Source organism: Anolis carolinensis, unplaced genomic scaffold (genome assembly GCF_035594765.1).
Source record: "Anolis carolinensis isolate JA03-04 unplaced genomic scaffold, rAnoCar3.1.pri scaffold_11, whole genome shotgun sequence".
In the NCBI taxonomy this organism is placed as follows: Eukaryota; Metazoa; Chordata; class Lepidosauria; order Squamata; family Dactyloidae; genus Anolis; species Anolis carolinensis.
The window spans coordinates 7,933,153-8,004,684 of NW_026943822.1; the positions used below are offsets into that span (position 1 = coordinate 7,933,153).

The 71,532-nt window shown below is 45.0% G+C and overlaps 1 protein-coding gene across 5 annotated transcripts; it reads left to right on the forward strand.

Moving 5' to 3' along the window:
- The first annotated feature begins 8,425 nt into the window (after positions 1–8,425).
- On the forward strand, positions 8,426–22,416 carry LOC103282504 (recQ-like DNA helicase BLM). Of its 5 annotated transcripts, none has more exons than XM_062963241.1 (8): positions 8,426–8,732; positions 10,093–10,188; positions 11,242–11,460; positions 13,946–14,094; positions 14,852–14,995; positions 15,146–15,293; positions 15,436–15,542; positions 16,335–16,677. In XM_062963241.1, the coding sequence occupies exons 1-8, from the start codon at positions 8,434–8,436 to the stop codon at positions 16,556–16,558; spliced, it is 1,386 nt and encodes a 461-aa protein (XP_062819311.1). In that variant the 5' UTR covers positions 8,426–8,433; the 3' UTR covers positions 16,559–16,677. The 5 variants fall into 5 exon arrangements, with proteins under 5 accessions (XP_062819311.1, XP_062819312.1, XP_062819313.1 ...); XM_062963242.1 differs by having other exon boundaries at positions 14,897–14,995; XM_062963243.1 differs by lacking the exons at positions 15,436–15,542; positions 16,335–16,677 and adding an exon at positions 21,672–22,416.
- The last annotated feature ends 49,116 nt before the right edge of the window (positions 22,417–71,532 follow it).

A 71,532-nucleotide genomic window follows, 5' to 3' on the forward strand; every position in this document is an offset into this window, starting at 1 on the left:
GCAACACAAGGTTTCCCACCTTGACATTGTCCTTTGGGGTTTGCTAGAGTCATCTGGTTTGAAGCTGGCTTAAGTATTCGGCCTTCCACCTCTTCCAGAAGTGGTTGGCTAAGGTCTGCACATGCAAAATTGGTGCCACAGTCTGACCAAATTGACTTAATTGGCCCTCTGAGGGCTATGAACCTTTTCAAGGCATTTACGAATGATGAAGTGTCCATTCCCTCTGCAACCTCTATATGGACAGCTCGTACTGACAAACAAGTAAACAAAACCGCACATCTTTTGTTATTTACAACACCACTGGTTTTTCTTGTAACAATTTCCCAAGGACCAAACACATTGATTCCCACATGGGAAAAGGGTGGGTCTGTCAAAGTCCTATCCTGAGGTAGTTCTGCCATTAACTGACTTTGACAGTTTCGCCTAAGGCACCTGCATTTAACACATTTGAAAATACAACTGTTGACCAACCTTTTGGCATTAACTACCCACAGACCTTCATTTCTAAGGGCTGCCTCAGTTAGAGTTCTACCCTGATGATGGATCCTTTCATGGTGATGCCGAACGAGCAGCAATGCAGTGTGACTATTAGGGGGTATGATGATGGGGTTTTTTAATGCATACCTTGAGTTTAGCCTTGGCTAACCTTCCTCCAACTCTCAAAATACCCTCCTTGTCTAGAAATGGGTTTAACTCATTTAGAAGACTTTGATTAGGGATGTTGAGCCCTTGCTCTAGCCTAGCTATTTCCTGCTTGAAAACAGATCTCTGCACTGACTCGAATATGACGCTCTTAGCCTTTATCATATCCTGGACCTGTAAAGGCTCACTATCTTTGCAAGCTAAACGATGTATAAGCCTAGCAACTGCTCTAAGAAGACTGTGCCACTCCGAAAAACGTTCAAAACGGTGTGGTTCCAGGCAAGATCTTTGGCCCATCTTGATTTCTGTGGTTGATTTGCAGGCTTTCACCTCTGCACTTCGTGAGACTTGAGCATTCATAATGTCCAAAAACCTTTGCTCATCTTTCGAGAGCGCTGTGGCTTCGTCTCTCTCAGAGACTTTGAAGATGGAGGAATACTCTGGAGTTATTGCTTGGCAGTAGACTGAGATGTGACTTAGGCAACTGCGCACAAGTGTAGGACGTCCACCTTTAAGCACGTGTGCTTGATTGGAGTCCAACGACGATGGTGGGTGCATCCTGTCTATGCACACCGGGCCTATAACTGTCCAGCCTAATGGCAGTTGTTGTGCGATGGGTGCACCTGGGGGTCCTTTAACTTGGTCGTTCACACAGAACAAGCTCGGGCAGTCCGAGCCAAGCAAAAGGGCAATGTTCACATCTGGCTGAAAGGCTGGTATAGCATTATTTAACCGTCGCAAATGTGGATGAGCCTCCACAACTTCTTTAGTTACAATTTGCTTTTTGTTCCGAGGGATGGAGGAACACTCAATCAGGTCTGGCAGCTTGAACTGTCTCTTCTGGTCGCAAGAGGAGACAACAAAGCCAGATGCTATGCGACCCTGCAACTTCTTTTTTCCTGCACACGTAGTCATAGTGTAGTCGACCATCTTGGTTTTAAGGTCAAACATGCGGAAGAACTCTGGAGTAGCCAGGGAGGCGTCGCTCTGTGAATCCAGGGCCACATAGAGTCTCTTTCTAAGCCAAGGGCTCTTGGCTGGATATACATCCGCTAGGCAGATAGGATGACAAACTCTTAACTGTTGCGAGTCAGAACACAGCTCTGTACAGGCGACTGCTGAAACTTCCACCTGCATCTCTGGTGCGGCTGGCTTGTCGGTGTCTTCGACTGCTGACTTTTCTTTTGGTGTGGAGTTGTGCATTGCGATGCAATGCTTGAGGCTGTTGCATTTCTCACACTTGACGATTTCTTTGCAGTTGGATGCAAAGTGCGGAGTTGCTCCACAGCATCTAAAACAGATTCCCTGCTTTTGAATTAGCTGTTGCCTTACTTTGTATGTCTTCCTGCTAAACTCCCTGCAGTTGGCCAAGCTGTGAGGCTTTTGGTGAATAGGGCAAAGCAACTCTTTTACCTCTGACCTGGGTTCGTCAGTCTTGTGTTGAGTTTCGACTGCCTTTACGCTGACAGGTCTATTGGCCTCTCTAGGTGGTTTCTTGTCCACTTCAGGTGCCTTCCCTGGATGGATCCCCTGATATAAGGTGGGCAGGCCCGTCTGTGGATCATTCCTTTCCCTGGCCGCTCTGGTGATGAACTGGACCAGATGGGAAAACGGTGGGTACGCCTGAGAATGGGTCTCCTTGTAGTTAAAAACCTGTTTTCCCCAGTCTTCCTGCAGGGCGAAGGGGAGTTTGCCAAGAATCTGCCGCTGGGACAGATGCTGATCGAGGCACTGCAGTCCAGGCAACTCTGGATTCTCCTTGGCCGACTCTAACTCTGCAAGAAGATCACTGAGGTTCCACAGGAGCTTGCAGTCCTTGGGCTTTAAGGTTGGGAACCTTTGCAGCTTGTCCATTAGAGATGCTTCAATCTCCGTGCTAGCTCCATACCGCTGATGTAATCTGTCCCAAGCCTTTTCCAAGGCTTTGTCGGGGTCAGCTACATGGGCTGAATATATTCTCTTAACTTGAGAAGATGATGCTGGACCCAACCAGGCGCCTAACAGGGTCAGCTCTTCTTCAGGTAACAACTTTAAGTCTCTAATTGCCCTCTTGAAGGTAACCTTCCAGAGAAGGAACTCTTCAGGCTTGTCTGAAAACTTTTCGACTCCCTTGTCCTTGAGGTCTCTTTTGGGACTTCTAAGGATCGAGACGAGTTGGGATTCTGGTGTTGATGGTGTCTTATATGGCGTTGGCTGCTGCAGGGAGAAATCCCGTGCTCCTGGTGTCGACCTTTGACCCTTTGGAGGGAAGGCATCGTCTGTAGACGGACAGATGGTTCCTTTTGGACTTGCTTGTAGGGCCCAATTGGTGATAGGCTTTGATGGTTTGGCTGACTGCTCGGGAATCTTAGTAGGAGGCACAGGCAAACTGAGCAAAGAGGAGCTCCCCGCTATGACGCTTTGAACTTCCGGCAGCCCGAAGGCAACTTTAGGGCCCTGTTCTGACCGAACGGAGAAGTCTTCATGTTCCTCGTCAAAAAGCTGGCTGTTTAAACTATTAAGGTGCACAAGCACCTTGGAGGAAGGGTCCTGCATTGGCAACTGACTTACATTTTCTTCTGTGAGTTGCCCACTTAGGACCTTGGCCAAAGTCTCAGCTTTTACCTTTTTGGCAGTAGCATCCATCCTTATTCTAAGCATTTCTATTTCACTTTGCCTTTGGGCCTGTTCTATTTGGAGTCGCTGTTCCTCCTCTTTAAGGTGGAAAGTGTGGTCAGCTGCTTTTGCATCAGCTTCCGCCTCCGCAACCTTGCTCTGTAGCTCCAGACGTGCAGCCTCCTTAATGTGCAAGGCAGCTAGGGAAGAGATGGCACTCCCAGCAGCAGAAGACTTGCTAGAGTGGCTGTGTTTAGACGATGCACGCTCCCTTAGTTTAGATACCTGGCTAGAGCGGTTGGACTTAAGACTAAGTGCCACAGCAGGTGATTTTAAAAGATTGGTCTCATGGCTGCATAAGGAAGCTAGGATTGCCCTCACCCTATTTTCTTTCTCATTAGTGTCAGCTAAAACACTCACTATTTCTAACTCTGAATCCTTGGCGTTAATGCGCTCGAGGACCTGGACTATCTTAGACACCAAACCCCTCCAAAGACCGAAGGTCTCTTCAAGGTCTGTCTGTAATATGGATGGCACCCTTGTAATACCCAAGCTCTCTATTCTGCCTATTAATGTTACAATGCGCTCCCATGCCGAACCTAACCTCACATTGAGGAGCTCCTTTTCATCTATTAGATGGGCTAGCATCTTGGCTGAAGGGTGCTTTATCCTTTGGGGCCTTTCATTCCTAATTTCAGCCTCAGAAGGAGATATACCATTTGTATCATCTTGAAATTGCATAGACATTATATATTCTTAGTAGCAAGTAAATTTACAACAAAGGCAAATGCAATATACCTGCAAGTAAATTTACAATAAAAGCAAATGCAATATATAATACAATGCACAGCACTTAACCATAGCAATATATATCACTAAGTAACTATACTTTACAAAGATTGTGACCTTTGGCGCCAGACTTTGGTGGGCAAGCTGCAAAATGCCAACTGACAGCAACTTGCCACTTGATACCTCCCTTGCCCGAGTGACGTAAACTGCCAAAATGGCGACTTTGCCAAATTTTCAAGCACCTCGTGCTCTGCGGCTCGAGGCCTGCCGCCGAAGGAGCACCGAGGCTGGCTTTGGAAAGGAGGAGAGAAGAGACGCCTCCTCCCCACTGTGAAGGGAGGTCACCACCGCAGGACGATGAGACAGGTCACCGCCGCAGTTCGATGAAACAGGTCACCACCGCAGGTTGATGAAATGGGTCACCACCGCAGGACGATGAGGCAGGTCACCACCGCAGGACGATGAGGCAGGTCACCACCGCCAGGTGACTGTCCCGGCCGAGATCCTAGCCACTGTGAAGACTCAGCCAGAACTTTCTTTCGGAGTTGCCAGGCTTATCTGGGTCCCGGCCTGGTGCTTCTGGACTCACCACCTCCGTGTGAGCCCAAAGACTACTGCTGGAGCTCCGCGGCTCGATGCCTGCTGCCGAAGGAGCTCAGGGTAGATTGCTGGGTTTTGCACAGCCGTGCAATTGCAGAAGCAGCCGCGGGGCTACTCGCACACATGCGAGCTGAAGAGCAGGATACTGCAGAGGCTGAAGGAATGGAGCCCCACTCTCTCACTTGCCTATCGGCCTGGCAGCAAGCTTCACTGCAACAGACCAACAAAATCAAAGTCTCTATGGCCGTGCAGGCTAGCTCAAGCGGAAAAACCGCTGATCAACCTCAAAACTGTGCCGTTCGCCAGACAATAAAAAAAACTATAAAGCTGAAACGTGCCGTCCTTTATCCGGGCGAACTGCAAATCCCTATAAGCTGTCCTAAAAATATTGAACGACTGAGTCTGGAAAACTTCAAAAAAAGGAGGTTTATTCATACAAGGTTGTAAACCTGGCACAGATCTTAAAGTTACAGAAAATGAAACAAATTTCTATAGGTTTTAGTTACAGAATTATCCCTGGTTCCAGAAGGCAAAGGTGATTATAAAACCACTATACCCTAATCACGCTGTCTATATTAGAAGGAGAAACTCTTTCCTTCCCTATCTTTACAGCAAAGATTAGTTCTAGAAGCGACGGAATAACCCTGCTCCTCTAACTAGATTTCCTATTCCAGATCAGTATAATTCAATACTTATCTAATTTGGATAGGCTTAGATTGGCCTGGTTTTGAGGATGATTTGTCCCAGTTAGCTTGCACAGCTGCAGCACGTTGGAAGACTATAGCCAAAATGAGGCTCCAAAATGGAGACTAGACCCTGGTAAAAAAGGGTTGTTGTACCTAAGATGTTGTACTCTTTGACCAATCATTGCAAAGAAAACTGCAGCCAGCTCTTGCAGACTCCAAGCCACTTTTCCTGGGCTTTTGCAGCCAGAGGCTGAAACAAAATGTAAAGGAGGGAAAACAAACAAATGACCAATAGGTAAGGCAAACCATCGTCCTGGGGGACGGAACAGGTGGTGTGTCACTTGGAGAAAAAAACAATAATTTCACAATATATATAGTTTAAATAACAAAAATATATAATTGTAATATATAACTGTATTTAATAAATCAAAAACTATTTACTACCATTATTTCCATGTACAACAATCTATGATACCTCTTGCAATTTCCACGCTGATTTCTCTCTATTGCAGTTTCAATGTAGTCATGAATAATGAATAATAATATAATAGTAATAATATGATAATATACTGCAATAATAATAGAATAATAGAATGATTATATATATACAGTAGAGTCTCACTTATCCAAGCTAAACGGGCCAGCAGAAGCTTGGATAAGCGAATATCTTGGATCATAAGGAGGGATTAAGGAAAAGCGTATTAAATATCAAATTAGGTTATGATGTTACAAATTAAGCACCAAAACATCATATTAGACAACAAATTTAACAGAAAAAGTAGATCAATACGCAGTAATGTTATGTTGTAGTTACTGTATTTACAAATTTAGCACCAAAATATCATGATATATTGAAAACATTGACTACAAAAATGGCTTGGATAATCCAGAAGCTTGGATAAGCGAGGCTTGTATAAGTGAGACTCTACTGTATGTGTGTGTGTGTGTGTGTGTGTGTGTGTGTGTGTGTGTGTAATGTGCATAATTCCCATGGAGTAAACAACAAAACCACTGGACCAAATCACATCAAATTTGGCCACAAAAGACATTAGTCATCCAATTAATCTGCATGTGGCAGCGTGTCAGCAAAAATGGCTAGGCGTGTCAGTGCTGACACGCGTGTCATAGGTTGGCCATCACTGGCCTATTGTTTCCAAATGCCGGCTGAGCTCTTTTGGCAGGGCACCCAATGTACCCACCACCACCGGGACCCACCTGCACTGGTTTCTGCCAGAGTCTCCCTTAGGGAGCCCCCATTGGTGCAGCGTGTTAAAGCGCTGAGCTGCTGAAGTGAATGCCCGCTGTTAGCCCCAGCTCCTGCCAACCTAGCAGTTCAAAAACATGCAAATGTGAGTAGATCAATAGGTACCACTCCAGCGGGAAGGTAACAGCGCTCCATGCAGTCATGCCGGCCACATGACCTTGGAGGTGTGTACAGACAATGGCGGCTCTTCAGCTTAGAAATGGAGATGAGCACCACCCCCAGAGTCGGATACGACTGGACTTAACGTCAGGGGAAAAGCTTTACTTATCTGATGATGATGATGATTATTATTATTATATTTTTATCATGCCTTTCTCCCTGTAGGGAATCAAGGTGGCTAACAATCACGGCTTAACTCGCTACTCCATCTGCGCCTCAGTCACGCACCACTCCACCTGCGCTTAAGCCGACTGCCAGCCTACATCACCTTTTGGCTGCCACAACATCTGCAGCAGCCCACTGCTGGCTGGCCTCGCAATTCCACCTGCGCCTCATCACGCCAGCTGTGGTACCTACTGCCAGCCTACATCACCTCTTGGCTGCCACAACATCTGCAGTGGCCCACTGCTGGCTGGCCTTGCAACTCCACCTGCGCCTCGTCACGCCAGCTGTGGTACCTACTGCCAGCCTACATCACCTTTTGGCTGCCACAACATCTGCAGTGGCCCACTGCTGGCTGGCCTCGCAATTCCACCTGCGCTTCGTCACGCCAGCTGTGGTACCTACTGCCAGCCTACATCACCTTTTGGCTGCCACAACATCTGCAGTGGCCCACTGCTGGCTGGCCTCGCAATTCCACCTGCGCCTCATCACGCCAGCTGTGGTACCTACTGCCAGCCTACATCACCCTTTGGCTGCCACAACATCTGCAGTGGCCCACTGCTGGCTGGCCTTGCAACTCCACCTGCGCCTCGTCACGCCAGCTGTGGTACCTACTGCCAGCCTACATCACCCTTTGGCTGCCACGACATCTGCAGTCACCCACTGCTGGCTGGCCTCGCAACTCCACCTGCGCCTCGTCACGCCAGCTGTGGTACCTACTGCCAGCCTACATCACCTTTTGGCTGCCACAACATCTGCAGTGGCCCACTGCTGGCTGGCCTCGCAATTCCACCTGCGCCTCATCACGCCAGCTGTGGTACCTACTGCCACCCTACATCACCCTTTGGCTGCCACAACATCTGCAGTGGCCCACTGCTGGCTGGCCTTGCAACTCCACCTGCGCCTCATCACGCCAGCTGTGGTACCTACTGCCAGCCTACATCACCCTTTGGCTGCCACAACATCTGCAGTGGCCCACTGCTGGCTGGCCTCGCAATTCCACCTGCGCCTCATCACGCCAGCTGTGGTACCTACTGCCACCCTACATCACCCTTTGGCTGCCACAACATCTGCAGTGGCCCACTGCTGGCTGGCCTTGCAACTCCACCTGCGCCTCATCACGCCAGCTGTGGTACCTACTGCCACCCTACATCACCCTTTGGCTGCCACAACATCTGCAGTGGCCCACTGCTGGCTGGCCTTGCAACTCCACCTGCGCCTCATCACGCCAGCTGTGGTACCTACTGCCAGCCTACATCACCTCTTGGCTACCACAACATCTGCAGTGGCCCACTGCTGGCTGGCCTTGCAACTCCACCTGCGCCTCGTCACGCCAGCTGTGGTACCTACTGCCAGCCTACATCACCCTTTGGCTGCCACGACATCTGCAGTGGCCCACTGCTGGCTGGCCTCGCAACTCCACCTGCGCCTCGTCACGCCAGCTGTGGTAGCCTACTGCCAGCCTACATCACCCTTTGGCTGCCACAACATCTGCAGTCAATAGGTACCACTCCGGCAGGAAGGTAACAGCGCTCCATGCAGTCATGCCAACCACATGACCTTCGCTTGGCCCTCTGCTTTCCAGACCAGTTGCACCGAGACGGAAGGAACCCAGTGAGATGCAGATGGGCTTGGAAAACAAGAGCCTCTCTTTTCCTGGCGGGAAAGAATCCCTCGGGGGCAGGAACGAAAGCGCACCCAACGGGTTCGACTGGGCCTTCGCTGGTCTTGAGCCCAACCTCACACCAGCAAAGCCAGTGGCGTCTTCGGCGGAACCGCCTTCTGCTGCGGCAGGTGCCTTCAACGCCAGCTGGGAAGCCGGGAACTGGAGCGAGGCAAGTTCTGTGGCGGAACCAGGGCCACCCTCTTCCTTGTCTCTGCCCAGCATCCCCTTGGGATTCAGCACAAGATCATGGCCGAGCTCTGGGGTCAGAGGGGTGGGGTTGATGGAGGAAGATGGAGAAAACTGGGCCCTCGCTTCTTTCTAGGAGCACCATCCACCAGGTATGGGCAAACTTCAGTCCTCCAGGAGTTTTGGACTCCAATTCCTAACAGCCCTTTTGGGAGTTGAAGTCCAAAACACCTGGAGGGCCAAAGTTGGCCCATTCATGTTGTAGACCCCTATAAGGGTTGTTGGCCATCTGTCGGGGTGCTTTGAATGCAATCGTAGATTAGTTAAATTAGCCTCCAAGCATAAAGCAGTATCTCATTTTCCTACTCGACAGATGCAGATTTTGTTCATTGTCATGGTTTCCTCTTTTCTGTTGAAATTATCCACATGCTTGATTTCAGTGGCTTCTCTGTGTAGTCTGACATGTTGGCCAACTAACACCTCCCAACAAAGAATTCCCCCAGGCAGGAAGCAGCCAGGCTTTGAAGCTGCAAGGCTATTTCAGTGTGCCTTTGAATAATTCACCCACATGATAGACCCTTTTACTGAGACATTACTTCTTAGCACTTTATTCTTACCCTACCCTACCTTATCCCATATTATCCCAGTTGACTCTCTGACACTTGTTTATGTGCTTTATTAAAAGCCTTGCGATATTGTGTTTTATATGTCCTACCCCTTTCATCTCTAGTGATTGATATTCTATTATTATTATTTGTTTGTTCTGATTTTATGTGTTTTAATGTATTTTTTAAAATGTTTAAATTGTTTATTAATTTTATTGAAGTTATTATTGTTTTTATTTTGATATTCGTTTTATTGTTCTACTCTGTTTTGTTTTGGGCGAACAATGTTAGCCGCCCCGAGTCACTTCAGGGAGATGGTGGCGGGATAGAAAAATAAAGTATTATTATTATTATTATTATTTTATTGTATGACACAGCAAACAAGATAGACATGCTGGATTTCGTATCACAAAATCACAAGGCGAACACTTCCCAAGTGTCTAGGACTGTGTGATGTATTTTCGGATGATGCGTGTAGATCCCAGTAGGGTGGCCTTTTGCAGTTGGCAGATCGTAATTTTGTCAATGTCTTTTGCTTCCAAATGCCAGCTGGGATCTTTTGGCACGGCACCCAGTGTGCCCATCACCCCCGGACCACCTGCACTGGCTTCTGCCAGAGTCTTTGAAGTTCAATCTTGAGGTCCTGATAGCGGCTGAGTTTTTCCTGTTGTTTTTCGTCAAGGCGACTGTCACCTGGGATGGCAACATCAATGATCCAAACCTTTTTCTTTTCCACAGCTGTGATGTCTGGTGTGTTGTGTTCCAGAACTTTGTCAGTCTGGATTCGGAAGTCCCGCAGTATCTTTGCGTGCTCATTCTCCAATACTTTTGCAGGTTTGTGATCCCACCAGTTCTTTCCTGCTGGGAGGTGGTACTTGAGGCATAAGTTCCAATGAATCATTTGGGCCACATAGTTGTGCCTCTGTTTGTAGTCTGACTGTGCGATTTTCTTACAGCAGTTGAGGATGTGATCCATGGTTTCATCGGTTTCATTAGAGAGTCTGCATTTTGGGTCATCAGCTGATTTTTCGATCTTGGCCTTAATTGCCTTTGTTCTGATGGCTTGCTCCTGGTCTGCAAGGATCAGGCCTTCTGGCTCCTTCTTCAGGGTCCCATTCGTGAGCCAGAGCCAAGTCTTCTCCTTATCAGCTTTTCCTCCAATTTTGTCAAGGAACTTTCCATGCAATGTTTTGTTGTGCCAGCTGTCAGCTCTAGTTTGTAGTGCGGTTTTCTTGTACTGATTCTTTGTCTGCTGTGTTTTGAGGAGTTTCTGATTTTTGACTTCAATCAAAGCAGGTTCTTCACTTTGCTTTACATCTTCTGCCAGGGCTTGTTCTTCTTCTTTGACTGCTTGTTTGACTTGTAAGAGTCCTCTGCCCCCTGATCTTCTAGGCAGATATAGCCGGTCAACATCACTGCGGGGGTGCAGTGAATGATGAATGGTCATGAGTTTTCTTGTTTTTCTGTCCAAATTGTCCAGTTCCACCTCTGTCCAGTTTATGATGCCAGCAGTATATCTTATGACAGGTATGGCCCAGGTATTCATGGCTTATTATTATTATTATTATTATTATTATTATTATTATTATTATTATTATTATTATTATATTATTATTATTATTATTATATTATTATTATTATTATTATTATTATTATTATTACACTATGTAACACGATTTTTGTTCTTGGGTTATAAATGTCATTCCTAATTGGTTCTATCATAAGAAACATGGGAAAGGTTTATTAAACTGCAGAAACGTTGTCTCTGCGAGAGGAACATCCTGCCGCGCATGGGAGTGTGTCACCAAGCAGGTCGGCTTCCCTTGGAAAAGCACGGGGTCTCCTTTGTCCTCAACCCACCACTGACCCTCAACTTCTGTTTTGTAGTTTTTGGGAAGCTTGCCCAGCGCGCATGGGGCCCTGGTCACCCTCTTCCCTTTCTCTTTCCGTGTGTCTCGTATGTCTCCGCACCGCCATGAACCACCCTTGCGAGGCGCTGGGCCTGCCGCACATCTCTGGCATGTGCCAGCCGCACCGGAGCTGCAACATCACCGAGGACACGGGGCTCCCGCTGGCCTTCCCTGTGGCGCACGAACTGGGACACAGGTGAGAACCAAAGACGGGGGGTGATGGGAGCTGCAACATAATACCACATAAAGGAAGGCACGATTGCTACCCTGGCCACAACACATTGTGATTTTACAAATTAAGCACCAAAACACCATGTTTTACAACACATTGACAGAAAAAGCAGTTTAATACGGATGCCTGCCGTAGATGTGGGCGGAACGTCAGGAGAGAATACTTCTGGAACATGGCCAGACAGCCCAGAAAACACACAGCAACCCTGATTGTTTTTGTCCTACATCTTCTCATCTCTTTCCAGGATGCCTTGGGTATCATGGGGGATCCTGTTATTCTTCTCGCTGACTTTTTTCTTTTCTTGTTATTCCTGCATCTCTACTGATTTTCCCTCAATGCTTTCATTTAATGTTTTCATTTTCTTTTCTTTATTAAAACCATCAATAAAAGGCTGTCACTCTTCTTCAAATTTGGAAGGATCTGGCGATTGTATAAGCTGTTTGGTCCATCGCTAACAATTACATTATGCAACACGATTTTGGTTCCTGGGTTAGAAATGTCATTTCCTAATTGGTTCTATCATGAAAACATGGGAAAGGTTTATTCAACTGCGCAAACTTTGTTCTTGCGGGAGGGACATCCTGCTATGGCACATTTTGCGATAGTTTTTCAATGAATATTGTAACCAATTCAACGTAAGTTTGTAGAAGCCACAAAAATGAAGTTTTTGGAGTAAAACAACTACAGCAGAGTCTCACTTATCCAACATTCGCTTATCCAACGTTCTGGATTATCCAACGCATTTTTGTAGTCAATGTTTTCAATACATTATGATATTTTAGTGCTAAACTTGTAAATACAGTAATTACTACGTAGCATTACTGCATATTGAACACCTTTTTCTGTCAAATTTGTTGTCTAACATGATGTTTTGGTGCTTAATTTGTAAAATCATAACCTAATTTGGTGTTTAATAGGCTTCTCCTTAATCTCTCCTTATTATCCAACATATTAACTTATCCAACGTTCTGCTGGCCCGTTTATGTTGGATAAGTGAGACTCTACTGTATATAGTTATGTACATAAATTATAAGAAGGACGCATTCAAATGTTTTACATATTCAATGTGATTTTTAATACGTACCCTGTTTTCCCTAAAATAAGACATCCCCAGAAAATAAGACCTAGTAGAGGTTTTGCTGAATTGCTAAATATAAGGCCTCCCCCGAAAGTAAGACCTAGCAAAGTTTTGTTTGGAAGCATGCTTGCTGAACAGAACACCAGAGCATGCAGGATCGGTAAATGTACATACCATAGAGTGTTGTGCATGGAAATAATGGTAGTAACAAGAAATTATTGATAGGATTCACAGTTTGTCTGGTTATGCTGGTTTATGATGACAACTACTGTACAGTATATAATAAATGTTACATTTTTTGTTCAACAATACATGTGAATTCTTCATGGAAAAATAAGACATCCCCTGAAAATAAGACCTAGTGCATCTTTGGGAGCAAAAATTAATATAAGACACTGTTTTATTTTCGGGGAAACACGGTATATATTGATTTGGTTATGTAAGTAAATTATAAAATTGTCACAGTCATTATGACAGTTTCCCCCCATAGATTATCATACCATTCTAATGATTCCTGCTGTCCTATCTTTGACATTTCTATACTTATCTGCTATTTATACATATCCAATTTTTCCCCTTCCTTCTTCGTCCCTTCAGAAACAGTTCTACTTCTGCTCTTTGTTTTATTTTATTTGTCCGATCATGAAGATTGTCTGATTTGTTTCGTTCTATTTAAGCTCTTGGTGTAGCAGAACCTTTCCCATCCAGTGACACTTCTCTGGATGTGTGCGGATCACAACTTCCACCATCCAGCATGGTAAAGACCTCATTGACAAAGGATGCTGGGAATTGTAGTCCTGACATCAGAGCGGTCGCTAGTTTTGAGGAAATTACAGTAGAGTCTTACTAATCCAAGCCTCGCTTATCCAACGTTCTGGATTATCCAAGCCATTTTTGTAGTTAATGTTTTCAATATATCGTGATATTTTGGTGCTAAATTCATAAACACAGTAATTACAACATAACATGACTGCGTATTGAACTACTTCCAAGATATTCACTTATCCAAGCTTCTGCCGGCCTGTTTAGCTTGGATAAGTGAGACTCTACTGTACTATGAATTAATTGTGTGTATGTATGTAGGCTATTGCCCACCTAGCAGTTCAAAAACATGCCAATGTGAGTAGATCAATAGGTACTGCTCTGGCGGGAAGGTAACGGTGCTCCGTGCAGTCATGCCGGCCACGTGACATGTCTACGGACAACGCCAACTCTTCGGCTTAGAAATGGAGACGAGCACCAACCCCAAAAGTCGGACATGACTCGACTTAATGTCAGGGGAAAACCTTTACCTTCCCCTATATATGTGAAATACTCTTTTCTGTACAATCTTTCATAGACAGTATTTTGCTTTTCTCCTGGTGCCAATAGTGGGATCCCCCTCTGCGCCTTCCCCCGTTCCAATGAAAGGATGGAAGTTTTCCACAAACGTTTTGGTCTGCATCACTTCCGTACAAACCAGCAAGAGGCCATCAATGCCACTCAGCTGGGCGAAGACTTTTTCATCTTGATGCCGACAGGTGAGAGATGAGGAATTCGCTTTGACAGATTATTATTATTATTATTATTATTATTATTATTATTATTATTATTATTATTATGTTTTCTTGTGCTGCTGGGCCGTTTCTGGGCTTTTGACACCAGTTTCGACTGTATAGCTTTTAGTGTTTTGCCATACATACCATACATAGGGTAATAGCAGCAGCCTCTCCCATCAAAGTGAACTACACTATGTTCCTATACAATAATATAAGTATCTATAATATAATAATAATAGTAATAATAATATAAAATAAAATATTAATAATAATGTAATCTATACACATGGATTCCCGGTGGCGCAGTGTGTCAAAGCGCTGAGCTGCTGAACTTGCAGACCGAAAGGTCGCAGTTTCGAATCTGGGGAGCGGAGTGAGTGCCCTTTATTAGCTCCAGCTTCTGCCAACCTAGCAGTTTGAAAACATGCAAATGTGAGTAGATCAATAGGTACCGCTCTGGCGGGAAGGTAACGGCGCTCCGTGCAGTCATGCCACTGGCCATGTGACCTTGGAGGTGTCTACGGACAACGCTCTCTCTCCACAGCCGCTTGTGCCTGCTTGCATTCCTTCTCGGCCGCTTGCACCCCCCCCCCCCCCCCCCCCGCTTTCTGCTGAGCTCTCAGTTTTACCTTCAAGGCCCGATCTTTCTCTCTTCAGGGCATAAAGTCCTCCTACTTTTTTCTACTTTTATCTCACTCTTCTCTTGTTGTTTTGACCCCCCCCTCTCTCTCTCTGCCAGACTTCCCCTCGCTCTTGCTCCAAGACCTTTGTGCCTTTTCTCCAGGTCTGCTCAAGCGGGCGGCTGATGCCAACGCGGGAGAATCTGTCCCGGCGGCCACTCTTGGTCCGCTTTGTGATGGACGAAGCCCACTGCGCCAGCCAGGTAGGGGACCCTTCTGGGGTGTTTGCGATGGGGATGGGATGTGGCCTTCCCGGCCGGACCCTTATTGCCATCACCATCAGTCTTTTCGTGATGACAGTCCTTTTTACTATCCAGAAATGACCTTCTCTTTGTTTTGCTTCCTTTGGCCAGTGGGCCACGACTTCCGCCAAGACTACAAGCGGCTGAATATGCTTCGCAAGCAATTCGCCTCCGTCCCCATGATGGCTCTCACGGCCACCGCCAACCCCAGGGTGCAAAAGGACACCCTGAACCAGCTGGAGATGCTGAGGCTGCAGGTGTAAGTCGGCTCCAGGCCAAATGGCTTTGGGTGAAAATAAATCGTAGGGAATTTGGGGAAGGGAAGTGAGCTGATGATATAAATATCCCTTAGAAATTCACTCCATATTTTAACTTTCCTTATTTTTTTCTCCTTTTGATAGGTTTAGCATGAGCTTTAACAGACACAACTTGAAGTATGATGTTTTGCCCAAAAGGCCCAAAAGTGTTGCATTGGACTGCTTGCAATGGATCAGAAAATACCATCCCTGTGAGTTGTTGTTATTATTATTATTATTTTATTGTATGACACAGCAAACAAGATAGACATGTTGTGATTTTGTGATACAAAATCCAGCATGTCTATCTTGTTTGCTGTGTCATACAATAAAATAATCTAATCTTGGTTCTGTGTATCCCATAGAAGCGTTTTTAATATTATGTATTTTACATAATGTTTTAAGATGGTGCATTTTAATTATGATGTGATATGCCTATTATTACAATTACTATTATTATTACTATAATTATTACTTTATGGCATATCTATCTTGTTTGCTGTGTCATAATAAAATAATAATAATAATAATAATAATAATAATAATAATAATAATAATTGTAATAATAGGCATATCACATCATAATTAAAACGCACCATCTTAAAACATTATGTAAAATACATAATATTAAAACACTTCTATGGGATACACAGAACCAAGATTAAAATAAACACAGGACGTGAGTTTGAAATTCATCGTCAGCTCCCTTTCTTCCTTTGGCAGTGTCTGTCCTTGCTAACTCAGCTAACACTGAAGTGAGTTCAGAGCATCAGAAGATGCTTCACTTTTTGATCTTGTTGAATAGAGAAATGGAAATGACTGCAGGGCCTTGAGAGTGTATTCTGCACCACACTCATGATCAGAGGATGATGCCGTTGCTTTTAGGGGTCTGTTCTCGGATGAGAAAATAATGCCCAAAAGTGGGACGCATGGGCCTCGGGAGGCTCTAGCATTGCTTTTTGGTGGCTTCGCTGGGAGGCTGAGGGCCTGGCTCTGTTTTGCAGATGACTCCGGCATCATCTCCTGCCTCTCGCGCTCTGAATGGGACTCTATGGCCAGCAACCTGCAGAAAGCTGGCCTGTCTGCACTCGCGTCCCACGCCGGCCTCCCCGATGAAACCAGAGACATTGTGCAGCAGAAGCGGATCAACCAGGATGGATGCCTGGAGAGACCCCAGGATCGGATGGGCTGGGACCAGAATATTACAAATAAAATAAAATATTATTGATACCTAAATTAAAAGATTTATTTCATAGAATAATAAAGGGAGAAAAAATTCCACCATCATGGGAACAATTGTTAATCACTTTAATTCTAAAACCTAATAAAGACCCTCCAGATCCAGAATCGTACAGACCCATCTCATTAATAAATCAAGACGCAAAAATATTAAGTGCCATAATGGCTAAAGGGATGAATAAATTTATATATAAATATATCAAAGAGGATCAATGTGGATTTATAGGAGGAAGGCAAATGCCAAATTTAATAGGTAGGGTATTAAATGTCATTCATAGTATTAAAAAAAGGAATTTAGTGGCTGGAGTATTCGCTTTGGACATTTATAAGGCATTTGATAGTGTCTCCTGGCAGACAATGAAAATGATACTAGACAAATTTCGATTCGGAGAAAAAATTAGGAAATTAATTGATAAATTATATTCTAAAAATTATGCCCAAATTATGGTGAATGGTGGTTTAACAGGGAAAATAAATATAACATGAGGCACAAGGCAGGGATGTCCCCTTTCCCCAATTTTATTTGGGATTGTAATGGAACTATTGGCCAATGTAATAAGAGAAGAGAGTAGTATAAAAGGAATAGGAATAAAAGAGAAATATAACATAGAATAAGGGGCACCCAAAGGTCATCCAGTCCAACCCTGTTCTTCCTGGACACACCTTCCAAGCTCGCCTGGCTGGAGAGTGGTAGCTTTACAGTCTTTTTAGCCTTAATCACGGCGGCAATGGCAATGCTCTTTGTTTCCCCTTCTTCCCGTTCGCCGTCGCTTGCGTTCAGCCTTTCCTGCCAAAATGCCGTCTCTTTTCTTTTGCACTTAGAAAAGCAAGATGGAGCAAACGTTTGGGCAGGGGCTTTTGGAGAGAAACGAGCCTTCTTTGGCCCACGATTCAGTGCTTCGAGGGGGAAACATGGCCAGAAATAGTTGGAACCTTGTCCGGAAACGCTAGATACCAGGGTTGAAGGAAAAGTAATGCCTCCACCTTCGTTACTTGGGTTTGGGTGGGAATATTTTAATAAATCAAACGCAGAAGGAATCCTTAGAACGTGCTCTTTAACTACCACTATTCACTTTTCCACACCATCACCAGACAATCGGATACATTTCTGCATACTACGAACAAGTTTTCTGAAGCCGTCACGTAAGAAGTCGACACTCTGTTTCCGCAACCGGCGTCTCGCAGTTCTCTCAACATTGTCATCAGAAGTATAATGATGTCCCTGCAGATCTTCTTTCATTCTTGCATTCTCTGAGGAATCTCCTTTGGGGCGACACCTTCTGCTCTCAAGAATTCAGTGACTGCACGTTGCTTAAGTCGCATTGACCAACTGTCTGCACAGGGTTTCATACTTCGCACTTTAACAACAGAACCGTTCAAAGCTAAGGCTTCCTGCCAAATAGGACTAACTGTAGAGGAGAGTCTACTGAACACGCCTGTACTTGCAACAGACCAGGACTGCCATCCGTTGAGGAGTTACTAAGGTGGAGGCATTATTTTTCATTCAACCCTCACACTTTTCTCCAGGCAAGATGTCTGCATTCAGAGCAAAGCTGTGCGGATGGAGCTGTGCACACAATGCCATTGGTTGCACTCTTGTTCCTGGGTTAGGAATGTCGTTTCCTAATTGGTTCCATCAGAAAAACATGGAAAAGGTTTATTAAACTGCAAAAACTTGGTTCTGGCGGGACATCCTGCAGCATATTTTGGGCCGGGCTTCAGCACAGCAGGTTAAACCACCAGCCGCAGTGAAGCTTATGCATCGAAAGGTTGACAGTTCGGAGCCTGGGTCAGGGTGAGCTCCTGGCCTTGAGCCCAGCTTCTGCCTACACAGCAGATCAAAAGTAAAATGTGATAAATGGGAAATAATACTCTCAAAACAGGAACAGAACATTTTCCAAAATGTGTGACGTAGTGCTGTGCAGATGCACCTTTGGCCTTGCAGACTCTTTGGTGCAATGTTGTTCTACCTGGGCCGTTTTCTCTCAGGCAAGAGGCTTTACATAGCTTTACTCTTATGGATATCTATGTAAATACTATTTTACTCTTTGTATCTTTTAGCTACATTTTGGATTGTGTCCTTCTGCATGGCCTGCATGGGTCTCTCACTTGATGAACCTCTGGCATTTTACTCCTAAATCAGGTTTCTACAACTCTACATTAGAGTAATTTTCTTCAAACTATATTGCATATAACAAAATTGCTTTCAGGATATCATAAACAAAGGTACAATTTCCATGTCATAATCTAAGAAAGTATACTATATAAGGAGTAAATAACAGTTGTCTCTTGGTTGTCTCTTTATGTCTGTTATTTTCTCCTTATATAGTATTTTCCTCCTATTTCTCTCCATCCGTAAACTGCCTTGAGCCCCAAGCCTGGGACGAAGGGACAACGTATCAATAAAAAGATGTACTCAGATATAGTGCAAAAGACACATGTCACGTTTATTGAAATCTGTAAGGAAATGCAAACAATGCAACCACGTTCAAAGCCATCTTTGCCACCATCGTCATCACAGTGCCTGATGAGGTAGAAACATTGGAACATGAGTTCAAACTAGCGCATAGACTTATTTGTCTGTGTTATTGTCCCTTAGCGTTATATCAATTACATTGCGTTGCTGTGAGTTTTCCAGGCTGCATGGCCATGTTCCAGCAGCATTGTCTCCTGACGTTTCACCCACATCTATGGCAGGCATTCTCAGAGATAGATGTAGGTGAAAGGTCAGGAGAGAATGCTTCTGGGACATGGACATACAGCCCGGAAAATGCAGTGATTTTGGCCACGAAAGCCTTCACCAACACACGAATTAGATTATAATACTCCTTTTTTTTCTTTTCAATCGGAGTCTTGAAGTGCCTGAAGAACCGTACAACTTAATAGTAATAATAATAATAATAATAATAATAATAATAATAATAATAATAATAATAACTTTATTTTTATACCCTGCCTCTATCTCCCCAAAGGGGACTCAGGGCGGCTTACATTGACCAATAAAGTAAATGATAAAAATTTAATCAAAACATGGATTAAAACGGAGAGGTTGTAAAAAATAGACTGGATAAAGTGCACCATATAAATATTGTAAACACGAGGTGACTGATAAAGTGCTGCAAATTCTTGGAAGTGCAAATTGGGATGGAATAGACCCTGTGTCTAAATCAAGTTGACAAAATTTAAAAGTCCGAACTTGCAATAAACTTGGTTACTACAAACAAATGCAAGTGTGCTTGTGGTTCATTTGTCAAACAAATAGTGCATAGGGTTGTTGTGAGTTTTCCGGGCTGTACGGCCATGTTCCAGAACAATTCTCTCCTGACGTTTCGCATGCTCCTATGGCAGGCATCCTCAGAGGCAGTGATATCAGTTCAGATGCAGGCGAAAGGTCAGGAGAGAATGCTTCTGGGACATGGCTATACAGCCCGGAAAATGCAGTGATTTTGGCCACAAAAGCCTTCGGCAACACAGGAATTACATTATAATACTCCTTTTTTTCTTTTTGATCGGAGTCTTGAAGTGCCTGAAGAACTGCATAACTTAATAATAATAATAATAATAATAATAATAATAATAATAATAATAATAATAATAACTTTATTTTTATACCCTGCCTCTATCTCCCCAAAGGGGACTCAGGGCGGCTTTTATGGGGCCAAGCCCGAATAAAAACAATAACAATATGATGCACGACAATAGACAAGAGACTTGCACAATTATAAAAATTTAAACATTAACCAATAAAGTAAATGACAAAAATTTAATAAAAACATGGATTAAAATGGAGAGGTTGTAAAATAGACTGCATAATATGCACCATATAAATATTGTAAACACAAGGTAACTGATAAAGTGCTGCAAATTCTTGGAAGTGCAAATTGGGATGGGAATAGACCCTGTGTCTAAATCAAGTTGACAAAAGTAAAAAGTCCAAACTTGCAATAAACTTGGTGACTACAAGCAAATGCAAGTGTGCTTGTGGTTCATTTGTCAAACAAATAGTGCATAGGGTTGTTGTGAGTTTTCCCGGAAAACCCACGACCACCCAATGATTCCGGATATGAAAGCCTTTGACAATAAATAGTGCATAGCAGAGAGGTATTTCCATCCATGGGAATGGCCGTTCACCTTGGAAGGCGGGATGTGAGGCTGAGCAGGCGGCTACGGCCCTGGTTGAGCGGAGTCGGAGGTCAGGTGGGTGGAGACTTTTGGCCAGCTGGGAGACCAACACAATGGCCAAGGCAATCCGGTGGGATAGTCTTTGGGATGAGACGGAGCTCCAGTCTGTTCGCACAATATGAGACCGCCTCTTGTTGTTTCCGAGAGTCCGAGTTCTGTCCTTATAAAACAGAAGGGCCCGTCGGACGTTGAGAGCGTAGAGACGTCATTCTCTTGGGAAGAAGGTGCCTGGAAGGAGGAGGGGAGGGCTCCCAAGCCTCGGAAATGATGGTTCCCTCTGAGAGAAAACTGGCTCAGAAAGGGCAGGACCTCAAGGGCATTTGGGGGAGTCCGAAGTCACAACAGCAGATAAGGACTCAAGTGAAGAGCTGAGTGATAAGGAAGGTTCTCATAGGAATCCAGCTGCCGCTACGCAGATCAACAAAAATCTTTGTTTAGAAATCAGAGCCGAAAATAGATGATGTCGTTCTGAGAGATTACGTGGGAAAGTTGTGAAAGAAATTCACGGGAAACAGAACGCTTTCATGGGAGTCTTTTCAGCAACAAGCTGTTTACTTTAAGGTCAGTTCAGGCAACGCTGCCTTGGAGTGAGAAGCTAAGGCTGAGTTCTCTTGTTCCTGGTTCCTGTCAAGCTTTAAGTTAATTTAATTTCATTTAATTTTGGATTTAATATATCCTGGAAGCTTTCCTGTTCCAGTTCCTGTACTCCTGTTCAAGTCTTACGAGTCATATCTTCCTGACTCTGGACTTGTGCTGGATCTGTGATTCCTGGCTGTTCCTGGACTTTGTCACCTTTGGAACTTTATGAGACATTCCCATTATTGTTTGGGTCTCACCTTTTGCTAAGCCTTTTTGAGTTCTATATCTTCCTTTCTGATTCCTGATTTTTATATGCTTGTATATGTTTGCTTCTATTCCAGGACTCTTGTGTGGCTCAGTGGTCATAGATGTTTCCAGGCCTGGAGTGCAACGCTGCCCAATCCGGAGGAATGATCAGATCAGGCCCGTCTGTGGATTCGGAGGCCCGCAAGCTCGGAGGGGCGGCGAGTGGAGGCGATGGCAACCAAGAAGGCAAGCTTCCAAGAGAGGCAGGAAGCTCCATGGCCAGCCATCCCCAGAGGTCGAGCATTTGTGGAGTTGGAACAGGTGCCGTTTCCACTCGTGTGGAGTGTTTCTGGGCCCGTGAGGAAGAACGGCAGGTGGTGGTTCTTGCCGGGAGGTAAGATGAGGCGGTGGAGGCACCAGTCCCACATCTTCATGGTCAGAAGAGCCGCTTCCTGGATTCCACCCCTCCTGTTGATTCAGGCAGAACGTCAGAGGGTGTTGTTTGGCCTTGTCTGGAGAAGGCGGAGGCTCAAGGTGCGTTCTGGGTGGCGAGGAATCCAAGGCAGCCGGTGTGCTGAGGGGTTTCTGTCGAGAGACCCCAGGCCTTGGGCGCTGAGAGGACTGAGTGGGCACTCCAGCTGCCGGTGGGTGAGTCTGTCCTGAAGGCCGCCGTGGTCTGGGGCGGACGTTGTCCTCTAGAGTCCAAGCGTTGAGGACTGACCTCGGTGCCATGAGCCATCGGGAGGTGTCTTCCTTGAAGACCTTCATGGCTGGAAGAACACTCCAGGAGACAGGAGCAGCATTCACAATGATCTGGACAGACTAGAGAGATGGGCTGAAAACAACAAGAGTTCAACAGGGACAAATGCAAGAGACTTCACTTTGGCAGGAAAAATGGAAAGCAAAGAGACAGAACGGGGGACGATGCCTGGCTCGACAGCAGGACACGTGAAAAAGACCTTGGAGTCCTCGTGGGGAACAAGTTAAACATGAGCCTACAATGTGATGCAGCTGCTAAAAAAGCCAACGGGATTCTGTCCTGCATCAATAGGAGTCTAGTGTCTAGATCCAGGGAAGTCCTGCTCCCTCTCTATTCTGCCTTGGTCAAACCACACCTGGAATCACACTGTGTCCAGTTCTGGGCACCGCAGTTGAAGGGAGATGTTGACAAGCTGGAAAGCGTCCAGAGGAGGGCGACTAAAATGATCAAAGGTCTGGAGAACAAGCCCTATGAGGAGCGGCTTAAAGAGCTGGGCATGTTTAGCCTGCAGAAGAGAAGGCTGAGAGGAGACATGATAGCCATGTACAAACACGTGAAGGGAAGTCATAGGGAGGAGAGAGCAAGCTTGTTTTCTGCTGCCCTGGAGACTAGGACGCAATGGAACAAGGGCTTCAAACTACAGGAAAGAAAGGAGATTCCACCTAAACATCAGGAAGAACTTCCTCACTGTGAGAAGGGCTGTTCAGCAGTGGAACTCTCTGCCCCGGACTGTGGTGGAGGCTCCTTCTTTGGAGGCTTTTAAGCAGAGGCTGGATGGCCATCTGTCGGGGGTGCTTTAAACGTGATTTCCTGCTTCTTGGCAGAATGGGGTTGGACTAGATGGCCCATGAGGTCTCTTCCGACTCTACAATTCTATGATTCTATGATCATGTTGAGGTTGCATTGCTGTGAGTTTTCCGGGCTGTCTGGCCATGTTCCAGGAGCATTCTCTCCTGATGTTTCACCCTCATTGTGAGCTCTGTTGAAAACTAGGCTAGTGGGGTTTATATATCCGTGGAATAATGTACAGGGCGGGAGAAAAAAATTCTTCTCTGTTTGAGGCAAGTGTGAATGTTGCCATTGGCCACCTTGATCAGCAATAAATGGCCTTGCAGCTTCAAAGCTTGTCTGCTTCCTGGCTGGGGGAATCCTTTGTTGGGGGGTGTTAACTGGCCCTGATTGTTTCCTGCCTGGAATTCCCGTTTTCTGAGTGTTGCCCTTTACTTACGGTCCTGATTTTAGAGTTCTTTAAAACTGATAGCTAGACTGCGTTCATTCTCATCGCTTCCTCCTTGTGTAACCTGACGTGGTGGTTGTCCCAGTGGTCCAGCATTTCTGCGTTCTCCACAGAGGCAGCCCTGGGTATTTTTCAAGTGTAGGCGAACAGAATTTTGGTGCCCCCTCCCAAACCGATCACTGAAAAATAAAAACGTTGGATAAGTGAAAATGTTTGATAATAAGGAGGGATTAAGGAAAGGCCTATTCAACATCAAATTACATTAATATTTTACAAACTAAGCACTAAAATATCATGTTTTGCAACAAATCAAGAGAAAGAGCAGTTCCATACCTTGCGGAGGAGGCCACAGGAGACGGGAGGGGCCTCGATGGCGCCCCCAACAGGATGGCAACTGCGTGGTTGGCCTGGCGGTTGAGCCGCCTCTGGTTCTCCAATGATCTTCTGTGTCCAGGTTGGTTCCTCAGGTGCTCTGCTCTGGCTGACTTGCCTGGTTGGCTTCGTCTGCAGAGACTTCCTTGTTCCTTGACTCACGCCTGGGCAATGCATCTGCGCTTGGGGGTCCCTATTATAGACTTGTCCATAGGTGCAAGGGATACGGTAGACTCCTGCCGAGGGGAGAGGATCCCTCTTGTCCTTACTGAATGTAGCATCGGATGGATTTCCTTAGTGGGTCTGTAGATAGTTTGTAGGTTGTGTGTCTTCTTCAGCTTCCCTATGCAGTCCATGGTTGATATATGGTCAGAACGTTTTTCCTCTCGGTGGATCTTTGCTTTTCCTCTTGTGGCTTGTTCCTGGCCTTGCAGCTCTTCTGAGGTCTGTGTTGGAGTCTCCTTTGGCTTGTAGAGCCCAAACACATGAAGAATTCCCCCAGGTAGGAAGCAGTCAGGCTTTGAAGCTTCAAGGCCATTCAATGCTAATCAAGATGGCCGATGGCAACATTGCCTCCAACAGAGTTTCCAACTGACCTCACAACCCGAGGATGCCTGCCATAGATGTGGGTGAAATGTTAGGAGAGAATGCTTCTGGAGCATGGCCACACAGCCCGGAAAGCTCTCAGCAACCCAGTGATTCCAGCCATGAAAGCCTTCAACATCACTTATTGAAGTTGTCCAGGAACCAACGTTGGGAGGTCGTCTTCTGAGTCAAGCCATGGTTGTCACCCCTGCAGTCGAGGCCACGTGTCCTGGGATCTCCTGGACCTTCCGTCGGTGTAGCCGGCATCGGTGGATCTCCGCACGGATGGAGTGGAATCTGTCCCGTGGGAGGAAGGCCTTTCCGATGCTGGAGTCGAGGAGGACATTGATGAACGTGGTGGCCCTTGAAGGGGTGAGGAGGACGTTTTGGCCTTGAGAAGGAGGCCAAGAGAGTCGAGAAGGGACAGCGTGGTGCATATGTGCTGCCTGAGTCGTTCGGTTGAGCTGCGATGAGCCAATCGTCGGGATAAGGGCCGAGGGCGATGCGTTGTCTCCGGAGCCATGCTGCCATAACCGCCATGCGCGTGGTGAAGATGCCAGGTGCTGTCGCTAGGCCGGATGGGAGGTGGAGAAGTGGCCTGTTTCATGACCAACGGAGAAGACCAGGCACCTGCGGTGGGAGTGACGGACTAAAGTGTGACCATAAGCATCCCTGAGGTTGATGGTGGCAAACGAGTCCAGCATGGAGCAGATGGTCACCATTCTGAATTTCCTCAGGATGAGGAAGGAATTCGGGGAGCCAAGGTCCGGCATCCCTCTTTGAATGGCATTTTGACAAGGATACTGGGTTTGGGTTCGAGTGGATCGGTTGGGTGGCTCCTTTGGCGAGGAGGCTTTGACTTCCTCAGAGATGGCAGATGACTCTGGAGTCCGCAGCATTGGTCCTGTCTTGGGCAACTCTTCCAATTCTGAGGTGTATCTCTTGAGACAGTGCCGAGCACCCATGCATCGGAGGTGACGGTAGACCGTTTCGGCGTAATGGGTGGGGCGCTTTGTCAATGGTAATGGGTTCAGTCCTTGGAAGTTGTGTGGATGTGATGCTGCTTGCATCCGTATCGGAGGAGCCGTCTGTATCGCCCTGGGAACAGTCAAACTCGGCGGTGTGGCTGGGTTGATTGTGGAAAGCGGTTCCTCTGTCTCGGTGGATTTTGTTGGTCTTGCTGGTGGTGGAGGTGGTGCCGCCGGTGAGGTCCTCGACTGCTGTCTGTAGGAGGTCGTATTGAATCGATGCCGAGGGAGAGACTGCCAGCGAGATCTCAGATACTGGTGTGTGGTTGGGAGGCCACGGCGCATGTCGCAGCAAGGATTTTAACATCTTGGTTGGATCTTAACTTCTCATCCGTTCCTGTGTTGAAGAGCAGGAGAGGCCTGAAGGGCAAAACTAAGCAAGCCGGTGAATGGCTATGGTTTGAGCGGCATCTTGCCGGTGGGATCGGGCGTGCGCTTAGCCATCTGTGCCTGGCGATGCGCGGAGGAGGTGGCTTCTTGTTCAGGGTGCTGGGGACGGATCTGTCCTCTCCTGGGGTTTGTTATGAACCGGCGGCATTTCTCCCGAAGGAGTTGTAGATATGCTCCCACGGAAGGACTGTAGTTGGCAATTCTGCTTCTTGGCAGAACAGGGTTGGACTGGATGGCCCACGAGGTCTCTTCCGACTCTAGGATTCCATGAGAGATGCACCAGAGTATAACTTTCTCCCAACCGAGTCCTTTCCAGAAGCATTCTCTCCTGATCTTTCACCCACATCTATGGCAGGCATCCTCAGAGGTCTGTTGGAAACTCGGCAAGTGGGGTGTGTCTATTCCTGTGGGAGAAATAGCTCTTGTCTGTTGGAGGCAAGTGGTAATGTTGCGATTGGCCACCTTGATTGGCACTGAATGGCCTTGCAGCTTCAAAGCCTGGCTGCTTCTTGCCTGGGGGAATCCTTTGTTGAGAGGTGTTAGCTGGCTCTGATTGTTTGTTGTCTGGAGTTCTCCTGTTTTTTCCCACTCCGGTCAGTGGTTCCCTTACTGTGTGGTAAGCACACTTTTCCTCTGGGCGGATCTTTGTCTTGACTCTCGTGGCTTGTTCTTGTGTCTTGTTGCGAGTCCTGTGAGTAGGCGAGATCCACGCAGCCGGACGTCCTGAGACCACGGAGCCAAACGCTGACTCTGCCACCGACAGGGGCGATTGTTGAGGAGGATCCGGCTCACTTTTGTTCGTCTTAGAAGATTCGAAGCTTTCGAAGAAACTACCGAGGGAAATGTCAACGTGGAAGGAGCGAGGGACTCTTTGTGGAGGAGGGAACAAAGCCTCCTCGCTTCCCTGTTGTTCCTGGTCTGTGCCGTAAAGACGTGGCAATGGTGACAGGAGCCGACAAGGTGGCCCTTCGCATGGCTGTCACTGTCCGGCATCTGAGCAGCGCATTCGGAGCACCTTTTGAAGGACGTGATGGACAAGAGGCAGGCTCAAAGAAGTTCCTGAAGAGCTGCTGCAGTGGCCAATGGTCCTTTGAAGCCCTGAGAGGAGTGGGCGGGGTGGTCGCCAAAAATTGAACTCAAAGCTATAGAAAGGTTTTGGTTGAGCCCACGCAGGTGCAGTCACACCAGATTGTCTGAATCCACAGGGGACCACACACAGAAAGACTGTTCCAGGCAGGCAACCGGTTCTTCTTCTGAAATTATTTGGCCCAGTGATGGCAGAGGTTCAGCAATGGTGGAGGCCAAAAGCTGGCAGAAGCTCAGTGATGGTGGAGGCTCAGAGTTGGTGGAGGCTCAGAAATGGTAGAGGCCCAGGATGATGGAGGCTCAGAGTTGGTGGAAGCTCAGAAATGGTAGAGGCCCAGGATGGTGGAGGCTCAGGGTTGGTAGAGGATCAGAAATGGTAGAGGCCCAGGGTGGTGGAGGCTCAGAGTTGGTGGAGGCTCAGAAATTGTGCAAGCCCAGGATGGTGGAGCCTCAGAGTTGGTGGAGACTCAAATATGGTGGTAACCAAGGATAGTGCAGCCTCAAAGTTGGTGGAAGCTCAGACATGGTGGAAGCTCAAAGCTGGTGAAGGGTCAGAAATCGTGGAAGCCCAGGATGGTGGAGCCTCAGATTTGGTGGAGACTCAAATATGGTGGTAACCAAGGATAGTGCAGATTGGTGGAAGCTCAGACATGGTGGAGGCTCAGAGTTGGTGAAGGGTCAGAAATGGTGGAAACCCAGAAAGGTCCAGCCTCAGATTTGGTGGAGACCAAGGATAGTGCAGCCTCAGAGTTGGTGGCAGCCCAGGATGGTGGAGACTCTGAATTGGTGGAGCCTCAGACATGGTGGAAGCCCAGGATGGTGGAGCCTCAGATCTGGTGGAGACTCAAATATGGTGGTAGCCAAGGATAGTGCAGCCTCAGATTTGGTGGGAACCCAGGATGGTGGAGACTCTGAATTGGTGGAGCCTCAGTCATGGTGGAAGCCCAGTATTGGTGGGACCTCTGAGTTGATAGAGGATGAGAAATGGTGAAAACCCAGAAAGGTGGAGCTTCAGAGTTGGTGGAGACTCAAATATGGTGGTAGCCAAGAATAGTGCAGCCTCAGAGTTGGTGGAAGATCAGACATGGTGGAAGCTCACAGTTGGTGAAGGGTCAGAAATCGTGGAAGTCCAGGATGGTGGAGCCTCAGAGTTTGTGCAGCCTCAGAACTGGTGGAAGCCCAGTGATGGTGGAGCCTCAAGAGTTGGTGGAGGCTCAGAAATGGTGGAAGCCCAGTGATGGTGGAGCCTCAGAGTTGGTGCAGCCTCAGAAATGGTGGAAGCCCAGTGATGGTGGAGCCTCAGAATTTGTGGAGGCTTAGAAATGGTGGAGGACCAGGATGGTGGAGCCTCAGCGTTGGTGCAGCCTCAGAAATGGTGGAAGCCCAGTGATGGTGGAGCCTCAAGAGTTGGTGGAGGCTCAGAAATGGTGGAAGCCAAGAATAGTGCAGCCTCAGAGTTGGTGGAAGATCAGACATGGTGGAAGCTCACAGTTGGTGAAGGGTCAGAAATCGTGGAAGCCCAGGATGGTGGAGCCTCAGAGTTGGTGCAGCCTCAGAAATGGTGGAAGCCCAGTGATGGTGGAGCCTCAAGAGTTGGTGGAGGCTCAGAAATGGTGGAAGCCCAGTGATGGTGGAGCCTCAGAGTTGGTGCAGCCTCAGAAATGGTGGAAGCCCAGTGATGGTGGAGCCTCAGAGTTGGTGCAGCCTCAGAAATGGTGGAAGCCCAGTGATGGTGGAACCTCAGAATTTGTGGAGGCTTAGAAATGGTGGAGGACCATGATGGTGGAGCCTCAGCGTTGGTGCAGCCTCAGAAATGGTGGAAGCCAAGTGATGGTGGAGCCTCAAGAGTTGGTGGAGGCTCAGAAATGGTGGAAGCCCAGTGATGGTGGAGCCTCAGAGTTGGTGCAGCCTCACAAATGGTGGAAGCCCAGTGATGGTGGAGCCTCAGAATTTGTGGAGGCTTAGAAATGGTGGAGGACCAGGATGGTGGAGCCTCAGCATTGGTGCAGCCTTAGAAATGGTGGAATCCCAATGATGGTAGAGCCTCAGAGTTGGTGGAGGCTTAGAAATGGTGGAAGCCCAATGATGGTAGAGCCTCAGAGTTGGTGGAGGCTCAGAAATGGTGGAGGACCAGGCTTCGAGATGAAGGAGGCCTTTAGATGTAATCAGCTGAGTGATTGAGAAGGCTCTTAGATGGAGGAGGCCTCTAGATGGTATCTGCTGAGCGATGGAGGAGGCTCCAAGATGGAGGAGGCCTCTAGATGGTATCCGCTGAGCGATGGAGGAGTCTCCGAGATGGAGGAGGCTGCTAGATGGTATCCGCTGAGCGATGGAGCAGGCTGCGAGATGGAGGAGGCTGCTAGATGATATCAGCTGGGCGATGGAGGAGGCGGCGAGATGATATTCGCTCAGCTGTGTGGTGGACGATGGAGGAGGCCTCTAGATGGTAACCGCTGAGCGATGGAGGAGGCTGTGAGATGGAGGAGGCCTCTAGATGGTATCCGCTGAGCGATGGAGCAGGCTGCAAGATGGAGGAGGCTGCTAGATGATATCAGCTGCGCGATGAAGGAGGCGGCGAGATGATATTCGCGCAGCGATGGAGGAGGCGGCGAGATGATATTCGCTCAGCGATGGAGGAGGCGGCGAGATGATATTCGCTCAGCGATGGATGAGGCTGCGAGATGATTTTCGCTCAGCGATGGAAGAGGCTGCGAGATGATATTCGCTCAGCGATGGAAGAGGCTGCGAGATGATATTCGCTCAGCGATGGATGAGGCTGCGAGATAATATTCGCTCAGCGATGGATGAGGCTGCGAGATAATATTCGCTCAGCAATGGATGAGGCTGCGAGATGATATTCGCTCAGCGATGGAGGAGGCGGCGAGATGATATTCGCTCAGCGATGGAGGAGGCGGCGAGATGATATTCGCTCAGCGATGGATGAGGCTGCGAGATGATATTCGCTCAGCGATGGAGGAGGCGGCGAGATGATATTCGCTCAGCCATGGAGGACGCGGAGAGATGTTCTAGACCATGGAGGAGGTTTCTGCAGGGACGAGCCGTGGCGACAGAGGAGGCTGCGATGGTGCTGCAGAGACGAGGACATGCAGGAGCCAGGGACGGTGATGGTACCAACGAACCTCTGCTCTCCTTCGTGGTCCCTGTGAATCGCACCAAGGGTCGTCTGCTGCGTCTCCCGGGTGATGTAGCCCCGCCCACTCCTTGGCCGAGGGGCCCCGCCCACTCCTCCCATTGGCAGCTCCGCCGCGGCACCACGTCCCCACCCTCGGCCTGGGCGTCAGCAGGCAGACCCCATGGCTCCCGTGTCCCTCTGGCCCCGAGAGCGGTCCGTGCCTCGCCGGCCATTCCCTCCATTGGCCTTCCGGCTCCTCCTCCACCGACGCTCCCGCTCCGTCCTCGTCCTGCCCGCTCGGCCGGGGTGAGGCGCATGCAGTTCTGACCTGCAGAGACTGCCAGCGGACGCCCAGGCGCAGGGGAGCGGTCCCCACGGCCCTTCCTTCTCAGGGGACAGGCTCTCCGCCTCAGGCCCTTCGGCCTCCAGTGAAGCGTTGCCGGCGGCACAGCGGGGCTCCGTTGCTGGGAGAGGAGGAGGCGAGGGTGGCCGGGCGCAGCAGGGGACAGTGGGCTCAGAGGAAGACCCTCCAAGGCCAGCAACCGGCCCTTCTTCTCCTCCTTCGAGAGGTCGCGGAGGAGGGCCACGCCCACAGGGAGATCGCGGGAGCAAAACCGGAAACCTTGGCGGAGCCACAACCAGAGAGAACGACTGTGAAGGAACAAGGCTGAAGTTCTCATCGTGGAACGTTTGCCCTGTTTGACCTGAGTCAAAGGTCCCCAAATGAGACTCATTGGAAGCCTTTAGGACCGGCCTCTCACCCGCCCGGCCCTCCAGGTGCCCGGACCCCGCTCCCAGAAGCCCCTCTTGCCAGCTTGGCCATTGGCCAGGAATTCTGGGAGCCAAAGTCCAAAACGCCTGGTGAAAGAAGCTGCTTTAGGACTTCAGCCGTGATCCTTTACAGTCATTGCCACTGAATGGCCGTTATGATCCCTTCTAACTCTGGATTATTGATTTATTTCACCCTTTTCATCTATCTTATTATTTATTATTATTAATTACCTTATTAATTATTATTTATTATATACCATATTGTTATATTTATTTATATCTATTATTATTATTATTATTATTATTATTATTATTATTATTATTATTATATATGATTAAATATCTTATGATTTAGCCATGGTAACACAGTGGGCTAAACCGCTAGCTGCAGGAAAAGCTGCTGACCAAAGGGTTAGCACTTCAAAGCCGCGAGTAGGGGTGAGCTCCCAACTGTCAGCCCTAGCTTCTGCCAACCTAACAGTTCAAAAGCATGCAATGCGAGTAGATCAATAGGTAGAAGGGCGCCAGGGAGATAAAGCAGAATATAAATAAAGTGTATTATTATTATTATTATTATTATTATTATTATTATTATTATTATTACTATTATTATTAATATTCAGTGGGCTCTTTGCTCTATAGTATTAACATTAATTATTTATCGGAAGAGCCTGTGATCTTTTTCAACGCATAAGGGATAGTCAAGACTCCAGAAGACGGGAGAAGAATCCAAAACAATCTCAACAGATCAGAGAGATGATTGGCCGAAACTAATAACATGAAGTTCAACAGGGACAAATGCAAGAGACTCCATTTAGGCAGAAAAAATGAAATGCAAAGAGACAGAATGGGGGATGAGGCCTGGCTCCACAGCAGTTCCTGCGAAAAAGACCTGGGAGTCCTCGTGGGAAGGAAGGGGAACATGAGCCAGGAATGTCATTTTATGTTGTTATTGTTGTTATTGTTATCATTATTCTATGGCCATTTTGATCTATGATTCTATAATATTAATATTATCATTAATTTTCTATTTTTCCCCTGTGTTGTCTCCCGACTCTGAGATTCTATATTACTATTCTTAGTAGCAGCAATGGGCTGCTCCTTCCCTCCCTCCATCCTTCCTTCTTTTCTTCCTTCCCTCCTTCCTTTTTCCCTCGTCTGATTCCGCGTTCTCCGTGTAGACGTGGTCCTCCTCCACAGCCTCTCGCTCCCTCGCCCCCCTGAGTCCCCACCGACTGACAAGGAGGGCAGGTTGCCGGCCTTGCACAGGGAGACTCCGCGCCCATCGTCCCCTCCTGCGTCCGGCCGGCCACCCTGGCCTCCGCCTCTTCTGACCACGGAGCCCTTCTGCGGCCGGCAAGGGTTCTCTGGAGGCCGGAGGGCCCGAGGTGGGGGCCCGCTCCCTGGGGAGGGCCGTGTGCCGCTCCCTCTGCGCCGGGGGTCCTTCCTTCCTACCGTCCTTCCTTCCTTCCTTCCGTCCTTCCTTCCTTCCGTCCTGGCAGTGTCCGCATGGTGGAGCCGCATGGGTCTCGCCGGGGCAGAGCAGGCAGGAGGAGGCCGGAGCGGGGGGGCTGGTGGAGGGGGAGCCGGGGAGGCACGGAGCGGTCCCGGGGCCGGAGAGAGACGGGGCCGGAGGTCCACTGCTGGCCTCCAGGCGGAGGGAGAGGGACGGGGGCCGCGGGGGTCCCGCTGGGAAGCGTGGGCGGGCCACTCTCCGCCAAGGAGGGCCCAGATGTTCCCGGAGGGCCTGGTCCAGGCGCAGCAGACTCCCGTCGGAGTGATCCACGCGGCCACGAAGAAGGGCAGAGGTCCGCCGCCGCCCCGACGCCTACACGCCCCCGTCTGCCTCCTCCAGGTCTTCCAGGATCACCTCCAGAGAAGGACGCAGGCTGGCCAGGCCGCTCCTCCTCCTTTGGAAGATCCTGGGCTCCACCGGCTCCGCCTGCCCGCCTTCCTCCAGGTCCTCCAGGATCACGTCCAGAGGAGGACGCAGGCTGGCCAGGCCGCTCCCCCTCCTTTCATGGATCCTGGGCTCCGCCGGCTCCGTCGGCTCCACCAGGTCCTCCAGGTCCTCTAAGGCCTCCTTCCGGGCCTCCTCCGGGGCCTCCTGGGCTGCTTCCTCCTCCTCCTCCTCCTCCTCCTCCTCCTCCTCCTTCTCCATGATGGTGTCCAAACAGGGACACCTGCTATTCAGGTGTCCCCACCTGCGCTCCTTCTCCCTTCTCCTCCACTTGGAGGGTGGACCAGCCACCCCCTTTTCCAGCTCCTCCGGAGAGACCCTGGAGAACCACCTGGGCATGATGTCTGCAAAGAAGGAGAAGAGCAGGGTTAGCAGAGGGCCAAGGAGGCTTCCTTTCTGCTATAAGATTTTTATTACATTCTATGAAGTAAAACAATCCCACTCAAGACTTCCTATGGGACCTTTGTTGTTGTTGATTCGTTCAGTTGCTTCCGACTCTTCATGACCTCCTGGACCAGTCCATGCCAGAGCTCCCTGTTGGCAGTTGGGGCCGCCCGCAGCTCCTTCAAGGTGGAGTCAGTCCCTTCAAGGATCCCGTCCATCCACTTTGCCCTTCATTGGCTCCTCTTCCTTTTTCCTTCCCTTTTCCCCAGCATCATTCTCTTCTCCAAGCTTTCCTGTCTTCTCACGATGTGGCCAAAGGACTTCATCTTTGTCTCTCATATCCTTCCCTCCAGTGAGCAGCCATTGGGCTTTCTTTCCTGGAGGATGGACTGGGTGGACCTTCTTGCCGAGGAACAAGGCACGCTCAGTATTGTCCTCCAGCACCACAGTTCAAGGGCGTCTCTCTTCCCTCACTCAGCGTTCCTCAGGGTCCAGCTCTCTTTCGCATCCATAGGTTACTACGGGGAATTCCACTGCTGTCACTATGCGATCCTTCATTGCCAGTGAGATGTCTCTGCTCTTCACTATTTTATCATTGAGGTTGGCCATTGCTCTCCTCAAGAAGGAAACGTCTTCTGATTTCCTGGCTGCAATCTGAGTCTGCAATCATCTTCGCAACTAGAAATACAGTCTGTCACTGTCTCCATGTTTTCTCCCTCTGTTTACCAGTTCTCAGTCAGTCTGGTTGCCATCATCTTGGTCTTCTTGATGTTCAACTGCAGCCCGGCTTTTGCACTGTCTTCTTTCCTTCACCTTGGTTATGATGCTCCTCAGCTCCTCCTCGCTTTCATCCATCAGAGTGGTATCATCTGCATATCTCAGGTTGTTCATGTTTCTTCCAGCCATTTTAACTCCAGCCTTGGATTCCTCAAGCCCCGCATGTCGCATGATGTGTTCTGCATACAAGTTGAATAGGGAGGGTGAGCGGACGCAGCCCTGATGCCCGCACTCCTTTCCCAATCTGGAACCCGTCTCCTCTTCCGTGGTCTCTCCTGACTGTGGCTATTTATTTGCAGTATTTATATTCCGCCCTTCTCACCCCGAAGGGGACTCAGGGCGGATCACATTGCCCATATAAGGCAAACATTCAATGCCTTGACATAGAACAAAGACAAAGACAAACGTAGGCTCCGAGCTGGCCACGAACTCATGACCTCTTGGTCAGAGTGATTGGTCTCAGCTGGTTGCAGCTGGCTGCTTACCAGCTTATGCCACAGCCCGGGCCTGTATGAAACAGTGGGCATTATTTAGCATTCCCCTTTTTTGGTATGGGGATAGAAGTTGATTTTTTCCAATTCTTGTGTTTTCCATATTTGTTGGCATATGGCACGCATCACCTTGACAGCATTACCTTCCAACATTTTAAGCAGCTCAGCTGGGATCCCGTCCTCTCCTGCTGCCTTGTTGTTGTTTTTTTGTTGTTGTTTTTTTCAAGTGAAATATAAATTTATATATATATATATATATATATATATATATATATATATGTACATACAAATAGAGACATACAATCTTGATATTCCACATTTACATTACCTGTAGTTCTCCCCGATCCCGCCACCTCCCCGTTCTCGCCCATAAACTTATTCTTACATAATGTAAGGGTACAGAAATACTATATATATTTATATCCCCTCTCTCCCTCCCCCCCTCTCCCCTGAGAACAGTTTACTACTCTTTACCGTACTAATTATAGTTGTTCAATCATAAGGATAATCTTATTTAATTCCTTGTATTTGTCTTTCCCCTTTATCCTGGAGATAAGGCCCTTCCATTTTGCCTCCCAGGTCATCTTGGTTTGGCCAAACTTATAGTAGCTTTTCCTTTCGCTAATATAATCTTGAAGTAGATAATCGGCTAAATATTTATACCACGTTTTTATATCCCATTTTTTTTGGTCCTTCCATCCTAGGGCAACTGAGGCTTTGATTGCATCTAACATATGTTTTATTATTTCCTCCCATTCTTTAAGTTCCCCATTGCCTTCTAATTTTTGAACAAAAAATTGTGTTTTATTCCATTCTATTTTCGTCCCCAATAGCTCTTTCATTTCCTTCTTAATTATATTATAGAATCTTTGAATTTTTTCGCATTCCCACCACATATGGGTATAGGTTCCAATTTTCCCGCAATTATGCCAGCATTGTTTTGGGTGGGTTTCGGTTATATAAGCCAATTGTATAGGAGTTCTGTACCATTTTGTAAGTATCTTCAGTTGCATTTCCTTAATCTTTAAGTATTTTATTTTATTAATTGATTTTATCCATTTTTCTATTTCTCTCTCATTGCAATTCAAATCCTCCTTCCAGATTTCTATCAGGGTGTATTTTGTGTTATATTGTTTTTCCATAATTATTTTATATATGTATCCCATGATTCCTTTCTCCTTCTCTACTTTCCATTTTATTATTTTATCCAAGTCTGATTCTGGAGTCTCCTTATTCTTCCAATCTGTTATCATTTTAGACAACCCTCCCCATTGTAGCCAATTGCCCTGTCCACATTTGTCTTTTATCTCCTCCCATTGTATAACTGTTCCGTCGGATTTAAGTAGGTCCTCAATCTTTGTTATTCCATGTTGTTCTAAGTTCTTTATCATATTGCGGTATAGCTGGGGTTTTCTATTTTCTAGGGCTCCTATTGGAAGTTTGTCTATTTTATTTATTGGAAGTTTGTTTTGCCATTTTCTCCAACATTCCATTGTTGAGGTCAGTGGGCCTCCTTTTATATTTTTTAGGTCTTTATTGCCAATTTTCCCGATCAAACATGATCCGTATTCCCATCCATTCATTAGTTTCTCTAATCTGACCCATCTTTTGGGCTCACCAATGTCCAATTCAAGTAACCTGGCCAATTGGCAGGCTTCAAAGTAGTTTTGTAGGCAGGGAGCTCCCCAGCCTCCGTTTACTTGTTGCGTAAAGAATACTGTGTTAGCAATTCTATTCTTACTGGCGCCTATTATCCATGTTTAAATCGAATTGTCCCATTTTTAAATTATTTTTGGTGGAATGCTGAAAGGGAGGGTCTGAAATAAGTATAAAAATTTAGGTAATATCATCATTTTGTAAGCCTTCAACCTTGTTGTAATGTTCCAATTCCATTTTTTCCAATCAATAATTTGTTTACTTATTTTTTTCCATAGTGGATTATAATTTATCTGGATTATATTATTTAAATTTTTAGATATGTGAATGCCTAGGTATTTTAACTTCTTTCCCCCCAGTTTCACCCCTAAAATAGATTGGGCTTCTTTTAATTCCTTCCAGGTCAGATTTTTATGCAAGATTTCTGATTTTTCAATATTAATAACTAGGCCTGAGATCGATTCAAATCTTTTAATTACTTTTTTTACTGCCTTTACTGAGTCATCCATTGTGCCTATCAGGACCATCGCGTCATCTGCATATAAATTAATTTTTATTTCTTCTCTATCTATCCTATACCCTTTAATGCTTTTATCTGATCTAATTAAGTTAGCTAGAGGTTCTATTGCTAGGGCAAAAAGTAGAGGAGAGAGAGGGCAACCTTGTTTGGTTCCACTTTTTATTTCGATAGTTCTGGAATTTGATCCGTTTACTATTATTTCAGCTTGATTTTCTTTGTATAATTCTCTAATTACCCCACAGATATTTTTCCCTAAATTACACTCCTCACACAAATTGGCCAAATAATTGTGATTTATTGTATCAAATGCTTTGTAGACATCTAGTTTTATTAAAAGTAATTTTCTTCTCTCTCTTGTTGCATGGTCGATTACATTTACGATATTTCTGATTGGGTCGGCAATCATTCTTTTTTTAATAAACCCGTACTGATCTTCCTCGATTAATGTGGGCATTATCTCTCTCAGTCTGTTTGCTATAATTTTCGTGAATATTTTATAGTCCACATTACTTAACGTAATAGGCCTATATGAATTAGGGTCAGTTTCCTCTTTATTTGGTTTTAAAATTGTTATAATTTCTGATTTTTTCCATGTCTCTGGAATTATTTTATTTTCCATAATTTTATTATATAAGATTTGTAAATTAGGAATAACTTCCTTTTGAAAGATTTTATAGAAATTTGTAGTGAGCCCGTCGGGTCCTGGTGATGAGTTAATTTTTAGGTTTTTGATTACCTCCTCTATTTCATTGCTAGTTATATTTGAGTCCAATAGTGCTTGAGAGAAAGTGTCTAATTTTTTGTTAAGTATTCCTTCCGAACTCACTGTATCCTTGTTCATATAAAGCTTTTCGTAATAATTTGCCATTATTTCCTTTAGGTCTTCCTCTCTTGTTTTTATTTGCCCATTCCTGTCTTTCAATTTGATTATCTTTGCTTTCCCTTGTTTCTTTTTTAAAAGATTTGCTAACTTCTTTGTGTTGTTTATTGGATTTATTTGAAAGTCATTCTTGACCCAGATATATTTTTTTGTGACTTCAATTTCCTCCAAGTTTTCTAGTTGTTTTTTTATCTCTAACCATTTTTCTTTTTTCCCCACCGTTTGATCTTTTTGAAATGCTTGGAATGCTTTTTCTTCTTCAAGTCTTAATTTTCTAAATCTCTCATTTTCTCTTTTGTTTATGCCCCTCTCAATTGTTATACATTTACCGCTAATTACTGCTTTAAAAGCATCCCAAACTATACTTTCTTTCATTCCAGGGGATCTGTTTAGGTTAAAATATTCAATAATTTGGTCTTTTATCCCTTTTCTATCTGTCTCTTTATAGGCAACTTTTGGATTAAACCGCCATTTTTTCACTGTATTTTTAATATAATTTCCCAATTTTAAATAAAGAGGTGCGTGGTCTCCTGGCCATTGTTTGCCCACCATTATTTCTTTTATTGGCATTACATTATTAATCCCTACTAAAAAGTAATCTATGGTGGTGAATGTTGAATGTCTATGTGAGAAGAAAGTGGGACTGTCAATTCTTTCCCCTATTCTATTATTAGCCTCTATTAGGTTCCACTTTCTAAAATTTAGTTTACATTTTGCTTCTATCCCTGTTCCTTTATTTTTTTTTTCCGTATAATTGTAAGTTCAGGTCTCCTCCTACTATTATATCTCCTAACGCTTGTTTCTTTATTTTTGTGCAGATTTTATTTATGAATTTGACCTGTCTCTGATTTGGGGCATACACACTTGCAATAGTTACTTGGCTGTTATTTATTTTGCCTATTATCATTATAAATCGGCCTTCAGTATCTTTAATTACCTTTTCTAACTCAAAATTTAGATTATCCTTTATAAGTATGGCCACCCCTCTAGATTTATTTGAACCCCTCGATTCAAATTGTAGTTCCCAATTTCTCTCATTTATCAATTTGGATTTATCCTTTTTCTTGTGTGTTTCCTGTAGTAATGCTAGATGTACTTGATTTTCTTTTAATAATTTTGATAGTTTGTGTCTCTTAACCGGTGTTGAAAGGCCATTTGTGTTTACTGACATAACATTTAGTTCATCCATCATAATTGGTTTGTTCTTTTAGCAGTCTCCTCATGATTTTGTTAACCAATGTTCCTTCTCTATTCTTAACTGTTCCCTTCTGCCCCTCCCATCCCACCCTTCCCTCCCGTTTAACCCATAACCCCCATGACTCCCTTCCCCCCCTTCCCCATCTGGCTTCTGATTCCCACCCCTGTACTAAGGGAGGAATGGCTGAGTAAATTCTCCTCGCCTTCATCCAGATGACTTCCTGGGGATAAGCTTCCCTGCCCCCCTCCCTATCCTCCATTTAGACCCCCCACACAAATAATAGATTATAACAATTATATCAGTAGTCATTCTGTCATTAAGTGTTCATCAGTTGTTCCATAATCCCAATGTAAAGGCCAATAGGCCCCCAATTAGGCTTTCCCTTGCCAGGCGTACTGGCTTTAGTGTCAAAAATCCCTCCCATCTCATAGGAGGATTTTCATATTCTATTCAGATGAACTGGCAGACTTTATAATTTGAGGTACATCTAGTTAATCAAATTATCTGCACAGTTTATAGATCATTATTTAGACTGTATTTTGTACAATTGTCTTTGTAAAAATAGTCCAGTCTTTATAAGTGTCTATATAGATTACAGTTTATACATGCTGTTTTGGACAGTGAGTAAGATGGTTGTGATCTTAACTGTCTTATTTATCTTTACTTCTAGTTCCAATTCTATTTGGGTCTATTTGTTTTTCCTTATTCCCTGTTTTTTGTCTCTTCCTTTTCTCAGTATCTCCTTCTGAGGGATTATCTTGGGGGTTATCTTGAATTTCCCCATCCTCTGGAACTGGCCTGTTGTCCTTCTTCTCTGCAGTATTGGTTAAATCGTTTATCATTTTTTCTCCTTCGTCATGAGTTGTTGCTGTAAATTTTCTATTGTCCTTGAACACAATGATTGTGGCAGGAAAGCCCCAAGTGAATCTCTGTCCAGCTGCGGCCAATCTTCTTGTTATGTCCCGAAGGGAGTCCCTTGCCATAATTGTTTGTCTGGAGAGATCTGGATAAACCAAATTTTTTTTGCCTTTGTATTGTAGGTTCCTTATTTTCCTTAGACTCCGGAAAACAAAGTCTTTGGTTTTCTCAGATGCAAAGGCCACAATTATCTGTTTTAGTTTTGTTTGTTCAGTCTTAGAGCCACTCTGAGGAAAGACTATGTGTGCTCTTTCAATGTCCTGTTCTGTGAGAGGAATTCCAAGGTCACTGAGCCAAGTTGATAAGATTTTACTTAATCCATCATTTTTGGTTTGTTGGGGCCAGCCGTAAAACCTCAGGTTACGACGTCTGGCCCTATTCTCCAAATCAACTGTTTTGGCTTTAAGGAATTTAACCTCCCGTTCCAATTCATCAATTCTTTCTTCTTGAGAGTCTGCTGTCATTTTATATTGTAACAATTGAGCCTGTGAATCTTTTACCATGGTAGATAATTCACGAATGGAAGATTCCATTCCCCGCATAATGTCCATTAATAAATCTAACTTCTGTTCGAGATTATCTCCTTTTTGCGGTACCTTATCTGCTGCAGATGTCTCCATGGTTATCAGTAGATGTTGAACTCAGACAGCCTCCCGACTCCCGACTCCTCTTTGTTTTCCCAGCTCCGGCTTGTTGCTTCGTTTCTTTAAGATTTATCTGCGTCCAGGACACTTTCTCATTATTTTTAATGAGCTCTTCTGTTTTGCCAGTCCTTAGCAGATAATCTCTTTGCTTTTATATCCCTGAAAATGTTTTTAGGGAGAGGTTTTTAAATCCATTAAGTTGGAGGATAAGGCAACTGCGTCCGGTTACTCTTGCAGCATGGCTCCTCCCCCCTCCTGCTGCCTTGTTGTTAGCAATGCTTCTTAAGGCCCATTCAACCTCACTCCTCAGGATGTCTGGTTCTAATTCACTCACCACACCATCAAAGCTATCCTCGATATTATTGTCCTTCCTACACCGATCTTCTGTATAGTCTGGCCACCTTCTCTTGATCTCTTCAGCTTCTGTTAGGTCCCTGCCATCTTTGTTTCTGATCATGTCCATTTTTGCCTGAAATTTACCTCCGATGTTTCTAACCCTGAGGAAGTGAAGCGTGGGGCAGCATTCTTTCCAAACATTTCAGGAGGTGGCGGGGAGGTGGATTTTGGGGGAAGGGTCCGGATGAATGTCCAGTTCAGTAATGTGATGGCATTATTTACTCTCAGGATTAAAATGAGATGTCTGTGGTGGAATCATGGGGGTTCTCGGTCTTGCGGCTCTTCCAATGTTTGGGTGGATGATGTTGAGGTGGTCCAGGAGACTGTCGAGTTCTTCTTCTCCATGGCTCCCAATGGTGAATGGGATGTTTGGGTGGATGCTCCTGAGCTGGTCCAGGACCTTGTTGGGTTCTTCTTCTCCATTCAATGATGAATGAGATGTATGGGTGGATGCTCTTGATGTGGTCCAGGTGCTTGTTGAGTTCTTCTTCTCCATGGCTCCTAATGGTGCATGGGATGTTTGAGTGGATGCTCTTGAGGTGGTCCAGGAACTTGTTTTGAGAAATCATTTCATTGGGAGCCTCCGGTGGTGCAGTGGGTTAAACCCTTGTGTCGATGGGACTACTGACCTACAGGTCGGCTGTTTGAATCCGGGGAATGGGGTGAGCTCCCGCCTTTCAGCTCCAGCTCCCCATGCAGGGAAATGAGAGAAGCCTCCCATAGGATGAGAAAACATCAAACATACGGGCAATGTCCCCTGGGCAACATCCTTGTAGACTGGCAATTCTCTCACAGCAGAAGTGACTTGCAGTTTCTCAATTATTGTCACGACCCAGGCTACAGAGCACCAATAACCATACGCAGAGGCCAGATTCTATCTAATATCTTTATTAAGGAATTATATAAAGTTAGTAAAAGCAAATGTAATAGTTAGTCCAGAAGTAGACCTTTCAGGGAAGGTCAAAATTAGTCCAAAGAAGCAATGTCCAATATGAAATATTAAGGTCCAAAGTTGTAATCCAATAACCGAAACACTCACTTTGCCAGGCAAAGTGAGGGGAGATGACAAGGTCCTTTAGTCCATAAACTTGAGTAAGGCTAGGAAATAACTTGATACTTGAAACAAGGCTTAAAACGTGGAACAAGGTAACTAGGAACAAGAACAAGGTCCGTGGAATAACTTGGTAAAATCCGTGGAACAAGGCAAGGTTTGGTCCTGGGAAACAAGGCAAAGTCCGTGGATAAACAAAGGCTGGGAAGCAAGGCGAAGGCTGGAAAGCAGGGCTAGGCTTGAGCAGGAGCGAGGCTTGAATCGGAGCGCGCTGTCCAGACACAACTCGCTCCGTAGGCTGACGAATTGACTCCGCGAAGTTACTACGCGGGCAAAACACCTATATAGAGTCTAACTTTCCCACCGATGCAGTTCTCTGGGAATCAGAAACGAAAGCCAAACTCTGAGACCAGATGTTAACCTCCTTAAAGATTCTCACGAGAAACAGTCTTAATTGGCTACATTCTTAGCTGCAATTCTTGCACTCCTGCGCGAAGTTGAATCCAAACTTCTCTGTTGTTTACAAAACTCCCGGCGCAAGAACACGGGAGAAGTAGGCTCTGGGGTTGTTTGACATACTTCTGGGAGACAACTTTCTTGCAGGTGCAAGGTTCCCAGATCGGCCTGGGAAAGATCTGGCTGAGAGGAATCCAGTTCAGACTGGGAAGGTAAAAAACCCAAGTTTTCATCTTCATCAGGAATTACAGTGTCCTGAGCAGGACTACAAGGCCCATGGGTCATCACACTATCCCCCTCCTCAAGGCCCCTCCCAACCTGGGGCCCTCTCCCCGAGGCGCGAGGCCGCGGCTTGGCGGGATAGGTCTGATGAAAGCGACGGGTTAGATCAGGAGCATGGACTGTGGAGGCGTCTTCCCAAGAGCGTTCCTCAGGGCCAAAACCCACCCAGTCAATGAGATATTGTAGGCGGCGGCGGTGGAAGCGAGAATCCAAAATGTCCTCAACCTCGAACTCCTCCTCCCCATTCATCAAAACAGGAGGGGGGGCCGGTTGGTCTGTATCAGGACGCACACCATCCGCCGGAAGGAGCAGGGAGCGATGAAACACTGGGTGAATGCGCAATGAACGCGGAAGTTGGAGTTTGAAAGTCACAGGGTTTAATTGCGCCACCACTGGATAGGGGCCAATGAAACGGGCATCTAACTTCCGGCAAGGGCGGTGGGAGGGCAGGAAGCGAGTGGACAGAAAAACCCGATCTCCTACCTTGATTTCGGGACCCGGCTGGCGATGCTTGTCAGCGTGGCGTTTATAGTTCTCCTTGGCTTGGTCCAGTTGCTGGAGCAAAAGTTGTTGCACCGCTGCGAGTTCCTGCAGCCAATCCTCTGCTGCGGGAACTTCTGAAGTTTCAATGACAGGGGGGAAGAAACGTGGATGGAAGCCGTAGTTTGCAAAGAACGGCGTTTCTTTTGTAGAAGCTTGAACTCCATTGTTGTAAGCAAACTCAGACAGTGGTAACAGAGAAGCCCAATTGTCCTGTTGGTAGTTTACATAACAGCGAAGATACTGCTCCAAAGTGGCATTGGTGCGCTCCGTTTGCCCATCTGTTTGGGGATGATGAGCTGAAGATAAGCGAGAGTCTATGCCCAATAGTTTTTGTAGTGCCTTCCAAAAACGAGAAGTGAATTGAGATCCACGGTCTGTGACTAAACTCTTGGGCAATCCATGTAGTCTGAAAACATGTTGAAGGAATAGATCCGCAGTCTCTTTGGCCGTGGGGAGGCCTTCGCAGGGAATGAAATGGGCTAACTTGGTGAAAAGGTCCACCACCACTAAGATCGTGGTGAATCCACAGGAAGGTGGTAGGTCAGTGATGAAATCCGCGGAAATTATTTCCCATGGGCGAGATGGGGTAGGAAGGGGGTGTAAAAGCCCTGAGGGCTTCTCCCTTCGTATCTTGGAGCGCTGGCATACTGGGCAGGTGTTGACATATTTTTCCACATCCTTGCGGATCTTGGGCCACCAAAAATCCCTTAGGATCAAATGCATAGTTTTAAATAGTCCGAAGTGTCCTGCTGGTTTGCAGTCATGACACAGACGAAGCGCTTTTTCCCTGCCCGGTCCGGGTGGGATATAAACGTGATTTCTATAGCAAAGCAGCCCATCTTTAAGCGAAAAGGGAAAATGCAGACCTTGGCGAAGTTGGTCCTGCGCCCAGGCATCTGCTTGCTGACTAGCCCTGATTTCTTGAGCACAGATGGGTCCTAGAGTAGAGGAAGTTGAACCAATGGGAATGGATTTGGTGTTCCCCACCGTGAGCGTGGCAAAGTTCTCGGGTTGTAATAGTTGGGATTCAAAGGTCTCCTTGCGTCCTGCAGCGTATTCCGGTTTACGTGACAGGGCGTCTGCTTGCTTGGTCTGGGCTGGGGTCACATAATGAATCTGGAAGTTGAAACGTTCAAAGAATAAAGCCCAACGTTGCTGCCTCTGATTTAGTTTGCGGGCAGTTCTTAGATGTTCTAGATTGCGATGATCAGTGTGGACTTCAATGGGGAATTTGGCCCCTTCTAGCCAATGTCTCCAAGTTTCAAAGGCTGCCTTAATGGCCAGTAGTTCTTTTTCCCAAATGGTGTAATTTTTCTCTGGTGTGGTTAGTTGACGAGAGTAAAAGGCACAGGGATGGAGGTGATCTCCTACCGGTTGTAAGAGTACGGCCCCAATTGCCACATCAGAGGCGTCCGCTTGCACAACAAAAGGGGTTCCAGGATTTGGGTGCTGTAGAATTGGCTGGGAGGTGAATAGTTTCTTTAGTTGCTGGAACCCTTTCTCTGCTTGATCAGTCCAGCGGAAAGGCTGCTTTCCACGGATGCAGCTAGTGATGGGGTCGGACCAGCGGGCAAAATCTGGAATGAACTTGCGGTAATAGTTCGCGAACCCCAAGAAACGCTGCACCTCTTTCTTGTTAGTTGGCGCCCGCCATTCCAATACTGCTGAAACCTTGGCTGGATCCATGGAAAGCCCTAGAGGCGAGATGCGGTAACCCAGGAAATCTACCTCTTGTAGATCAAAGGCGCATTTTTCCAGCTTGGCATAAAGTCCATGATCCCGCAATCGTTGCAACACCATTTTGACGTGGTTCTCATGTTCTGATTGTGATCTAGAAAACACCAAAAAATCGTCCAGGTAGATTATCAAGAACCTGTCTAGATAGTCCCGAAAAATGTCATTGACAAAATGCTGGAACGTTGCGGGAGCTCCGCATAAACCGAAATTCATAACTCGGGACTCGAATAATCCGAATTTGGTCTGGAAGGCGGTCTTCCACTCGTCCCCTTCCCTGATGCGAACTAAGTTGTAAGCCCCCCGAAGATCCAGCTTGGTGTAAACCTTGGCTCCTCGAAGCCGATCCAGTAGATCCGAGATTAAGGGCAGGGGATAGCTGTTCCGCTTGGTGATATTGTTCAATGCTCTGTAGTCCACCACCAAGCGTAGTTCCCCTGACTTCTTCTTCACAAACATCACTGGGGAGGCGGCTGGGGATTGAGAGGGTCTGATGAATCCCTTGCGAAGGTTTGTCTCTATGAATTCCCTGAGAGCTTCTTGCTCTGGTTCAGTCAGGGAGTAAAGATGCCCTCGCGGGATCGGGGCCCCCTCCACCAAGTCAATGGCACAGTCATAAGGTCTATGTGGGGGTAATTTTTCGGCTTCTTTCTCATTGAATACATCCCAATACTCGGAGTACTTCTTTGGCAAGGTGATGATGGGCTCGGTGTCTGAGGCATGGCAGACCTTGGCTACGAGGCAATGGTTTTGGCAGTACTGTGAAGCAAACTGCAGTTCTCTGTTGGACCAGGAGATGTTAGGGTCGTGGAGAGTCAGCCATGGAATTCCCAAAATCACAGGGAAATGGGGAACCTCGGTAACAAAGAAGGAAATCTCTTCCATATGTTCCCTTATCCACATCCTGGTGGGTTCCGACCACTGACTTACGGGGCCCGTCTTGAGGGGGCGGCCGTCTATGGCTTGCACCACACGGGCATTCTTGAAATCATGATATTGTAATCCCAGAGAGTCGGCATACTCTCTATCGATGAAATTGTTGGTAGCTCCAGAGTCTATCATGGCGTGGATCATGACGGGTCCCCTTTTTGCTGACCATAATGTGACCACGAGAAGGAACAGGACCCCGGTTGGCGGCTCTTGAATGGATTTTTTGACCGGGTTGGCGAGCCTCTCTACACCCGGTCGTTGGCTTCCCCCGCCGGCTGTGTGACAGCCGCCTCAGACGCCTTCGTCTCCGTGGAGGACGCCGCCGCAAGACGGGCGGCGGGCTTCCCTTTGGCTGGGCACTCTCTGGCGAAGTGGCCCCCATTCCCGCAATACCAACAGAGATTTAGGCGTTGGCGGCGGGCCTTCTCGGCGGCATCTAGTCTGGGACGCATATTGCCCAACTGCATCGGCACCTCCTCGCCTCCTCTGGGGTATGGGGTTGGCGGTGGGGGTCTCCACACTGGTCGTGGCTGAACGCTGGCGGGAGCGGGGGGTTTTGCCCCGGCTCTACTGCCCTGGCCTCGAACCCATTGTTTCCGGTTGGCAATCATGACTTCAGCCCGTAAACATTGATCAATGAGTGCCTCGAGGGTCTGGGGAGGATCCACCTTGGAGATTTCTTCCAGCATTTCAATGTTGAGACCCTCCCGAAATTGTCCTCTGAGGGCAACATCATTCCAGCCGGTGTTGTGGGCCAGCACTCGGAACTCGGCTATATACTGAGACATAGGTCTGTCTCCTTGGAATAGGCGACGGAGTTTGTGACCGGCTGCCTCCAAATTGTCCTCGATTCCCCAAGTCTCTTTAAGGTGGTCCAAGAAGCGTTGCGCGGATCTTAGGTGTGGAGAGGCTTGGTCGAACAGTGCCGTCGCCCAGTTGGCCGCTGGCCCGTCTAGAAGACTGTAAACCCATGCCACCTTGATGTCTTCTTGGGGAAATTCGGCAGCACGGGCCTCTAGATAAGCTTGGCATTGGCGACGGAAAACATGAACCTTAGAAGCTTCTCCAGTAAACTTGGTTGGCAACGCCATGGCCGGTAGACGGATTCCGCGTTCCTTCAAACCTTTTATTTCTCCATCCTGGGCATTGAGCTTATCACGGATTCGGTCCACCTCATCCTTGTCGATGGTGTAGGTAATCGGCTGGCCGCTCGGCCCAGGTACGACTCCGGTAGACATACTGGCCTTGGTTAATTGGTGCTTAGGGTGGCGCGGAGTCAAACTGTCACGACCCAGGCTACAGAGCACCAATAACCATACGCAGAGGCCAGATTCTATCTAATATCTTTATTAAGGAATTATATAAAGTTAGTAAAAGCAAATGTAAAAGTTAGTCCAGAAGTAGACCTTTCAGGGAAGGTCAAAATTAGTCCAAAGAAGCAATGTCCAATATGAAATATTAAGGTCCAAAGTTGTAATCCAATAACCGAAACACTCACTTTGCCAGGCAAAGTGAGGGGAGATGACAAGGTCCTTTAGTCCATAAACTTGAGTAAGGCTAGGAAATAACTTGATACTTGAAACAAGGCTTAAAACGTGGAACAAGGTAACTAGGAACAAGAACAAGGTCCGTGGAATAACTTGGTAAAATCCGTGGAACAAGGCAAGGTTTGGTCCTGGGAAACAAGGCAAAGTCCGTGGATAAACAAAGGCTGGGAAGCAAGGCGAAGGCTGGAAAGCAGGGCTAGGCTTGAGCAGGAGCGAGGCTTGAATCGGAGCGCGCTGTCCAGACACAACTCGCTCCGTAGGCTGACGAATTGACTCCGCGAAGTTACTACGCGGGCAAAACACCTATATAGAGTCTAACTTTCCCACCGATGCAGTTCTCTGGGAATCAGAAACGAAAGCCAAACTCTGAGACCAGATGTTAACCTCCTTAAAGATTCTCACGAGAAACAGTCTTAATTGGCTACATTCTTAGCTGCAATTCTTGCACTCCTGCGCGAAGTTGAATCCAAACTTCTCTGTTGTTTACAAAACTCCCGGCGCAAGAACACGGGAGAAGTAGGCTCTGGGGTTGTTTGACATACTTCTGGGAGACAACTTTCTTGCAGGTGCAAGGTTCCCAGATCGGCCTGGGAAAGATCTGGCTGAGAGGAATCCAGTTCAGACTGGGAAGGTAAAAAACCCAAGTTTTCATCTTCATCAGGAATTACAGTGTCCTGAGCAGGACTACAAGGCCCATGGGTCATCACAATTATTGGGTTATTTCATCACCTTTTTCCTGGCATTTTTCATCTCCTGACATGTCCACCAAACATGGAAAAGGTGCCTGTCTGCACTTTAGATCTTCAGCATTCTCCCCTTTGAGTTTTGTTAATTTTAGCCATTAATTCATGTTATGCCACTTCCATAGAACAAGGGCCAGGCTAAACTGCTGTGCTGCAGGAAAACCCTGCCGATCGAAAGGTTGGCAGTTTGAGTCCAGGTCGGGGTGAGCACCCGCCATTGGCCTCATCTCACCTGCCCACCTAGCGGGTCGAAAGCAGAAATGCGAGTAGATAAATAGGTACCACTTTTAGCAGGAAGGTAATAAAGGCGCCCTTAAGGACATCGACCGAGAGGATCGGGAGGAGCTCCTCGGCATGGAAGATGGAGTGACAGCACATTCCCGTGGCTGGAGTTGAGCACGGCCTCCAAGATGCCGAGAATATGAGAAAATGCCTTGACTTCTGTTTGTGTCGTCTGTCCTTGTTAATTGTATCATCGGCACTGAATGTTTGCCGTACGCGTGTTCTGTGAGCCGCTCCGTGTCCACTTCGGGGCGAGAAGGGCGGGGTAGAAATACTCTAAATAATAATAATACTCTTCTTCTTTAAACAAATGTTTATTTTTTAAAATACTTCGGGGCGAGAAGGGCGGGGTAGAAATACTCTAAATAATAATAATACTCTCCTTTTTTAAACAAATTTTTATTTTTTAAAATACATACCGTACACATACAAAACATTTACAGTTCCCACCACCAACACGAGGATTGTTTTCTTTTACATATTCAGTTCTTTTTGAGACAATATCTTTATCTTTATACATTTCCATCCTATATACTAGATAACATTTGTATCTTATTTCTCATGGTTTGATCTCCGGATTGATTACAGAGGAAATACAGAGGTGGAGGAAATCACTCTTGTCTGTGGGAGGCCAGTGTGACCTTTTATTTTATTTTTATTATTGAGCAGGTAAGTGCTAACCAGACAAGCGTACATACAATTTTAAAATTTTAATTTAATTTTTTAAAAGGGATCGTCAAGGAGGGGGCCGGGATACGTTGAAAACTTCCATTCTTTCCCCTTCTCGGAAAAATTTCTGTGTTATACATTTCTGTCTATGTCCTGGTTCATTTTCCCATCGTGGTTCTTTTATTGATGCCTAAGTCCAGTTTTTCCCATTTTGTATTCCTTATCGGTTTATCTCTAATTTCTTTCAGATAAAAAGATAATGTATCCATATTCTTTATCTCCTCCAATTTTTTCTAGCCAATGTTCAATCTGTGGAATCTGTTCCATTTTCCATCTTTTTGCTATAGTTATTCTTGCAGCTGTTGAAATATATGTGAATAGTTTGTCATCGTTTGCCTCGAACTCAAAGGATGTGTCCAAGATTCCTAATAAATAGTATTCCGGCTTCATAGGAAATCTTTTGTCAAATTTTGTTTGTTTCCCCTCGTGGATCGTTTTCCAGGATTTTTGTATTTTTCCACATGTCCACCATAAATGATAAAATGACCCTTCCTGGGATTTACACTTCCAACAATTCTTTTGATAGTTTTTATACATTGAACTTCACTTTTGGGGGGTCATATACCTCCTATGGAAAACCTTTAGCCAATTTTCTTTAAGGTCCCATGCATATGTGTATTTTAACTTTTTTATTCCAGATTAATTCCCATTCTTCCCTTTTTATTGGGCGACCAATGTTCCTTGCCCATCTAATCATGCAATGTTTCACGGATTCCATTTCTGTGGACCAACCTAATAGGAGATTATAAATCTTTGTTATTTCCTTCCTGTTTAGAAGTAACATTTTATCCCATGCTCCCTCCTCTTCGCAGAAGCCAACTTTTTATCTTTTATGAATTGCTCCTTAATTTGTGCAATATATTGAAACCAGGAGAGACTTTTAAATTTAATTTTCAATTCTTCCTGGGATTTTAATTTATAATTTCCCTCCTCTTTCCTCACAAGATCTTTATATGGAGGCCAATTTTTCCAACCCAGAATAAACCTTTGATTAGCTTCCAACGACGAAATCCATAACGGTGTTTGATTGTACAAGTACTTCTTATATTTCTCCCAGACTTTGATTAATGATGCTCTGATGAAGTGATTGCCGAATTGTGTCGTCAAAGGCTTTCATGGCCGGGATCACAGGGTTGTTGTATGTCTTTCGGGCTGTGTGGCCATGTTCCAGAAGCATTCTCTCCTGACGTTTCACACACATCTATGGCAGGCATCCTCAGAGGTTGTGAGGTATGGATAAACTAAGTAAGGAAAGGAAGAATATATATCTGTGTAGAGTCCAGGGTGTGGCAAGAGTCCTTTGTCACTGGGAGCCAGCATTAATGTTTCAGTTAATCACCCTAATTAGCATTGGAAAGGTTTTGTCTTTTGCCTGGGGGCATCCTTTGTTCAGTCATTAGCTGTCCTCTGCCCTCAGAGTGTTGGTTCCCATCTACTGTTTTGATTTTAGAGTTTTTTAATACTGGTAGCCAGATTTTGTTCATCCTCTGAGGATGCCTGCCATAGATGTGGGCAAAACGTCAGGAGAGAATACTTCTGGAACATGGCCACACAGCCCGAAAGACATACAACAACCCTGATTGCCGAATTTTTCCCCACGAATCTTTTCTCATCCCAAAGGTATGCATGCCACCCCCCACGCAGACCAAACCCCTCTGAAGTCAAAGAACTCTCTTCCGACAAGGCAGCCCAGACCTGGACCCATTTTAGGGCGCATGCTTCATAATAGAGACTTAAATTGGGAAGACCAAATCCCCCTTTGCTTTTGAGGTCCGTCATCACCTTATATTTAATTCTCGGCTTTTTGTTCTTCCATATACATTTGGATAGCTCCTTATTCCAATCATGAAACATTTTTTGATTTCTTATCATTGGCAAGTTTTGAAATAAATACAATAATTTAGGTAGTATATTCATTTTGATCCTTGCTATGCGGCCTAGCAGGGATATATTCAGAGATTGCCATTGTTGTAAATCTTTTTGAATTTCTCTCCATTTTTCCTGATAGTTATTTTTCAGTAATTGAGCATTTTTCGCTGTTAGCCAAATGCCTAGATATTTTACTTTTGGAGCTATCTTAATACCAGACATTTCCTGAAGTTTTTCCTGATTCTTCTTGGTCATATTTTTTGTTAATGTTTTAGTTTTTTGTTTATTTATCTTAAACCCTGCAAGGTTGCCGAAGCGTTCTATTGCTGCGATCCATTTGGTGATTTGATGTCTGGGCTCCTCAATAATACAAATTATGTCATCGGCGAAAGCACAAATTTTGTACTCCCGAGATCTTATTTTGGTTCCCTTCAAATCATTATCTTTTCGTATATTACTTATAAGTGTTTCCAGAGCAAAAATAAATATTAAAGGCGAAAGAGGACAACCTTGTCTCGTCCCTTTTTCAATTTCGAAATTCATGGTTTTTTTATTATGAATCACTACTTTAGAAACTTGTTTACTATATATGGCTTCTATGGCGTTCAGGAAGTAGAATCCAATATCCACTTCCCTCAGTAGTAATTTAAAAAAGGACCAGTTCAAATTGTCAAACGCCTTTTCCGCATCAATTGCATGTAAGGCGGCTTCTTTTTTGTCTTCGTAATATTCAATAATGTCCACTATACATCTTACATTGTCGTTTAGATTTCTGCCCGGAAGGAAACCTTTTTATTCAGGTCCAATCCAATTTTTTAAAAATTCCTTAAATCTGTTGGCAAGTACTGTCGTAAAAATTTTATAATCTGCATTTAATAAAGGTATTGGTCTATAGTTTCTTATATCAGACATATCACCCTTTTCTTTTGGAATAGCTATTACTTCCGCTTGAGTCCACGATTCTGGGATTACAGAGCTTTTTAATGCTTCATTCATAATTTTTTGGAGATATGGTAATGTTTCTTCTTGGAAAACTTTGTAAAATCCCACTTGAAACCCATCCGGTCCAGGCGCCTTATTCATTTTCATCATTTTTATTGCTTTCTTAATTTCCTCAATTGTTATCTCTTTATTTAATAAGTCTCTTTGTTGATCTGATATTTTTTGAAGTTGAAGTTCTCCCAAATATTGGGATATTTTATTAGGATCAATTTCTTCTTTTTTGTATATAATACTGTTTGAATAGATCTAGTATTTCCTCATCTGTTACAAATAGCTTATCATCTTTTATTATTTTTATTATCTGTTGTTGTTGCTTTTTCTTTCTTATTTTTCTTGCCAACCATTGGCCTGGTTTATTTGCATTTTCAAAATTATATTGTTTTATGAATTTCAAGTGTTTAGCTGTATCTTCTAATTAATCATCTTGAGAAGCATTGAATGACCTTCCAAGCTTCACATCCTGGCCTGGGGAAATCCTTTGTTCAGAGTTGTTAGCTGCCCCTGATTGATCATATCCAGAATTCATCTGTTTTCAGAGTGTTGCTCCTTGTTTACTGTTTTGGAGTTTTTTATAATACTGAAGCTTGGAAGGCCATTTAATGCCAATCAAGGGGATTAATTACAACATTCACACTGGCCTCCCACAGACAAGAGTTCTTTCCTCCACCCCGGACCTCCCACAGATATATCAACCTTCCTTGCTTAGTTTCGCCATAGACCTCACAAGCTCTGAGGATGCCTGCCACAGATGTGGGCGAAACAGTTAAAGCAAAACAGTTGAATAAAATCATAGATGGAGGGGACGGAAAGATGACTGTAATGGGGAAGGAAGGAAAAGGAAGAAAAAAGTAGGAGAAAAGAGGGGGGGATAGTCCAGGATAATAAGGAAAAGGGATTGTACTTCCATTCTTCTTCTTTGCAATCCATCTGGAAAAGTTCAAAAGTTCCATTCTATGGTTTGTTGCTTATTATTTCTTCAGTTCCGTCCTTCCCATTCGTTCTCCTTTGTTCCGGGGCTTTCTTACTTTGTCCTTTTCTTTCTGCCTATTTTTGGACGTCTAGCCTTTCTTTCTCTTTTATTTGTTCATATATTCTATAACCGGTCTCCAATCTGTATTCTTTATGTATCTTCCAGTATTTCTTTTCAGTAGGTATGTGAGCCTGTCCATATCCATGATTTCAATGAGTTTTTCCAGCCGCTCCTCTTTTGTCGGTGTTAGTCCTTGTTTCCATAATTTGGCAGAAGCCATTCTTGCAGCCGTAGTCAGAAAGACGAATAGGATCTCTTTATTTCTATCCCATTGCTCTTCTTCGTCGGTCATGCTCAATAAAAAAGATTCCGGTTTCAGTAGCAGTTTAGTTTTTAAGGTCTCTTGACAAGTGATATGTACCATTTTCCAATATTTTACTGCCCTTTTGCACATCCACCAGGCATGACAGAATGTGCCTTCTTGTTCACCACACTCCCAACATTTATTTTGAGTACTTTTATACTTTAATCCTAATTTGTGTGGTGTCATGTACCACCGGTACCTCATTTTATACCAATTCTCCTTTAAATCGGTTGCAAAAGTGTGTTTTGATTTTATGTTCCACATAAGTTCCCAATTCCTCAATTTTATTGTCCTTCCTATATTTGAGACCCCTCGGCCCCAACAAAGAGGGATCGCTACTTTGGCCAGCGCAGAGAAGCCGGATTCCAGCCATTTTAGCTCCCTAGAATCCAATAAAGAGACTCTGCCAAAGTGGAAAAGCGCCACCGAGATGATTGATTAGCAATTCAGCTGAATAGGATGCGATGCCGCCATCATTCGTCAAGCAAAGCATGTGGATACAGAGAAAAATGCCATTTTTATAAGAAAAACAGAGGGTTGCTTTTCAAATTTCCCGCCCTCCTCCCGGCTCCCTGGTGATTGGCTGGCGCGCTTCAGCTGGGAGGAGCCTTGGCCGCCCGTCCCGCGCTTGAGCCAATCACAGGCCTTTTCCCGTCTCGGCGTTTTGACCAACCAGAAGAGAGGGAGGCGGGATGAAGGGGGACAATGCTTTCATGAATGGATTATAGTTTTCCATGCCCGGAGGCCCCTGAGTCCGGACGTCGGCCTTCTAAGGGAGCCTGTTTTATTGTCTTTTTAAAAAATGTTTTTATTAAATGTTTCTGTACATAGAAATAGTGAGAACAATGGTGGGTATAGGAAAAATAGAATAAGAAAAAAAAGGAGGAAAGGGGAAAAAAAAAGAAAGAAAAAGTAGAAAAATATATTTTTAAAAAAGTATTTGCCTTCCAATTCATTCCTTTCAGGCATGTTTCATATCCACCTTATATAGTTCCCGCCTTCTGTCTTTTATGTTTATAAGTATCATTATCTTACTGACTTCTCATATTGATTCTATAATTAATGGTGTTCGTTGCTTCTCTAGGAAGTCCTTGACTCTTGACCAGTCTGTCACTTTATGTCCTAATTTAATTCTTTCTGTCAGAATGTCCATTTGCATAATCTCAAGTACTTTAGTAGTCCATTCATGTATGTCTGGTATTTCTTTTTGTCTCCATTTTTTGGCTATGATAATTCTAGCGGCTGTGGTTAGATAAAAGAACAAGTTCTCTTGGTTTTTGTCTAATTTGATGTCAGTGATATTCAAGAGGAAGTATTCTGGTTTCATTTTAATATTGACCTGGAGGATTTCTTTCATACTCTTCCTAACTTCTTCCCAGAACTTCTGGATTTTCTTACATAACCACCACTGATGAAGGAACGTACCTGTTTTATTGTCTTGAGATGGGTCTGTCATAGATATTGATCGCTTAATCCGGGTTTTCCTGTCGCAATCAGATATAACACAATGGCAAGGCTGGGGTGGGTGGTCTTTTGTGGAGGGGTTTGAATGGAACACGGTTTTGGGGAGGGTCCCTTGGCTCCCCATTGATATGTGATGAAGGGTTTGCCCAAGGGAATTCATTCTGATGGGCCAACTCCGAGGTCAGATAGGATTCCCATTGTTATTGTCCATGCAAATATGTTCTAAGATCATAGTCTTTTCATGACCGCTGATCATCCTTTCAGTGACAGGGCGCTTCCTTATTGGAAAGGGAAGGGGTGGAAAGGGGTCAGGGCAAAGTCAGATACATGTAGGAAATATACAGGAATAAGAGGAGTTCCCAGAGAATTCATATCCAAACCATTCCCACTAAAGCAACTAATAAAAGTGATAACCTTAATACAACATGAGTTCATAATTCATACAGAGAGACTTCACAAAATAGCTTGAAGAAAATTGAAGCTTGAAATATATTGCAGAAAGTCCAAAGTCCCAAAAAAGGGTTTGGCGGTCTTCACTGAGTCAAAGATGGAGTCCTGCAGTGCGGGGATCGAAGCTGGCCCTTGGTCCTTGGAGAACTGTAACTCCTTCCCAGGGCTGAAGCCCAGTTGTTGGATTGCCCTGGAAGGATCCGTGGGGCAACCATCTCGAACTTCCAGAAGAGAGGCTTCACACGGGCGACTCACGGCCAGCTGCAAGAGAGAGAAACGGTGAAGTGCGGACTTTGACAATCAGCTGTTTTTCCTTTAAATATAATCTCAAAACTTTAAAAGGTTATTCCCCGGGCGTAGGTGCCCAAAATGCAAAAAGCAAGATAGCAGATTATGTTAGAATTTAGCCAGGAAAAAGATGGCACCGAAATGGGGCCAATCCGTCAACTTGTGGATACCGGGGCCCATGGTGATTCAGCATCCGCGGTTCGGAGGAACGTGGATTTGAGCTCCCTGGGATGTCTGGAAGGCTTCCCAGGTTGGCCTGCAGTCTCCCGCAGCCCGGATAAGGTTTTTCTCTAAGATTAGTATAGTTTCAGGCAGAAAAGAGACACAATGTATCGGTTAGGAGAGGTTGAAGTTGCAACTTGGTTAATCTTTATTAACGGCTTGTTACATAGTTGGAGCTGGGTAGGGAGATGAGAGAGAGAGAGAGCATGCCGTAGGATAGAGTCCCTGGTTGAGGCGGCTGCTGGGGCACATTTCATCCTTTCTATTATTTATTATTTATTACAATATTTATATCCCGCCTTTCTCACTCAACAGGGGACTTTATTTATTTATTTCGTGTCAAAAGCATTTCACGACAAATACATTTCACAATGATGGGGGGGGGGGGGGAAGAAAATCACAAGCAACTAAATAGTTTTGGACCAAAAGCGGGCAACAGCAACCGCATTGTCCGTAGCTTTAAACAACTCCTCCTCCGTACATGAGGCAGGGCATTGTGGGCAAGCATACATATGAGGAGTTGTTTGTTCAGCTCCACAGTCACACAAGGTGGAGGATTCCTCCAGGTAGTGCCACCTTGCCAAGTTGTCTTTAGATCTGCCCACTCGGCTTCTCAGTCTGTTCAGGGACTTCCAAGTTGCCCATTCTTGGTTTGCCCCTGGAGGAAGATCCTCGTGGGGGGCCATCCAGTTAGAATTGCCAGGTTTAGCTGCCCAGAGAGACACCCTTGCTGCTGCTGGAGGAACATCAAGAGGAGTGGTGGTTCTCATGAAGCCCTTCCGTGATTTGAGTCTGGTGGGAGGAGGCTGATAGTCATGCAGTGGGTGGCTTTCACAGTGTTCAACCTTATTTCTCTCGCAGTTAGCAGCGACTTCCCGTCGCACGTCAGGAGGGGCAATGCCAGCTAACTTGTAGAGTTTATCAACAGGTTAGCTGGCATTGCCCCTCCTGTAGGTTTAAGGCATCCTGTGATGATTCTGCATGTTTCATTCAGTACTATGTCCACCTGCTTTGCATGGGCAGACTTGTGCCAAACAGGACAGGCGTACTCTGCAGTTGAGAAAGACAAGGCCAGAGCTGATGTTCTTATTACTTGTGGGTCTGCACCCCATGCGCTGCCAGTCAGTTTCCGCAGGATGTTGTTGCGTGCAGCTACTTTGTGCTTGGTGTTCATGCAGTGTTTCCTATATGTTAGTGTTCGGTCTAAGGTGACACCAAGGTATTTAGGATGGAAACAGTGTTCGAGCTCTTGGCCTTCCCAAGTAACTTTCAGTTTCCCAACAGGGGACTCAGGGCAGCTTACAAAAAACACACATATAAAAATTGTACAGTGCACTATAAAACAGTTAAAAATTATTGTTAACTTACATCAGTATTCATAAAACACATTATAAAATACAGATAGGCATGTTCAGCCCAATTTGGCACCCAGGGACTGCGGAACCCCCTGCAGCTTGTCAGATCAGCTTAAAGGCAGGGGTTTGGGGTGCCCTCGATAACAACTCTGCCTCTGTGGACCACTCGAATAGTTTGTTGTATATCTTTGGGATTATTTTCTTTTCCAGATTCATCACTTTTTCCCAAAACCTTTCCTTTTTGTTAAATCCTATCTTCCAATATTACTTGGTGATATTGGAACCATGACATAAATTTATATTTTTGATTTAGTTCTTCTTGAGATTTTAACTGAAATTCGTTATTCTTTTTTACAAGAGCCTCTTTGTACGTCGGCCATTGTGGCCAATAGGCATGGCCAAAAAATCGTTATGATTCTTATATCGGATTTATTTCGGATTTTTCTCGCTTTTTGATACGCATTCCGAGACGTTGTCTCACGATGCAACCGGCAATGTCATTCGAACCAACGTTGGCCCATTCTCTAATTGTCTCTTAATGTTTCAGAATTTCCCCCCCCCCCCCAAATTTTTAATATATTTTTTAAAATATTTTTTTAAAAATTTGTTTCTGCAACCTACCTTGAATGGGAGCTTGGCGCAGGCTAACATGGCTGCCACTCCCTGGCCAATCGGAAGCTTCCACGATGGACGCAAAGGTGGGGGCTCACCCCCTCGGCATCCACATGGAAGATTGCCATACACGCCCGGTGTGTAGCCCAGGCAAGCCATTCTGGGCTGGGTTTTGGGCGGAGAGGGTGGTGGTCGGGTCTCCGTGGCTGCGAACGGAGAGCAAGCAAGCCTCGTGTCTGGAGGGAGAGAGAGGGTGAAGGGGCCCGGTCTGGCTGTCCCCACAGAGGGGTTTGGAGAAAGGGTTAGGGTTTAGTTGCTCGTTCCTTCTCTTGTGAGTGTGTTAATTTTGGGTAGCGCTCAGCTATTTAGAGCTTTGAATTCCAGGGTTATTTTTTCCATATTATTAAAAAAAAATTCTGGCTTTCAATTTTGTTAAGAATAGTTCTTGCTAGATCACAGCATACCTTTGTTGCAGAATCAGTAGTCTATTTCATCAAGAAGGCATTGCCTTTGAGGCTTGTGGCATCACAGAGCCAAACAACATTGATTTCCAGAGTTCTTGCTTACAAATACAGCAAGGGAATTTATAGTTTTCAAGGTATGTTTGCACTCCTGTCACAGCTCCATTTCTAATTGAAGGCAAGGCATTGCCTTTGAGGCTTGTGGGATCACATAGCCAAACACCATTGATTTCCAGTGTCCTTCTTGCTTAAAAATATAACAAGGAAATGTATAGTTTTCAAAGTATCTGTGCACTCCTTGCCAGGGCATTGGCCAGCTTGCTCACAGGTACATAACCAAAGGAAGGTAAGGAATTGCCTTTGAGGCTTGTGGGATCACATAGCAAGACACACCATTGATTTCCAGTGTCCTTCTTGCTTAAAAATATCACAAGGGAATTTCTAGTTTTCAAAGTTTCTTTGCACACCGTGCCTGAGCATTGCCTGGCTTGGTCACAGGTACATTTCCTAAAGAAAGCATTGGGTTTGGGGCTTTTGGGAGCACATAGCAAGACATAGCATTGAATACCAGTGTCCTTTTCTTTTAAAAATATTACAAAGGGAATCTCTAGTTTCCAAAGTTCCTTTGCACACAGTGTGTGAGCATTGCCTGGCTTGGTCACAGGTACATTTCCTAAAGAAAGCATTGGGTTTGGGGCTTGTGGGAGCACATAGCAAGACATAGCATTGAATGCCAGTGCCCTTTTTCCTTAAAAATATTACAAAGGGAAAATCAGACTCAGAAACAAAGTTACACAAGTAGAAGAAGGACTTTCACATTGAAAAAAAACACAATTGAACAGGAAATAAAACTTCCAAACCAGGAACAGGTTTCTTCAATTATTAAAAAATAGTTTATTATAAAAGCTATGAAAATTCACCAAAAATCGGAGGATACAGGAAACGTTCTGCAATTTGGTGAGCTAGGAGGGTTGAATGTGTTCTCCCACTGTACCAAATTTGATCAGGATAGCTCAAGAAATGAGGGTGGGAGATCCCTGTAAAAGTGCTGGGGTTTTTGGGGGCGATTGCGCATGCGCGCCCACCATTTTAGAAACATTTAGAAACATTACAAATTTTTGGAAATATCTGAAATTTTTGAGGGAAAAAATCGGAAATAGTTTCTATATCAAAGCGCCGGCGCCCCTACTTTAGAAACGAGAACTGAAACATTTTTTCCATCGATCGGACATGCCTAGTGACCGACCCAGCAGCCTCCTCTGCCTCGCTTCTAGTGCAGAAATCCACATAGGGGTTCCAGAATAAACATTTTCTTTGTATCTTTCCCAAATTTTTTAAAGTGATGCTCTTACATAGTGATTATCGAAGTTTTTCTCAATCTTTTTTCTATCATCCCACAGATACGAGTGCCATCATGGCCTTCTAATGCCAACCACCTCTCCTTCCTCAATGACATCCAATCACGAATCCATATTAATCCACAAGCTTCGTAATAGAATCTTTTTTTAAAAAAAAATTAATAGCAATTAAACAGATGATAAGCTGACTTGCAATATTAAAATTAAAAAAGGAAATATCGAAACACACAGAGCGCGACAATTTATTGAGTAAATTGAGTGCAGGTGGTCCTGGTGGTGATGGGCACACTGGGTGCCGTGCCAAAAGATCTCAGCCGGCATTTGGAAACAATAGGCATTGACAAAATCACGATCTGTCAACTGCAAAAGGCCACCCTGCTGGGATCTGCGCCATCATCCAAAAATACATCACACAGTCCTAGACACTTGGGAAGTGCTCGATTTGTGATTTTATTATATGAATTCCAGCATATCTATCTTGTTTGCTGTGTCATAATAATAATAATAATAATAATAATAATAATAATAATAATAATAATAATAATAATACACTTGGGAAGTGTTCGACTTGTGGTTTTGTGATACGAAATCCAGCATATCTATCTTGTTTGCTGTGTCATAATAATATAATAATAATAATAATTTTGTTAAGAATAGTTCTTGCTAGATCACAGCATACCTTTGTTGCAGAATCAGGAGCCAAAAAGAAAGACTCACCGGGATGCCGACTGACCCAATCCGGCGACACAGCGAGAGGCTGCCGAAAGCAGAAGCACACGGGCTTCCACAGCGAGAAGAAGCACCAACTCCAAGAGACACAACACCAACTCCAAGAGACAGTAACTGACCTCCTTCCTGAAGTAAAACAGGAAGTGAGCTTCCAGAGGAAACGGACAGCCTTCAGTTGGAGATGGTGCAGCGCATCACAAAGGCACGGAACTTCCAGGCAGGAAGTGATGGAGGGAGGGAGGGAGGAAGAAGGAAGGAAGGGAGGAAGGAAGGGAAGGGAAGGAAGGAAGTAAAGGAAGGAAGGAAGTAAAGGAAGGGAGGAAGTAAAGGAAAGAAGGAAGGAAGGAAGGAAGGGAGGAAGGGAGGAAGGAAGGAAGTAAAGAAGGAAGGAAGGAAGGAAGTAAAGGAAGGGAGGAAGGAAGGAAGTAAAGGAAGGAAGGGAGGAAGGGAGGAAGGAAGGAAGGAAGTAAAGAAGGAAGGAAGGAAGGGAGGGAGGAAGGAAGGAAGGAAGTAAAGGAAGGAAAGAAGGAAGGAAGGGAGGAAGGAAGGGAGGAAGGAAGGGAGGAAGGAAGGAAGTAAAGAAGGAAGGAAGGAAGTAAAGGAAGGAAAGAAGGAAGGAAGGGAGGAAGGAAGGAAGTAAAGAAGGAAGGAAGGAAGGAAGTAAAGGAAGGAAGTAAAGAAGGAAGGAAGGGAGGAAGGAAGGAAGTAAAGGAAGTAAGGGAGGAAGTAAAGAAGGAAGGGAGGGAGGAAGTAAAGGAGGAAGGAAGGGAGGAAGTAAAGGAGGAAGGAAGGGAGGAAGTAAAGAGGGAAGGAAGGAAGTAAAGGAAGGAAGGAAAGAAGGAGGGAAGGAAGGAAGTAAAGCAAGGAAAGAAGGAAGGAAGGAAGCAAGTAAAGAAGGAAGGAAGGGAGGAAGGAAGGAAGTAAAGGAAGTAAGGGAGGAAGTAAAGAGGGAAGGGAGGGAGGAAGGAAGGAAGTAAAGGAAGGAAGGAAGGAAGGAAGGAAGGAAAGAAGGAAGGAAGGGAGGAAGTAAAGAAGGAAGGAAGGGAGGAAGTAAAGAAGGAAGGAAGGAAGGAAGGAAGTAAAGGAAGGAAGTAAAGAAGGAAGGAAGAGATCCGTCAGTGGGCCAGGACCAGCGGAGGGGCAGGATGGGAAAGCTATTAGCACAATATAATAATCATATTCATAATAATATCATAAAAAGAATACAATAATATATAATATAATATTATAACAATCATTTTATTACCATATATACTCAAAGATAAGCCAAGTTTTTCAGCCCTTTTTTTTTTGAGCTGAAAAAGCCTCCCTCGGCTTATAATCGGGTCAGAACCGGTAGGCCATTGCTTGCAATAGATGATATATGATATAATAATATTACAGTAGAGTCTTACTTATCCAAGCTTCACTTATCCAAGGTTCTGGATTATCCAAGGCAGTCTGCCTTTTAGTAGTCATCGTTTTTGTAGGAAATGTTGCAATGTTTTGGTGCTAAATTCATAAGTACAGTAATTACATAACATTACTGTGTATTGAACTGCTTTTTCTGTCAATTTCTTGTAAAACATGATGTTTTGGTGCTTCATTTGTAAAATCATAATGTAATTTTATGTTTAATAGGCTTTTTGTTGTCGGAACCTAGGGGCAAGGACGGTGGGTTGTGTTGCCAAGTTTCGTGGTTCTGGGAAGTGTGGTTTCGTTGCTACCTTCACCGCGGCCAGTTTTTTACTCCTTTATCTATATTTACAGAGTGCAATAGGATATAGAAAGATACACTTCAATGTCCCTGGCCTGAAATCTTCATAGGCTTGGGTGAGGTCTTTCAGGGCAATGCAGTGGTCAGGTTGGTAAGAAAGCCAGACATCTGCTCGCCAAAAGTCGCTTTCTCCTGGTTCGGAATATTCCTCCTTTCGACGCTTGTGCAATTGGTTCATGTTGCAATCCTAGAATTCAGACACAAGATGGCAATAGAGGAATATGGATTTCAGGTACATAATACAGCATCGAATCAATGCACTTCGACACCATTTGATCTCCGGGGCTCAAGGCTATGAGACTCTGGGAGTTGCAGTTTTCCATGGCCTTTTGCAGCAATGGTTGAACCTTCGAGTGGCGCATTGAAAGCACATGCTTTTCACCGTAAACGAGTCCTGGTTGCGTTCCTTCCCCTTCCGACCTGATAGCATCCAAGGCAGCTGAGATAGCATCCAAGGCAGCCATCCTCTGTCCATTGCCTTCTTCCCGAGAGATTTGCGGGATTTTCGAAGGCAACGCTCATGGGATCATTCCAAAAGTCAAGAGGGAGGTTTGTAGATGGTCCCTATTTCATGCAACAGAGTTGGAAGGATGATAGCTTTATATACAAGCATTTTGGTCTCCCTGCAAAGGTCCCGATCCTCAAACACTCTCCGGTTCATTTGGAGTAAATTTTTATTGTAAACATTTATAATAATGTGATTTGCAATGACAAGACAAAGATTTAACAGACGGTGGATATATGCCCCCGAAAAACAAAACCCATCAAGCCAACATAAAAGTAGTGAGGGGAAAAAAAGAGAGAGAGAGAGAAACAAAAACAAAACGGCAAAAAGAAAAAGATAACAACAAACAAACAAACAAACAAACTCAGCCTGTGTTAAATAACAAACTAAAACTAATTTAACATTACATAATAATAATTTATAATTTAAAGAACACCAGATAATATATATGTTTATTTATTACAGTCAATGACCAGCAACAGAAAATGTACAAGCATCAGAATAGTGTAGAAACACACTATTAAGAAACACAATAAAGAACAAGGTTAAAACACAGTATTGAATATGGTAGTTAAAACGGTATAAAATATTTATATACTAAAATGGCAAAGGTAAATACTCAAGGAAATATTAAAACCTTCTAAAACTGTGGCAACATCTTGCACCGACAAGCTATCGCTGCTGCACAAAAGCTAGCAACTTTGGCAGTAATTTTGGGGTTTTGGTCTGCCAATAGATAATTAACATAAAACCTTACAGATCTCCCTGGTAAACTTTCTAAAATTGGATTTATAAAGTGCTTACGAAGGCCTCGGTAAAAAGAGCAGTACAACAAGACATGCTCCACAGTTTCCACTGCCTCAGCCTCACAGGGACATAGGCGTTCATTGTATGGTACTTTGTTATATCTTCCCTCAAGTACAGCTGAAGGGAGTACATTGAATTTAGCCAAAGAGAAGGCCTTCCTATGTGTTGTCGAAGGCTTTCATGGCCGGGATCACAGGGTTGTTGTATGTCTTTCGGGCTGTGTGGCCATGTTCCAGAAGCATTCTCTCCTGACGTTTCGCCCACATCTATGGCAGGCATCCTCAGAGGTTGTGAGGTACCTCACAACCTCTGAGGATGCCTGCCATAGATGTGGGCGAAACGTCAGGAGAGAATGCTTCTGGAACATGGCCACACAGCCCGAAAGACATACAACAACCCAGGCCTTCCTATGTTTGGGGATAATAAGGTTCTCTAAGTACTCTGCGGGAAGAAGCGCCCTCCCACTGTCCCTAAAGACTGGAAGCACAGAAGCTGCGCCTAGGTAGCCCTGCAGCTCAGTGTCCCAGATACGCTGTCGTATGTTTTCTTTGGCTTTTGTGTAGCCCATAGTTAGGATGGTGTTTGGTGAGAATCCCAGGTTTAGGATTTGCTCATCAACTAGTCTCTTCCATCTTGAATGAAATCTATCAGTAAGGGTCAATGGGGCCAAACCTTTAGGGAAAAACATCAGCTTTAACCAAAAGTTTAATTTATATATCCAGATCCGGGACTCAACAGAGATCTGACCCGTCTCTAGTAGCAAGATTACATTAGGTACACAGCTTGGAAGACTAAGGATGCTTCTTAAAAAATTTGTCTGAATGGCTTCTAAAGACTTGACACTTTTAAATGCACACAATTGTGCTCCATATAACATTTGTGGCACAATCTTAGCATTAAAAACTTGAACTGCTGAAGGCACATGCTGGCCGCCTTTACCATAAAAAAATGACATAAGTGAGTTGTAACTTCGCTGGACATTTGCTATAGTATGGGACACTTGGGCTTTCCAGGAACCAGTGGACTGGAAAATCACTCCTAGATATTTATAGAGTTTGACTTGTTCTACTGGGTGCCCATTTATTTGCCAGCGGTGTGAACATCTTTTCCGAGTAAAGACTAGCACTTTTGATTTGTCATAATTAATTGCTAGTTGTTCAGTATTACAGTACACATTTAACGTTTTTAGAAGCCGCCTCAGCCCAACACATGTTAATGATAAAAGTACTGCATCATCTGCATAAAGTAAAACTGATATTGCTCTGCCATCCAATTTAGGGGGGTGAGGGTTTATTTCTGAGAGTGAGTTCACCAGAGAGTTCATATAAATATTAAACAAAGTGGGAGCAAGAACACAACCTTGCTTTACTCCCGTAAATGAAGGTATTGGTCTAGTCAGATGACCTTCGCGGTTACATCTCACTCGCAAATGTGTTTTTTCATAGAGGCTGCGAATGAGAGCCAGCAGGCGCCCGTCTATGTTGGTGGTCTCAAGTTTGCTCCAAAGTCTGTTTCTTGAGATTGAGTCAAATGCAGACTTAAAATCTATAAAGGCTGAGTAAAGTGCTCCCCGGGAGGGAGAGGAATATTTTTCTACTAAATGTTGCAATATTAGGCCCTGATCAACAGTTGAGCGTCCGATCCTAAAACCAGCTTGTTCCTCTTCTAAGAAGTTTTCTTCCTCCAACCAGGTTAATAGTTTGTCTAGGAGATGACTAGCATACAATTTGCTGATGATGCTTAGAAGGCTGATTGGTCTGTAGTTGGCAGGATCTGATCTATTGCCTTTTTTGTAAATGGGGATAATTATTGCAAGCCCCAGTCAGATGGTCAATGCATGTGAACAGCACTGCTAAGACTGGTGTCCACCATTCAGAGTTTGATTTTAGCAGTTCAGGGGGCACATGATCACTTCCTGGGGCTTTGCCTGTTTTAAGTTCAGAAATGAGTCTGCCAATTTCTGATGTTGAAACAGGGGGCCAGTTTGGTAGACCATTAAGATCTTGTGGTGTTAGTAAATCTCCAGCTTGCCTCCCTCCACTCATACTGCTGAAGAATTTTTCCCATGATTTCACAGGGATGTGGAAGTCTAATCCACGAGGGTTGCTTTGCCAGCCCCCAGACACTATCTTCCAAAAGGCAGCTGTGTCATGTGTTCGTGAAGCAACTATTAGTTTCTGCCAGTTTGATCTCAATGCCTCTTTCTTTTTTTCTTAATTAAGTTTTTGTATTTCTTCTTCAATAGCAGCCATTCTGCAGGTAGTGATGCCAAGTTTGAGTTCCTGTACCCTTTGTACTTTTCGAGGAGCAACTTCTTCATTTCTAGGCACTCTTGGTCATACCAAGGTTTAGATGGAAAATGGCAAGAGTGCTTTTTAGTGTGGTTATTACATTGCAGGCATTTTTGCAGTTGTCTAACGAGGTCCTGATATGAGCACAGTACATCTTCTGGTGTTTTTGCAGATAGGAGGGCATCTCTTAATTTGAGAGTGCTCTCTGAATGTAGAGCAGCGGTTGAGGTTTGCTCCAGATTGGTGGTCCATTTAATGCGGGAGAATCTTAAATCAGCCTCAGGTCTGATTCCAGGTTCAGACTCTGCAAATAAGCCTCGCGCCTCAAGATTTAGGGCTGCAGTTAAAGGTAAATGGTCACTTTCAGTTCTTACCGCCACTTTGAAGCTTGTGACTAGATTTAACAAATTATGGGATACTATTAAATTGTCGATTGTTGATGCCCCGATGCCAGATGTGAAGGTGAATTCACCATATTTGTCTCCTTCCACTCCCCCATTCAAGATAACAAGGTCTAAATTATTTGCCTTCTGTAAAAGGCACAGGCCAGAGAAATTGCATATTTTGTCCTTGGATTGTCTCACAGGGACCAAATGCCCTGCTTCTGTTTCAGGGGGTATTCGCCAAAATGGTTGTAAATAGTATCATCGTTTGGGCCCAGTCTGGCATTAAAGTCTCCAGTTAAAATCACTGAGGCTTCTGGGTACATGGCAGTCATTTTTTTTAATGAATTCTAATAGTTTAAGCCACCTGTTCTTAATTGGTTGTTTTTGTCGTAGTGGGGGGAAATAAACATTTATTAACAGCCAAGTAAATAGGCATGATTTAATGACCAGAGCCATTGCAATATTGGGCAAGAGATCAGTGCCAGAGATGATGACACGAAGTTTTGTAGAAATTAATGTCCCAAGCCGTCTCTTAGGGCGACCTCCCCTTGCACTGGGCTCTGCTTTAAGGAGGTGTGATTCGAACCCATTTAGTTCTAAGCTATCACAGTTCCAGGTCTCTTGAAGGAAGATAATGTCATATCTTTCAATAAAATCACAAAAAGAATGGTCAGCATTCTTATTGTGCCAGCCTGCAATGTTCCAAGACAACAGTGATAACTGAGAGGTCTGATGTGATGATGTGAGTCAGCTGGAAGTATGTGGGCATTTTCTAGCAAGCGGCTTTGAAAATGTTCCATTTTGTACACGGCCTTCTTGGTTAGTGGAGGTAGGGACTTGACTAGAGTTACCAGAACCTTGGTTGACTACTGTGTTTTTAAAAGTGGTACTGCATATTCCTTGGTGATATCTGCTTTCTTTGGGCCTCTCTACATCTTCTACTAAGCATTCAATAGTATCCAGGGATGTGTTCAATATGCTCACATTGGAGATGATTGGCTTGATGGTATTATTTAGAGCTGCTGCTACAGCAAGAGTTTTGTGTGGGGCCCCCTGTTCCCACTCTTCAAGTATTCTCATTTCATGCCAGGTAGGGGTTGTGATCATCACAATTTGATCTCTGGCTCTTCTGGCGTTGTTCATTGATACCTCAGGGTGGTGGTTGTTTGTTTCTGGAGGTAGAGCTAGTTCTTTGTTGGATTTTGATTTGGGCAAGTTGAGGATATAATTTGTATTTGCATGCGTTGTCTGTGAATAGTCAGCTCTTTTGGGAGATGTAGTCTTGGCTGTTGAAAGGCTACTCTGAGGGTTTGGAGAGTTACTTGGTGCAAGCCCTACATTTCCATGGAGACAATGTAGAATTCCTTTCAAGGAGGTTATTCTATTTATGATCTCAGCTTGTGCCGCAGAGGGCAATGCTTGGAATGAGTCCAAGAGTGACTTTTCCTCCACAGAGATAGAATTGTTGATCAGAGTCATAGGAAACTTTGATTCTGGGGGTTCAATTGGTATTTGTTCCCCCTGTAAAGGAAGGATTGGACAGGGCATAGGATCTCCTAGGTCAATGAGGCTGTCATGAACCTTGTCAGGTTGATTGTTGGAAGGCGTTACTCTCGCTGAGATTTTAAACAGTGGTTCTGGGGGGGCTTTGTTTTCAAAAAAACGGGAGATTAAGAGCCCCCTGCGTAATAGTGTGCTGTGTGCTCATTTGAAGATGTCACTATAACTCGAGCTTGTATATAATAGGCTTGTCCGATCGATGGAAAAAATGTTTCAATTCTCGTTTCTAAAGTAGGGGGTGCCGACGCTTCGATATAGAAATTATTTTCGAATTTTTCACCCAAAATTTTCGGATATTTCCGAAAATTCGTAATGATTCTTAATGTTTGTAAAATGGCGGACGCGCATGCGCAATCACCAAAAAAAAGGAAACCGGGGGGGGACTTTTACAGGGCTCTCCCACCCTCATTTCTTGAGCTATCCTCATCAAATTTGGTGTCCTGCTCACTTCAAAGGATCAGTCTGAACGCAGATCAGAGATGGCTGCTCTCAAATCCAATCTTTATTGAAGAACACATGACTTTGGAAAAGTCAGGAATGACCCAATGTTTACATACAACTATTTTTATAACTTTTGATGCTACGTAACACCACACGTAAATATCATCATCAAGTCCCACCCCCAATATCACATTACTACCATTTTCACACACTAGACCAATTATAATTGTTTATACTTTCGGCCCCAAGTTCCCAGGCATATTCTATCTTCTTCTGCCAGGTGCTCCTGGGATTGTTTATGTTATGACTCCCAGTTACAGGGCTGAATTACCAAAGCCCTGTAACTGGGTTCCATGACATGGTGCCCTCCTTTTCTTCGTCCTCCTCTTCGGTTCTTCTTTCATCACAAGCCTGAAACAAAACAATAATTCTATGTGTCCATTTTGTCCAAAGTACCCATATATTTTTTCAGTAAGCTACGATGGAATACAGGGTGTATTTTCCCTAAACTTTTTGGCAATGTCAACTGGAAAGTCACCTCGTTGATAACACCCTGTATTCTAAATGGTCCAATATATTTAGGGCCCAATTTTTTCGAAGGTAGCCCCAGTTTGATGTTTTGGGTACTTAGCCACACTAAATCTCCTTTCTCCAATTTATCACCTTCCACCCTCTTTCTGTCTGCGAATACTTTATACTTTTTATGTGCTTCTTTTAAGGATGCAGTCACTTGACTCCAGCATTCCATCATTTGCGCTTTCCATTTCCCTGCCTCTGTTCCCTCATTCTCTGTCCATCTCGGCAGCTGGGGCAGAGGCTGTATTTCATACCCGTAAACTACCTCAAAGGGGGTTTTATTTGTTGCTGAATGTATAGTCGAATTAAAAGCTAGTTCTGCAAAAGCCAACCACCGAGACCAGTCATTTTGTCTCATGTTAGAGTACATTCGAAGGAACTGCCCAAGTGTCTGCTGAGTACGTTCTACCGCCCCATTTGTCATGGGGTGAAAAGCAGAACTTAAACTCCTTTCTGCTCCTAGCATTTCCAGGAATTTTTCCCAAAATTTTGCTGTGAATTGTACTCCTCTGTCACTGACAATTCTACTGGGACATCCATGCAGTTTGTAAATGTGGTTTATGTACAATTCAGCTAGTTTCTCGGCTGATGGTAGTTTCGTCAGTGCTATGAAGTGGGCCTGTTTAGAAAACAGGTCCAATACTGTCCAAATATAACGATGTCCTTTGCTAACCGGTAGTTCCCCCACAAAGTCCATAGCTACACATTCCCAAGGTCTGGTAGGTTCTGCTACTGTTTGTAATAATCCCATTGGCTTCCCTCCTCTCGATTTATTTCTGGCACAATCATCACATTGAACAACATAATTTTTTATGACCTTCCTCATCCCTGGCCACCAGCAATGTTTTGCTATTGCTTTTGTTGTTTTTGTAATTCCTGTATGACCAGCGCTCTGGTTGTTGTGAAAACGATGCAAAATCTTGATCCTTAATGTTGCTGGGATATACAGTTTTTTGTTCACAAACCAAAATCCCCCCTTCTGCTCCCCCTGTTCTGCATTGGATGCGATCCACTGGTCTCCTTCATAAGACTGTTTCAGCTCGTTTCCCCAATTATCTTTTCCGTCGAGTTCAACCATAGCAGTGTTCTCTTTTTGGGTTTGTGCTCTTGTCCTGACAGCTAAGCCCCATTGTTTGTCAGAGAATATTGTTCCCTCTTTTGCTGTGGGTATTCCTTCGTGTTGAGGCATGCGTGAAAGAGCATCCGCCAAGACATTCTGCTTCCCTTGAAAAAACTTTAATTGGAAATCGAATCTGCTGAAGTATTGCGCCCATCTAATTTGTTTGGGGGACAATTTTCTAGGAGACTTTAAATACTGTAGGTTCTTATGGTCAGACCAAATTTCAAATGGGATTCCGCTTCCTTCGAGGAAGTGTCGCCAGCATTCTAAGGCTTTTAATATGGCTAGTGCCTCTTTTTCCCATATCGGCCAACATTTTTCAGTTTCGCTGAACTTCCGGGACAAATATCCACAGGGTTTTAAGTTCCCATTTTGATCCTTTTGCAATAGTACTGCCCCATACGCACAGTCTGAGGCATCGCAATGGATTATGAAAGGGCTCCTGATATCGGGGTGTTTTAGAATGGGTCCTTCTGTGAAGCATTCTTTTAGGGTTTCAAATGCCTTTTGGCATTCTGGCGTCCAACTCAGTTTGGCGCCAGGAGCTTTTACTTTTGCTGTCTCTCCTTTCCCTTTTGTTTTTAAAAGCTCAGTAAGGGGTGCAGTTATTTGCGCGAAGCCTTTTATGAAGGATCTATAAAAATTTGCAAACCCCAGAAACGATTGCAATTGCCTCCTTGTTTGAGGCACTCCCCATTCTTTTACATCTGCTACTTTAGCTGGATCCATAGCTAACCCTTCTGGAGATATCCGATACCCCAGAAAGTCAATTTGAGTTTTATTAAATTCACATTTGGACAGTTTTGCGTACAGCTTTGCTTCTCTTAGTCTCTGCAAAACTTCCCGGACCAATTTTACGTGCTTTTCCTTATCTTCAGTTACAATCAAGATATCATCAAGAAATATGAATACCCCTCTGTACAATAACGGGTGTAGTATTTCATTTATAAGCTGCATAAAGCAGCCGCCTCCGTTTTTTAACCCGAAAGGCAAAATTTCATATTCAAAATGGCCGAATGCGCAGGAAAATGCAGTTTTCCAAGTATCCTCCGGTTTGATCCTTAATTTATGATACGCTTCAATTAAATCCAGTTTGGTAAATATGCTCCCTTTCTTCAATACGGTAATTAAATCCTTGACTAAGGGCATAGGGTATTTATTGTCCTTAGTAATTGCGTTTAAATTTCGATAATCAATGCACAATCTTAGGGAGTTGTCTTTCTTTCTCCTAAATAACACTGGGGCCCCGAGAGGAGAATTGGATGGCTTAATGAAGCCTCGCGCCAGGTTTTTATCAATGTATTTCCTCAATTCCTCCTTCTCCTGCACAGACATGGGATACACTTTTGGTTTGGGTAAGTTTGCTCCTGGGGTTATTTCAATTTCTACTTCTATATTCCTTTTGGGAGGCAATTTACTGGCCTCTTTCTGATTGAAAACATCCACAAAGTCTCTGTACTCAGGTGGTAATAGCTGTGGGTCTATTTCCCCTGCTTCATCTTCCTCGTCCTCCTCTTCTGCAATTTTGCTTATCTCCCATTGCATCTGCTGTTCTTTGAATGCTAGGCTTTTTCCTCTCCAATCTACTTCAGGATTTGCCTGTTCGAGCCATGGTATCCCTAATATTACGTGGTATGTGGCAATAGGGGCTATCACAAAGGATATTCTTCCTTCCCATTTGCCTATTTTACATGGGATTCCCCGTATTTCCTTTGTAGACACTTCCCCAGCAGCGACTGATCCATCTAGCTGCGAAAATGCAATTGGGGAGTCAAGCGCCATCTGCTGGCATTTCAGCGCTCCTGCTAACTCCGGGGTTATAATATTTCTAGAACACCCACAATCCACAAATGCCTTGCAGGTGGCCCGATTTTCTAGTCCTGAGAG

What these genes read in the sequence shown, in the direction of transcription:
- LOC103282504 (XM_062963241.1), top strand. Translation starts at nt 8,434, where the DNA reads ATGCAGTCATGCCAACCACATGACCTTCGCTTGGCCCTCTGCTTTCCA. An exon ending in GCGCACGAACTGGGACACAG is followed by an intron (nt 11,461 to 13,945) that starts GTGAGAACCAAA and finishes TGGTGCCAATAG; the next exon opens with TGGGATCCCCCTCTGCGCCT. An exon ending in GAGATGCTGAGGCTGCAGGT is followed by an intron (nt 15,294 to 15,435) that starts GTAAGTCGGCTC and finishes TCCTTTTGATAG; the next exon opens with GTTTAGCATGAGCTTTAACA.